At 42.2% G+C, this 72,089-nt stretch overlaps 1 protein-coding gene and 1 long non-coding RNA gene across 3 annotated transcripts; one reads left to right on the top strand and one right to left on the bottom strand.

Annotated features, from left to right (window-relative positions):
• Window positions 1–25,997: 25,997 nt before the first annotated feature.
• Window positions 25,998–45,165, bottom strand: Zc3h15 (zinc finger CCCH-type containing 15). The gene is made up of 10 exons (XM_003478754.5): window positions 44,891–45,165; window positions 37,132–37,233; window positions 33,723–33,834; window positions 32,976–33,128; window positions 32,372–32,463; window positions 31,082–31,264; window positions 29,187–29,333; window positions 28,934–29,035; window positions 28,209–28,332; window positions 25,998–26,788 (listed from the first exon to the last, which is right to left on the bottom strand). The coding sequence occupies exons 1-10, from the start codon at window positions 44,963–44,965 to the stop codon at window positions 26,598–26,600; spliced, it is 1,281 nt and encodes a 426-aa protein (XP_003478802.1). The 5' UTR covers window positions 44,966–45,165; the 3' UTR covers window positions 25,998–26,597.
• Window positions 45,166–45,208: 43 nt separating this feature from the next.
• Window positions 45,209–65,545, top strand: LOC111754118 (uncharacterized). Of its 2 annotated transcripts, XR_002788819.2 has the most exons (3): window positions 45,237–46,403; window positions 63,189–63,342; window positions 63,456–65,545. It is a non-coding gene; the product is annotated as an uncharacterized LOC111754118 (long non-coding RNA). The 2 variants fall into 2 exon arrangements; XR_010050917.1 differs by having other exon boundaries at window positions 45,209–46,403; window positions 63,189–65,545.
• Window positions 65,546–72,089: the final 6,544 nt, after the last annotated feature.

Raw genomic sequence — 72,089 nt, 5'->3', positions numbered from 1 at the left:
TAACTGCAGCGTGGGCTGGTGGGAAGATCTGCAGAGCCACTGGTGTAGAGAACCCCTCAGTGGTTCCGCAGCCCCCACATGAGTGGCTGTGAAGATGTAACTGGCTGTTCAGTGCCAAACATTCGTCAAGGCTGGTGTCCACTCAGGACTCCATCAGTGTTTGCTATTATTGGTCTGATCACACTACTGCTACTGCAAAAGCACAAGCGAGACACTTCTCTGTCACCTTTCCCTTCAGTATGGGCTCTTTAATGACTCTAAGTACCTATCTCCCCTAGGAAAGTAGATAGACAGATGATAGATATAGACAGATGGTTATAGATGTTTAGAAATACAACTCAAGATTCCCGAAGGGAGGGGTTTGAAGTATAGGGTATTTGAAGTATATTCAGATTAATATGCAGAAAAATAATACCTGAGAACAGATAAATGGACAAAGAGAATGTGTTTATCTACAGTGGATACTACTCTGTCACCATAAAGAAAGATATCATTGAGCCATTTGTGGAAAAATGGTTGTACTTTGAGATAATTATGTTGAGTGAAATAAATCAGGTAATTAAGCTCAAATGGTGTATGATTTCTCTTTATGATGTGAAAAGTCCAAAATATAAATGATTTAAACTGCAAAATACATGATAATAGAAACAGGTAGATAGATGTTTTGCAAATGGAAAGGGAATGGTGGGGAGGGAGGCAAAGGAGAGGAAAGAGACTTGAAAAGATTTAAGATGTGTTATGTGCTTCCCATAAAAATTGTTTGTTTGTTTGAGGCAGGATCTCGCTTTGTAGTTCAGGTTTGCCTTTAACTCACTATGTAGCCCAGGCTGGTCTAGAACCTGCGGTGATCCTCCTGCTTCAGCCTCACAAGTGCTGGGATTACCATCCCCATAGAAACGTGATCCGTATATACTGCCAATATGTACTAAATCAAATTTAAAGTATTTTTTTTTAAAACAGAAAAACTCAAGAAAATAAAGCTTTTATTTAGCAAAAAAGAAAAGTACATTTAGAATAACGTGCACAGAGGTAAGAGTTGAGACCCTTGAAGGACTAAGCCAAAGGAGCACTGGGGAGCCACAGGAGGTGTGTTCGCTCCCCATAGACGGAGGAGGAAGAGAAACTAGGAAAGGACACAGAAAGAGGAATTAACGACCTGCAAGGAGATGCAGAAGTGGCAGCACCAAGGGAAGAGGAAATCGCAGCAGCACCCAGTGGAACAGAGAGCTGAGAGCAACTGTGCGCTTCCGCTGCTGGTGACTGTAACCTCTGAACCCTCATCTTTAGAGAGAAACTCCAGGAGAACAAATTCCAAGGGATGGAGAGAGGAGTGAGCGGGTGGGGGGTACGTGGAAGTTAGGATGGCGGCCTGCTTTTTCAAGATGTTTTCCGGAGAAAAGGAGAAAATACACAGGGCGGTAGCCCAGAGGGCAGTGCGGGGTCAAGGGGAGAAACCACAAGGAGCGAGACTTTAGGGAACTCACGCAGGGAGCAGGTGAAAGCAGGCCAGGAGACGCCCTTGTTGCAAAAGACCCTGCAGGAAGCAGGGAAGAGAGAAACAGGGCCCAGGCTGAGCTCCTGGGGTGGAGACCGGCATCCTCCTGAGGGGAGAGGAGGGGCGGGTAGACTGGTCACCCAGAGTCACCCAGCCATCCTGACACACAGAAAGAGAAATCGCACGGAGTCCACCCACACAGCTGGGAGCTCACTGGTGAAGGGGAAGCAACTGTGAGCTTTAAAACGGCCCTCAAAGCCTGGTGTGCTGGAAAGGTGACTGGGCTGTGGGCTGGCAGTAGACAGGTTGTTGGGGGTGAGATCCAGCTGGAACACGCGGGCCACCAGGGCCCAGAGCCTGGCGGGTCTCGCTCTGCTTCCTGCCTGCCCGCTGTGCCCCGAGCAGCTCTCCTCTGCCAGGGCCCTCCATCCCTGGAACATGGACAGAAATGCAATCCAAAACTAAACCTCTTTCTCTTTAAGTCATGTGTGTCAGGTCTTCTGTCCCAACAATGAGGGTGCTGAGAGCTTTCCAGGAATGGTGTGGAAACTAAAGGACAGAGGAGCCTCTGTGAAAAGGTGAGGGTTGATTGTAGGTGAATCAAATAGCTTTTGGGCAGCCAGGAACACTTGGCTGAAATTAGACACGTTTGATTTCTGCAGACCCACCGTCCCAACTTTCCCTAACAATGTTATGCGGTTACTGCTTTTCCATTCTATTGACCATGAAAATGCTGAGCCAGAGAGCAGGTCCAAATGGCCAGGGATGCTGTGTGTGTGGGGGGGTTTTCTTACCTACAGGAGGATACACTGAAGGAAAGGGAGGGGTGAACGTAGGAGCGGATACGCCAACGATTACAAACGAGGTCAGCGATGATGGAGAAGTGGAAGATTGAGACTACAGCTTCTCAGGAGTTAAGAGCTTGCCAGGGGAGCAGCTTCAGTGAGGTGAAGTCCAGGGAAGTCTCTCCAGGCTGTGGCCTTGGGGGAGTGGTGAGGAGCCTCACAGATTCCAGAGACTGCTGGCCCAGAGGTCCGGCTCTGCCTGTCTCCTGGGGTGACCCTCAGAAGTCACTGAATCTTTTTTTTAGCTGGTTTCTCAACCATAAAATGAGGGTCATGTGTTAGTCTTTGCCTTTTAGAAAAACGGTGAAGATTTGATTGGATGATGCATGAGAAATGTTCTGCATTTGATACCTCCTAAGGGCTCTGAGGACAGCTTTTATTCATAGCCAGTGACAGTTTCAGCATCTTCATGAATCAGACATCAGTGTTCATCCGGGGGAGGGTGACGTGGGTTAAGCTGGAGAAGAAGCCTGGATGTGATACAAAAGTCTGTGGAGAATACTGAGTTTTAGAGGTTAGGGGGTGACTGGGTAAGGAAAGTTAGAAAATCTAACTGAAAAACTTTTCCGAAATAAACATTGAAGATCTAAAAGAAAAAGAAGGACAAGGAGAACAAGGAGGAGAAAAACAAGAGAGGAAAAATCCCCAGGTAGGATTGCCTCAGAGTTCACAACCACTGACTTGATTGCAGCTTCAAAGCCCCAAATTCTTTCTGGCCATTTCCTGTCCTTGGGCGACTGCCTGTCAGAGCCCACCACTGTGCCTACGGTGCCAGCCATCCTAAGGGAGTTTAGGGGAGCATTAGTGGATCTCTTGGGCACGTGAAGGCACAGGCACTGACCTTCAGATTGGAGTAGAGACGCACTATCCCACTTTAAACACACACACACACACACACACACACACACACACACACACACACACACAGCACTGCAGTGAGGATCCCTAAAGAAGTCTCCTCCTGTGTATGTGGAGAATTTGGTAGAATGAATGGGCAGATTTGCTGCCAAGGGCAACATATTTTAAATGTGGTCGATCCAAAGAGCATCACCTCTTTCTGTTTTACTAATAATATAAACATCCGGGGTTTCTCTAATTTCTACCCCAAATGTGATAATATCAAACTCTAAATATTTGCTAATCTGATGGGTGAGGAAGATCATCCCAGTTGGGCATTTTCCCATTACAAATGAGGGTATCTTTTCAAATCTTGGCGAGTCACTTTCTTTTCATTGTCATGAGTTCCCTGTCCACTATGCTTGCTTATTTTTCCATTGGGTTGTTTATGTTTCCTTAATTTGTAAACATTCTTTGTATAGACTTCGTACTAATCCCTTGATTTCCACGAGTAGCCATGTCTTTGTCTTTGGAAAGATGTCTGTTGTGGGAAACTGAGCTTGCACAGAGCTTTGTGCACTCTAGGACTCTCAGATTTTACAGGAAGTAGCCGGCTGTGGGCTCTCCAGGGTCAGCCCTACCCATCAGTCTCGGGAAGCCCAGAGCAGTGTGCTATCTAAGGACAAAGAGACGCCAGGGCTCAAGTATGCCGTGACCCACGGGTCTTACGCCATGGCTGGAATCCCCCACATTAGTCAGTCCTCCGGGACTTTCTGGGAACTTGGATTTTAACCCAGTGAAGGGTGTCATTATCTTGTTAGGACAGGATACTCTGCCTGTGGGCACATTAACAGTGTTTATGTTCTTTGATGAACGATGTTTGGCCTTTGTATGGAAAAAGGTACGTAGCAGGAGGGAATCAGTTGCACAGATTGGGTAAGGTATGTTTGAACCATACCACAAGGTCCTGGGCAGTGAGGGGGAAGTCTCCAGGAAGAGACAAAGGGAAAAATAAAAAAGGAATACTATAAATTTTTAAAAAATTTTTTTCCTCCTTTAATTTAGAGTTTTTAAATCTTCTAATATTTGGCTTGCTTAATATCAATATCAATGTGGGAAAGCTTTCCACCGACGTTAGATGCTATCTTTGTTCTTTCCTTATTAAAGCAACCTTAAATAAGTAGTTTAACCTGTGATTCAACAGCTCCTTTAGACACTTCCCCACAGAGTCCTTGACTGAGTCACTTGAGATTAATGAGGAGATGACAAAGAAAGTGGTATAAAAAACCTTGCCCTTGGCTTGGTCAGTAGTAGGTGGCTTGCCTAGTATGCACCCAGTACCTGTGCATAATACCTCAATTTATTCTGTCTTTGTGTGTGGCTTTAGTCTCTGAGAAAAATCCTTGAAGGAAGCAGATGTTGGATGTTGACTGAGTCCCATTTCAGCCCTCAGCCGGAAACACATTTTGCATTTGTGTATGGAGTTGTTACTTGGAAGGTGGTTAGTGATATCCTCAGCAAAACACGAGGTGATGAATTTCTGGGGTTTGGAGCAGATGATCCTCAAGAACAAGTCCAGCTTTTGTATTCTACTTTTTTATTTTTTTGAGACAGGGTCTCCACTTGGAGAGCTGCTCATGATCTTACCCGAGCTGGGGTCACAGCGGTGCGCTCCAGGCCTGGCCTCTGTCCTTCTTTGAGGTGTGTTGTGTGTTCCCACTGTGATGTGCCCACGCCGGGCTCCATGCTACCAGCTGGCACAGCCCCTGCCCTTCTTCAAGTCCCCATTCATCTGTTTCCAAGGAAGAAATTCAGAAGAGAAAACCTTCCAAATTTGAGAATGGGGCAGCAGTGGTTTGTTATTTAATGAGTGTCTGCAGGTTGATGACCGAGTGTCAGGCTGAGCACAAGGACCCAGGCCCACCACCCTCAGCATGATCACAGACGATGGGAGGGGCTGTGACAGAAAGAACTGAAGCAGGGCCTGACGGAGGGGACCAGGAGCCTGGGTTCCAGAAAGAATCCACACCAGAGCTGGAAACTGAATGAGAAACAGGGTTTAGAATGTGCAGGAGGGGGGTGCTGGTGTGATCCGTGGGTGGGGGATGAACCCCAGCATTCGCAGGGCTCTGTTGAGGGAGGGGCTGCAGGGCTTCTGGATGCAGCCTTGAGTTCGCCCCACGCTTCCTTGCTACCCTCTTATTTTTCTCTTGCAGATGACAAACACCTCAGCCGGGCAGTTTTCCTGTAAACTCAGCCCTAGCTCAGTAACCACACGATGTGCTGTGGCTGTCAACACCTGATCCTACTGGAGCGATCTCTGCTGTGCCTTTTTCCTCCCTACATCTAATGAGCTTCATTAAGAGAGCAGCAAGTACTTTTGCAACAAATAAACACAGAACTGAAGCTATGCAGAAGCCAGAGAGCATGACCAGGTGACGCACACCTGTAATTCCAGCTGCTACTCAGGAGGCTGAGGCAGGGGAGTTGCACATTGGAGACCAACTTGGACTACATGGTGGACCTTGTCTCAAAATAAAATCAAAAGAGCTGGGGATATAGACCAGTGGCGCAGCACTTGCCTGAGATGATGCGTGAGGTCCGAGGTTCATTTCTTAGGGGGGAAAAAGAAGGGGTGGGGAGACAGTGTTTTTGTAAGTAAAGGCTCAGGGTTTCTTGAGAAAAAACTGAAAACACATAAATAAACAGGCAAAAAATGGAAGGGGAATTGGGCCTGCTGGTTCACACTTGTAATCCCGGCTTGTAGGAGGCTGAGGCAGCAGGATCAGGAGTTCAAGGCCAGCCCACACTACTTAGCAAGACCCCATCTCAAAAAAAAAAAAAAAAAAAAACCCCAAAATCAACCAACAAGCAACAGGATGGGGCATGCAGTGGTTATGTTCATGCCGAGCCCCAAGTCATGGTATCTAAGAAGAAGCTAGGTAACAACGCACTCGTGTGTTACTGATTTAATCGTGATGCTTTGTATTTATTGAGGGCAGGTACTATCAAGTAATGTCCCTCTCATTTTGTGTATTAGCTTGTTTAATCCTCATCCCCGACCACTATTAGGCTCATTTTACAAATTAGAAGATGTAGAAACGGAACGGCAATGTGAGCGGACCATGAGACAACAGAAACCCAGTGGACCCTGAGCCTGGCTGCATGAAAGCCACGCTCCAGCTGCCTTCTCAGAGCAGGGGAGTGTCGGGCCTGCACTGCTAAGTTAATTACTGCAGAAGGAAGACAGCGTTTTCAACCAGGCCGCGGGATTTCCCCGATCAGTGAGAAGCGCTTGTCATTTCCTTGGTGTGGGCTTCTCTTTTTATCACTGAGCTGTACGAGAGATTACGTTTTAAGTTGGCCTCTTTTGTGTTTGGGTCCAGGTCAAATTCTGCAGAGTGCTCTTGGATCAAGGGCTTTCCCTGAAGTGAAAAGGGTTTTCCCCCACATTTACCGAGCTCTACAGAAGCAGGAGCTGAGCTCAGCACAGATCACTCTCATGGCTCCTCTGCATACAGGGCTGGCTTTCCGGGTATCTTTTCGCTCTACCTCCACTCTGAACAAACAAGACAGCACGGCTTAGGGAGCATTGTGCCTTTAGCATTGGTCCCCAGCACCTCAGAGCAGCCAGCCACCTGGCCCAGGTGCAGGAAGTCGGGAGACAGGTGTTGCAGGTGGACACATCTCCAGATGCTTCTGGTCTGTGCATGTGGGTAAGAAGGCTGTTCTCATTACACAGACCGTGGCCGTGAAGCACAGAGAGGGCGATCAGATTGTGCAAGGGCTCACAGCTGCTGAGTGGCAAAAGCAGGGTTTTACCCTGGGTGGTCTGGCTTCAGAGTGTGGGCTCTGGGCCTCCTTCACCCCCGGTACCCGCCCCACAGCTGGGAGAGACACCCCGGCTGCCTGCTCCTGATTCAAATCCACGCTTGGCAGAGCCTCACTCCATGATGACCCCTGTGCGTGTGTGTGCGTGCATGTGCAGGGGTGATATCTTCTCTTCCTGTTAGGGTTAAGGTCAACACTTCTACCACAAAAGGAAAGTTAACAAAGAACCAAGGAGCGGAGTGTGCCAGTCTTGTTTAGTGTCACAGGCACTTTGGGACCAGAGACAGCAGCCTCTGGGAACACTGACCACCCCAGGTGGGAGAGCCGTGTGCAGGGTGACTGTACCAGGATTCGGGTCCAGGAGACGCCCAGCTCAACTGCCATGTGGCCTTGCTTCTGAGGTGCAGTGTGGGGCCTCCAGGACAGGGGCATCCATTGTGGGACAAGCTTGGTTTGAGGGCTTAGGAGAAGCGGGAGAAGACTAGAGCCACATTTCCAGACTTTACTCTGGGGGACGAGGGGTTCTAATATCTATGACCCAACCAGGGGAAGAGGAGTTCTGGTTTCTGCGGCAGCTTGGGGGAGAAAAGAGGGCAGGAGAAAGGAAGGTAGGTGATAAAGACTTTGCGACCCTTCCAACATCCTTTGGTTCCAAGTACTCAGCCCACCCCAGCGCCACACCGAAGTGTCATTTTCTGAGCCCTAACAATTGTTTTTCATTTTGTCAAAAATCAAAAGCAAATATGCACATGTTTCCACCACCACTTTTACAGACTTTCTCATGGGGTCCCAAAGACGCTGCCTGGCCTGTTGGCCTGAATACAGGTCACGTCTGAGTCCCACAGCCTCTCTCCCTGCTCTCGGGCCTCTTTCTCATTATCCTCTCACTTCTACCATTGGCTTCCAAGCCCTAAGTTACTCCAAGATCCTCTAATATCTCCAATCTTAAAAGGATTTCTGGTTTCCAGCCCAAGCTTGGAAGCTGTCGCTCCATTCTGTCAAGTAAGAAAAGCACAATAAACTGAAACATCCACAGTTCTTCACAGCTCCATCAGAGAAATGCAGTCACAGGACCGAGGGCTGCCCCCAAAATTGGAGTGGCAGACAAAGAAATATAGAGAACCCCAAGTAACCAGGCAAAAACTCAGAACCAGCGGCTGCAGGGGAGCCTCAGCACCCAGCTGCAGGAATGTTGCGGGCTCAGAGAGGGTGCATCTGATAGTTGGACCCACTGCAGCGGGAGTGAGGAGGGGAACCCCACAATTCTGAAAGTCTTACCTCTAGGAGCCCAAGCTGTATCTTGTAATGCATAAAGGAGAAAAATATCCCCGTGTTTCTGGCAGGGAAAGGAAAAGGGTTTTGAAGTGTGGCAGGGAACTGTAGTCTTCACATTTTGACTTCAGATTGTTTTCCCAAGCTTAGACTGCTGGGGTTTAAAATCAAAGCATAACTGACTTCTGAGAAAGTAACCACTGACTCCATCTCTATCTCTCCTGTCCCATCTTGGGGGACACCTGAGCAGCACTCGTGAATACCACAGCCCAGAGAGCAGGCTTTCTGGGAGGCTGAGACCGACTGGCAGATTAGGGGGTGCTACGTCTTACCCACCCAATCGCTTGAGGTCTTGAAAGGCCACTTTATTGAAGTTCCTTTCACCCTGGATATCCTATCCAGCTATCAAGAAAAAATAAAGCGCAAAACACGTGAAAAGGCTGAAATGAAACAAAAGCCAATGGTTTAAAGAGGCAAAATGAAAACCAGAACCAAACCCAGATATGTCAGGGATGCTGGAATTAGCAGACCAAGAATTTAAATAATATGATTAATATGGTAAGGGATTTTGGATAAAGTGGATTGGATAATATAAACAGATGGATAATATAAGCAGAGATAGAAATTAAAATAAATTTTAAAACTCTAGAAGTCAAAAACACTGCAGTAAGAAAGTTAAAATAACTTATCTTTCTTATTCTTACTTAGCCTAATAGATAAAGTTGTCTAACCTCCTAATGATATCACTATATTTAATCACGAATGCATACAATATGTATATCCACATGTGCTTATGTAGAAGCAAAGTAGAAGGCAGAATTGACTCAAGGGCTGGGCGAGGCTGGGATGATTTGTTACTGTGAGGCAGTCATTCCCTGTGAAGTGGGGCAGTATTATCTGAAAGTGGACTTGGATTAGTTGTCAATATGTAAACTCTAGCACAAAAAAGACAAAAACAAAAAATACTCATACTACTAAGAAAAAAGAGAAAATGCAATCATCGTCTTGCTCAGTAAAATGACAACAGACTAGTCAAGCCCGGGGTGGACGGCACGGGCATTGAGGCAGGAGCAACTTTACCATAATATCGGAAAATTAATCAACTTTCAAACAAATTTCAAGCCAGGGATCGTGATGCTCCCTAACTTGCCTTGGTTGCCCAGATTTGCTTTTGCTATTCTAGGTCTCTTTTGGTTCCAAATGAATTTTAGGAATGTTTCCTTTAGGTTTCAGAGGCATGCTATTTTGATGGAGATTGCATTGAATCTGTAGCACAGTTTTGGGAGCTTGGCCATTTTCACAGCATCGGTTCTTCCTATCCATGAGCAAGGGATGTCTTTCCATTTTCTGAGATCCTCTTTGATCTCCTTTTTCAGAGCACTGTACTTTTCAACATAAAGGTCTTTTATTTCCTTTGTCAGATTGAGTCCTAAGTATTTCATCATTTTTTGGATGTTATTGTGAAGGGTGTTGTTTCCCTAATTTCTCTCTCAGTGTGAGTTTGCTATTTGTGCACAGAATTGATTTTTGTGCACAGAATTGAATTTTGTCCCAGTTAGAGTGTTAACTATGCTACTTAACTTGGTTATTAAGCCTAGAAGTCTTCAGGTGGAGTTTTGGGGGTCTTCTGTGTAGAGTATCATGTCATCTACAAATGATGATTTCTCTTCTTCCTTTCCTATTCTTTTTCCTTCTATTTCTTTCTCTTGTGTAATTGTTCTGGCTAATGTTTCCAGAACTGTATTAAATAGCAGTAGTGACAGTGGACATCCTTGGTTTGTGAGAAAGTGAGAGTAAATAAGGACCAAAATGTACAATAGATATTGTGAAATGGGATAAAATTGTTCAAAAGCAAAGAGGAATTAGGGTAGGGGAGAGGGGAAAGGAAGGAAGAGAAAAGTGGAAAAAAATCCCAAAGCAGTTACACTACTTGTTTCTCTTAGTTCATCGAAAAGAAAGCTTTGTGCTAATATCATTTGGAGAATTTTTTATCCCCATATTTTGTAACTACTAACTGCTTTGAAGATAAGTATGCAGTATATTACTATTATTCTACTATTATTTTGTTATGAAATTTTATTTTGCCCATGAAAGAAAAAAAAAAGAAACTCATGATCACAGAATAAATTTTGTTGTTAATAAAAACAACTTGGAAGCAATGTTCATGAAAAATATTTTTAACTAACATTTCATTTTATTTATGTATTTTCGGAGATCAGTTTCACTCTGTAGACCAGCCTACCCTTGAACTCACGATGTAGCCCAGGCTGGGCTTGAACACAGTGACCCTCCTGTTTCAGCCTCCCAGGTGCTGGGATTACAAGTGTGCGCCACCACATCCAGTTAGACTGATATATTTTAATCATAATTTATTATTATACTGATATTGTGAATTGTATAATGATTAGTATTGGAAATGTCATTTATATGAGTAAAGGATGGAAAAAATATAGCTCAGTCTTTTCATCTGGGAACATGATTGTGTTGTACAACCTGGGGAGGAGAGAGAAGGGGAAAGAGAAAAAGGAGAGGGATTTGACGCTTAAACAGTTGGCCTTTTTTGCTGAGTGCTTCCCGTACGTTTTCTTCTTCAAAACTCAGCATCCCCAGGGTGAATGTGTCTCTCCCAGCTTGATGGATGAGGAAGGTCAGGAATGAAGGTCACCCAGCCATGCAGCAAACAGTCAGACTCTGTAACTGGGGCTGTGACTCCCGGCCCATTCTTTTGCTTTTTCAACATGCTGGGTTTGATCTTTTAAATCTCTCTGCAATAAGTAAGTCTGTTTATTGAGTCAGTGAGCGAAGCCAGAAACCAAGTGGAAGAAAAGAGTTCTTTTCAGTCTGCAAATGTCAAGGGTGATGATATGAGGCTGTATCCTTACCATCCAGTGTGAAAGCTGGGAACTCGGGGGGGGGGGGATCTCATGTAAAAGTATGAGGAAGTGAAGACATTTGCCATGGGCACTTCTACTCCCGATCAAATGTTACCACAAAGAGTCACCATAGCCCGTCTCTTCCCTGCAACCCAGTCTACAGTGGAGGGAGGAGCCAACTGTAAATAGAATTGATTCTTGCCATATGCGATGAAATTTAGTGTGAAAAATAAGGGGTATTGGGCACACCCCTGTAATCCCAGCACTTGGGAGTCAGAGGCAGGAAGATCATAGTGAGTTCAAGGACAGCCTGGGCTACATGGTGAGTTCAAAGCAAGACTAAACTACTACATACTGAGACCCTGTCTCTAAAGCAAGCAAACAACAGCAACAACACAATAGAAGGGCTTTAAGGATCTCCCTAAATTTGCTTTTCCCTGGGCAAAGGAATTAGAAATAATATAAAATCATGATGATTCCCTTTTACAGTATGGTTCAAAGCATATCACTTTTGAAGCCTTTGAAAGAAAGATAATTTCATACAGTATTTGTCCCAGGAGAGATTAGTCTTAAAAATGACAGAAAAAATTAATCTATTAATCAAGGGTACATAATTTATTGAGTGCCTGTCTGTCTGCTAGGAACCCTGCTCAAAGGCGGCCTGGTGTGCTCAGAACTGGCTCAGAGCCTCTAGAAACCCTTGAGGGACTCTTCTCTTGTGAGCTCCCAGGCAGTGCGGGTCTATTTGGGATGAGCTGCACCTCAGGTGAAGAAGTGATTTAAAAGTCAGTGACCTCATCTCACCTAACTCAGGTGAAGCATAGACAAAGGAGAGAGAGGATGTGCTGGGGTTCCACCATCCCCTCCAAGGGCACATGCCAGTGACTTAGCCTCTCCTTCACGAAGATGCAGCTCTTAAAATGGAACTAGCCCCCGGTTGTCATGGAAACCGCACAGCCTGGTACAGAAAGAACTCAGCATGATGCTGGGACACAGTAAGTGCACAGTAAGTGCTCCTTGGAGCAGGGGAAACTGAACTAAAAGTAGGATATTTTCTCAATTCTCTGCATGGCCCATTTAATCCTTTATCTTCTCAATGAGTGTCTTGCACGCTATTATTTACATCGGTGCCAAAATGCTTCACATATTCTCAGTTCTTTGAGCTACTTACAAATAGATAAAATTTTCTCCCTTATAATTCTTCTGAATCCATTCTGGCTGTTTGTAAAGCAGCTGTATTGGAGGTTTATCGCTGATCTTCTAGGTCTTTTAATTTGAGATACACATTTTCCTTTTAGGTTTCATGTTTAATTGACTGGTTGCTAGAAAGATCCTCAGCTTCATTCAACATTTTGCTCAGTGCAGAGAGCATGTTTTGGTCTGTGTATGTATCATGTCTGTTACTTTTTAAAAATTTTTTTCTGTTCTCTCAAGCATTTGCAATGTGTCAGTCTCCAATGTTTGGGGCTACGACAGTCTTGCTTTCATTTTCTAGTGTCACAGCAGATAGATTCCAAGCAAAGGTTCATCCCAGTCCAAATGGACCACATCTTTCCATATGCCAATGAGAGACATATTTGGCAAAAAGAGAATCGCACGGCTGACGGGGAGGTGATGACATACTGGTGTGAGTCTGTGCTTGTGAGCCAGAGGGCCCTTTTGCCTGCACTGGTGCATGCACCCTGCCCTGCTGGGCTCCTGGAGGTTCAGATTCAGGAAGCCTTCTCCATATGGCGGATCATGTTTGCTTGTATTTCAGAGAGAAGAACCAAAGGTAGTAATTCAAACACCTAACAGTTAATAGGACTTTACTTCAAATTAAACTCTGAAAACAAGTTTTTTCCATTTTCATGTTGACTATGTAAATTCAATCAAGAATAAAATTAATACCAGATAGCTTATTTCTTTGTTTCAAAATTGTCCTTTGTGTTAAGCCAAATAATCTGTATTGTTTTTTTTCTGTCATCTAAATCAAGAGATGTAAGAGAATTGGGTCAAGGTGGTTAATCTTAGCTGATTTATGTTCTATGTATTGCCACTATCAGATTATAAGTATGTTAGAGCGAGATGTTATAACAATCACGTTTGAAAGTTATTGCTGAGGAACTCATTAAGAATGGGCAGAAGCAGGATCATGTGGGATGTGTAAGTAGGGGAACAGCAGCCTAAGCGTATCAATCTGATCCTCTTATGGCATAACATCAACAGAATTCACTTAGCTGTTGCTTGTGTTTGAACCTGAGCACTAATGTTACCATTTCTGCAGTACTTAGAACCCTGCATCAGGGACTTTTCAGCCACTGGGTCACTTATGTGGAAGCGGACCTGCTCTTTGGCACGTGGGCACGTGAACCACCTGAGGAAAGAGCCCTAGGAAGTCGTTACTGTTATTCCCCAGCACGATCTCCTGCAGCACCTGACTCTCACATGCCAGCCTTACATAAAGACCAAACACGTAGGCTTCTCTTGTGTCGGGGTCGCTCCCGGCCGGCAGGAAAGACACACGACAAAGTCTGGCGGTGTGCAACCTTGCCTTTATTTATCTCCGCGTGGGCCCCGCGAGGCCTCCACTCTGCCACCAGCCCTTTCTCGCCGGTGGACTTTTTCTATCTCTCTCTGTGCTTCCTCTGTGCTTCCTGTCTCGTGGCGGGAGAGGCATTCACTTTTATAGGGTGACAGTGGCCAATCAGTTCAAAGCACGCGATGCGGGCTGATTGGCTAACATCAGTTGTTGCTAGGCAGACTATCTTACAGAGCGGGTTGTTTAAGTCGCCAGCGCAATCAGGGGGCAGGAAGCAGGCGCCAACTTGACTCACTCGATGGGAGGGGCAATCTAGCTCAGGCTCCGCTCCCACCCACAGGCCCTACATCCGCCAAGTAAGGCGACCGGTGTCGGCGGCTCCCAACATCTCCCCCTATTTTATTTACTTTGAATGAATGTATGCATCGCAGCCCGCCCTGGATCGAGTGCAGAGGCTTATGCCCTGTGTTGAGGCCCACCGTAGGCCCTTGGCTTGGACCCTGGTCGGCCGCCCCCGGGTCTGCCAAGGCCTTGAGACCCTCGTCCTTTTTCCAGGGCCAGGAGTGAACTGGACGGAACCTGGATGCACATAGGCATGCACTCATGCCCCTCCGTGTGATCCCCTCGGAGAGGCATCTAGATCTGGGCAGATTCTAGTAATCCAGCGGCTTTCGTGCGCCATGGGGTAGGGCCTGGCTTAGGTCGAGTCATGCTGGGGAGGCACGCTCTTACCCGTCATTGACTCACCTACCCTGCTGTGTGGTGTCATTAGGGAAGGAATGCGGAAGACCCGCCACACCTAGACCCAGTCGTAGGCCAGTCGAGCGAGCCATGTGTAAGCCTGGGGGTCATTGTGCCCATCACGGGCTGCTGCCAGGGCCGCATGGGCAACCAGGCGTACTTGACGCCAGGCCGCCGCAAGGCGCCCATTAATCCTACAAGTAAGAGCAGAAGCAAGGAGCACAGGGGACCTAACAATGGTAAAACATAGGGGAGCAAGCCATTCCAGGCTCCCCAAAAAGGGATTGTCCTGCAGTTTTTTTAGGGCTCATCTTGTTGGGTCTGCGGTTGGCCTCTGGTGGAACAGGCCTGATCTTTAGTTGAGGGACTTGTTGCAACCTCTCTGGGACCCACAGTGGTTCTCGTCCCGATTTCTGCAGAAAAACACAAACCGCGCCTCGGTTCCAGCTAACCACCGGATCCGGGCCCATCCATTGTCATGCCATAGATAACCGCGCCTTTGGAGGCAGGCCTTGGCTTACTCCCCCTTTTTGTTTTTTATTTTTTATTTTTTATTTTTTTTTATTTTTGGTCTTTTTCGTTTTTTTTTTTTTTTTTTTTTTATCGGTGCCAGGGATCGAACTCGCGATTGCCTGCTTACAAGGCAGGCGCTTATGTCGCTGAGCTAAATCCCCAGCCCCCGTTTCCTCGACCGGCGTTTTTCTCAGCCTGCTCGGCAGAGTAGCCGCCCATGAAAATACCGTCCGCCCCGCGGCGCAACGTAGGACGGCGATCGCGACAGAGTGGAACGGGGTGTCACTTCCTGTGCCGGCTGAGAGAAGGGAGGGTTCCCTGTAGTGGCCTCTCGGCGGGGAGCCGCTTCTGGAGAAGAGCTCCAGGGCGGAGCGGATGGCTCTCTATCTCCTCCCCGCCAGAGGGCTCTCGGGGGTCCTTTTTCCTCTCTCTGCTTTTTTCGAGCGGCGCACGCACACAATTTGTGGCGCAACTCGGCATAGGAGTCAAGGCACGCATGTATCATTTCCCACAGGGGGCGAATAGCCAGCGAAATATCGCCTCCCAATTTTGCCGAGGCGAGGTCCCCGCCTAACTTCTCCCATGACGGCAGGTTTAAATGCCCCGTGGGTAAAAACCAGGGAGCCACCCTATCTATCTCTGCTATGAATAGTTCTAGTGTTTTTTGACCTACCCTGAGGTCTCTAGCTTTTAAAAGCTTCCTAAGGGCCTTTACCAAGGGCCGCGCCTCCGCGCTCGGTAAATTACCCATCTCTAACCTCTAATGGCTGTAACTCACCGCGTGTGACTTAAAGAACCCGTCACCTACGCGTGAGCCTGAGGGGAGTCTAAAAGCCCTGTAGGTGCGCGCCACCCAGAGCCCAGGCTTATCCCCAACTCACCTGTCCGGCAGCACCACGCTGGAGCGTTGCACACCACCGCCGTGTCTCGGGGTTGATCAGTCCCCATACGGGCCACCAAATGTCGGGGTCGCTCCCGGCCGGCAGGAAAGACACACGACAAAGTCTGGCGGTGTGCAACCTTGCCTTTATTTATCTCCGCGTGGGCCCTGCGAGGCCTCCACTCTGCCACCAGCCCTTTCTCGCCGGTGGACTTTTTCTATCTCTCTCTGTGCTTCCTCTGTGCTTCCTGTCTCGTGGCGGGAGAGGCATTCACTTTTATAGGGTGACAGTGGCCAATCAGTTCAAAGCGCGCGATGCGGGCTGATTGGCTAACATCAGTTGTTGCTAGGCAGACTATCTTACAGAGCGGGTTGTTTAAGTCGCCAGCGCAATCAGGGGGCAGGAAGCAGGCGCCAACTTGACTCACTTGATGGGAGGGGCAATCTAGCTCAGGCTCCGCTCCCACCCACAGGCCCTACGTCCGCCAAGTAAGGCGACCGGTGTCGGCGGCTCCCAACACTCTTGTTCTTAAGTCTTAGGAGAATCTAAAAATGATCATTTTGGAAAGACCCTAATTCAGGTGAAGCAGGCAGGCTAGCATCACACTGCTTGTCCTACACCTATGCATAACAAGATATTATTAGTGGGGTCGCTTTGATCATTTACAGGTCCTAAACGTTGAAAGTTGTGGCAGCTGCTGAGAGGCTGTCTCACTGAGAAGCACGAGCAGATCCAGCAACATGGACAAATGGATTCGGTGGCCACCCTGTCTGCTTTAGGTCACTGGAATTGCACAATCCTTTTGGTCACAGAGTTCAGTATTTATTCATTTTGAATGAGTCTGTTGTGCCCTGGTCCAATTAACACAGCTTGCAGATCTACCATCCTGAAGCGAGCAGTTGAACAGAGTCACGCATTCTTCCAGTTAAATCCCAGTGATGTTGACTTTTACGCTGCTGATCACAATAGCTCCACAGTTCACTAGCTAGGGTGAGAGATAAGGAGCTACCACTAAAATAAGGCTCTTAGCAAAGCCCTGAGGACTAACTGGGATTTGAATTCTGTACCTTTTCAGGAAAAATGAGGCTGTGTTAGGCAGCTTTCCACTGCTGTGATAAACAGTTTCAGGGGAGGGAAGGTTTCTTTCAGCTCTCAGTGTCAGTCCTGGGTTGTCTGTCCCCGTGGCAAGGCAGAGTATCAGTGCGGGAGGGCTGAGTGGATCAGAGCTGCTCACCTCCTGGGTGGTCAAGGACATAGACGAAGGAGACAGAGGATGTGCCAGGGTTCCAGGATCCCCTCCAAGGGCACATGCCAGTGACTTAGCCTCTCCTTCATGAAGACGCAGCTCTTAAAATGGAACTAGCCCTCGGTTGTCATGGAAACCGCACAGCCTGGTACAGAAAGAACTCAGCATGATGCTGGGACACAGTAAGTGCTCAGGAGATGTAAGCTGCTGTCGTGACCATCACTGCCATCGTCAGCATCATCAGGGCACCTGTGTCTACACGGGACTGTCACTTTTCCTTAGCTCCTTAGGTCTGCACCGCAAGCTGGGAAAAATCAAAGCTAAACTTAATGGTTAACAAAATCCAAGTAGGTTAAAAAATGTCACAGTGCTTTCATTTTAATTATCCACTAATGAATACCTTCAATTTCTAAAGCATTTACAGTAAAATGTAAATATATATATTTACTTTGCCACCAGACGAACACTTGTGAATTCATGTAAGTATGTACATGATGTAAATATTTCAGTAACCCAGGCACAGACCTATGAAGGGTGAATGTTCAACTTTCAAGGTGATATTCATACAGTTTTTAAGGGAAAGTACTTACCATTTAATGTTGAATCAAAAAATCATAATGGAAAAATATTAACCGGGTATCTATGTTACGGGGCGTGGTGGGTTTTGTTTTCATTTTTTAAATACTACTTCTTCTGCCATGGTGTTTCTGTCTTGGAGCCAGCTGACCAGGGACTGAATCATCTGAACCATGAGCCCAATTAAGCCTCTCCTGTTTTTAAGCTGTGGTGTCAGGTACAGTGTCCAGCAACAGGAAGTCTAACAGACCGGCACACCCACGACACTGTGACATTCTTCACAGCAGCAAAGACCTGGTAGCCACCTGAGAGTGCACTGACATGTGACTGGACAAAAAAGAAAATACATGCTATGGGAAACCGCACAACTTCAAAAGGACAGCCTATTTTCACACTTGCCTTCACAAAACACTCAACAATAGCAGAACCTCCTTACCATTGTAGAATGTGGAACGTTTGACAAAGAGTTCCCTAGATCTCAGAGTCTTATTTTCAAAGGAATGAACCCTTTAATAAGGCTTTCAATAATAAAATTATTAAACATTGTCAAAGTGTACAGCATGACGGCCAGGGTACCCAGTGCAAGACAGCTTCTGGCCTCAAGCAAACATTGCATTATGGGAGTTAAGTGCACATGAAGCAGGTAGAAAGATGCATGCATGGTTATGTGGGTCTGCATGCCAGGTTTTGGTGAGTCAGGTAAGTCTTCGTAGGATTGTTTCTTCAGGAGATTCAAGGATAGGAAGGATTTGAGAATGCTAAAACTGGGAGGCTAGGAAAAGGTGGAAAAGACATTAAAAGAAAAACAAAAAAACAAAACAATGTGCTAATATAGTACCTTGAACTCATGGAGATCCTCTTGCCTCAGCCTCCCAACTTCTGGGCTTACAGGCATACGCCATCCTGCCTGGCCGAAAAAGCAGTTTAAAAGTAGTCCAGTAGTCTTAAATGTCCACTGGTGTGGCATTAAACTTATGGAGGAAAAACAGCAGGATTATGAGTTTTTAAGCAGTTTTGATACATTCTAAACCTTAAGTTACTGTTGAAAAGACACAGCGTGGTTCAGCTAGGACTCTGGAAAGCAGACAATGTGTTTTTAATACCCGCTTGGAAGAGAACTGGATAATCTATCCAGCTAAGAATTCAGGTTCTTTGCCAATACTGGCAAATGAATTCAGGCGACTGTGGAAGCTGCAGGATGTGCAGTTCATTCCTCATCTGCAGGACCCATTTTTCCAGGGGGCGCTGGGCTTCGCGAGTGTACACGGGCACTTTATCACGGTCACCACGAGAAGCTCTGACGGTGAGCAGGTTCGGGAACATCAGTGACTGGTTAGAATCTTGCCAGATGTGTTGACAGCACTGATGGCGTTATTTGCTTTTCTGAAAATGGACTTCAGTATTGTAGCAGTGAAAGCTTCCTGAGGCTTTCCTAGCACCTACAACTTCCCTCAAGGGCTTGATGTCTGTATCACACCTGGGTGGTTTCCTGAGATTTCGCTGTTTCATTCTGTATACATATGTAAATGAATTGTTACTCAAATGCTTTAAATGTCATTCATGTTGACGATTAGGGATCTTAAAAGAAAAATCAGAGTATTCTTTTTAGGCTATCTTGTATCCTTAATTCACAATATGAACATCCTATTAGCCAAGTTATTCTTCATTAGTGTGTTTGCTAAACAACAGTTAACACTGGTGAAAAAATGCCACTCAGGTAGACATGAGGCCCCCTGAGGAACTGGCCAGGAGCCTGAGAGTACTCCACGCCTGTATTAGAAAAGTATAAGTTAGTATCTCCAACTACCATGTTAAGAAATTAAAAAGAGCAAATTAATCCCTACATAAGCAGAGGAAACAAAATTAGCACGGAGAGCAATGAAACAGAAAACAGTAGTTACACAGAATAAAAGGAAACCAAAAGCTAGATCTGTGGAATAACCAAAAAGTTGACGAAACCTCAGGTGTGACTCAAGAAAATGAAAAGACACAAATGACTACAAATGAGAAAAGTGGCATCACTACACAAATTAAGGATAAGTTAAAGGGTAAGGGAACAGTAGGAGCAAGTTTTTATGCACGTTCGACAACTCACAGTGCACACCCTCCTTGCAAGACACAAGCAAGATGGTTTCACTGGTGAATTCTACCAGATATTATGCAAGGAAAGATACTGTACACATTACCTTCCCGAAAAGTGAATGCTGTCTGAGGACAGCAGTATGTGACACAAGGACCAAAGCCACTGCAAAGAGCAAAGGACTCCACAGAAGCCTGTGAAACCCAGACAAAAGGTTAGTACGTGAGTTTTGTGAATCAACATACAAAAAGCCAACTGTATTTCTATACACCAACAGTAAACTATAGACAAATAAAAATTGCTTACTAAAGGATAAAAAATATCAAGTAATTAAGGATAAACTGGACAAAAGACGTATGAGACTTGCATACTGAAAACGACCAAACATTGCTATTTAAAAAGACCTAGAAAAACATACTGGTCAGAAGATACAGTATTTATTGTGATGTTAATTCTCTACCAATGTGATCTGTGGATTTAATGCTAGCCAAATAAAACTTCCGCTTTGCTTCTGTAGGTACCAACATGGTGGTTCTAAAATGCAATGGAAATACAAAGGTAGAATAAACAAAGCGACACTGAAAACAGCAGCACAGGTGACATTTATTCAAACTGATCTCAATACTAGACTAACATAAAGCTGGTCATCAAAACAGAATGGTCTAGAGCAAACGCAGATAAATCAAAGGGCACAGCTCAGACAAAGTTGAACTGGTTGATAGTCAGCTGACTGTCCACAAAGAGAATTCTGTGGAAATTAAGACTTTTCAACAAATAGTGATCAAAAATAGGTCAATCAGATTGTTTATCACATGCAAAAAAAATCAAACTGATCACAGCAAGAGTTAAATGAGAATGTTGAGTAACTACCATTTTTATAAACTGCAGCTGGGAATATAAAATGATATAACTACTTTGGAAAACGCTGTGGAAATTTCTTAAAAATTTAAAGCATATGAACCAGACATTCCACTCTTACTATTTATTCACAAGAAATGAAACCATATGTCCATACAAAACCATGTACAAGTTCATGCAACTTTATTTGTAATTGTTTGAAAGCTGGGAACCAGTCCCTCGACTGGTGACAGAAAAACAAGCTGTACCTATCCACACAAAAAAAGGACTGCTTAGTAACTGAGAGGCATGGACTATACCTGCGAGAACATAAATAAATCTTCAAAATAATTATGCTGAGTGAATGAATACACATACGATTCCATTCATGTAAGATTACAAAGCTGTGAGCCAACCTAGGGTGCTCAATGCTTGTTTGGAATGAGGCTCAAGTGTTTGCTTCAGGGGGACAGAATTACAAAGGGGTTGAGGAATACTGTGGGGGGATGAGTATGTATATTTTATTTTGATTATATTATGCTTTCAGAGGTACATATATTTGTCAGAAATTAATGCTTTCTATGTCAATTACACATTAATAAAGTGGTTGAAGTTTATTTAAGCTCTATGAGAATGAGAACCTATTTGATTTTATCGGAGGAATTGAGTGATAACCTATGTTGATTATATATAGACAACTCTTTGAGACTTGCATTACTTGAAAACACGTTTTGATCTTGACTGCTCACTCCATAAGCTCACAATTTAAAGAAATTAGTTTTACTTAAAACTGTGGCCCAAACCTCCATGAGAACGCCACTGCGCAATAAATGGCAAAATACTGTCTTATTTTTCAAGAAGGGCCTAGTTTCATTTCCACAGGCCGTAGAACACTCCCCGACTTCTGCAATTAAATCAGACAGAAGAAGCTCAGTTCAGGAACAGACCTGTCAGCAGCAGTGTGCAGGAATAAACCTGTTAGCAGTGTATGTACGCTGTCCACACCCCTGAAAGCCTACTGGCTCGTTTCTGTTCTTTCCCTCTGCTTTTGCTGTTTGCCTCTGGACATGTTGACAGTCACTTTTGCATTTGGTCTTTTGATCTTCAACTATCAAAGAGAAGACATGAAAAAGACGGATGATCTTTCGAAAACATTCACGCCATCCAGTCCTGTCCGGGAAGTGCGAGCAGTGAGACCGTACCGTACATCAGGTATTTACGACTCTTAAGAGCTGGAACTCAGGCATAGAAAGATGCCAACGTATCTCCACTTGACTTCTAAAGCACTAGATCACGCAGTTGTTTCTCAGCTCTACTTTTTCTATCAGGAAAGACTGATGATTAAATGTCTTCCCTGTAGGGGTGGGAAGTGAGTCAATGCATGAAAAAGTTAATTAAGTGCAGCTATACACAACTACTACTTGTTAATTAAAAATACACTAAAAAAGAAAACGTTAATTAAATGTTTACTTTTCCTTCTGTGGTGGGTAATAGGTCAGACGTGCAAGAAGAGTGTATCAGAAGGAAAGAGTCTACGTGGAGTTAAACCACTACCGTTAATCAGATGTGATAGGCCACAGGTCTTCATAAATTAGCTGGCTTTTCAATCACAGAATTAACCTTCAAAAAAGGATCAGATACAAAGGTATTTACTTCTATTATCTAATCAGCATTGCATAAAAATTCAAGGATAAACATTCCTTACATGGTGGGTTCTATTTCTTCCACATTGAACTCTAATTTTAAGCAAAACACATACAATGCATACAATACGCAATCATGAAAGCCACAGAATTTCGATATTATGCTACACTTTGTTACTTACTTTCAATTATACATTCTTTAACACATGTTGTAAAGGTATAAACAAGATTATTTGAAATAAGTATCTACCAAATATAGTAATGTATATAATTCTAAAAATGTAGTTTACTGACGATCACTGTCACGAAAACAATTTGACAGAATAGGTAAAATTACAATTTAAAGGATTCGCAGCAGGAACACAACAAAGCGGCTCTACTGGAGGGAAAACGATGTCCGGGCCTTTGAAAATACTGGTGTATAAGTAACCGAGAATACTGGTGTATGATTTTTTCCCAGATTAACTGGCAAGAAAAATGCTAAGTGTTTATTATCTTTTGAATTAAGTATGACAGCTAATTAGGCAGAGTTAAGGAAACTTAACTCCTTGCACTTAAGCCCCAGGAAGAGTAATTTTTTTTTTCTTTTTAAGGTTTTTTTTTGTGGTGCTGGGAATTGAACCCAGGGCCTTGTGCATATAAGGCAAGAGCTCTACCACTGGGCCACATCTCCATTCTGGGGAGTACTTTTACTGACATCCTTTTGCAAATCAGATCACCTGCTACAAAATGTAACTCTGGAGATCAAGCACAAAATAACTACCCTGGCCTGAAAAATTTACATCACAAAATTTTTCAAAGGACATCTTTATTTAAAAAAACAATCACTCCTCCAAAAAAACCAAAAACCAAAAACCTGAGGGCAAAATAACTGAAAAGTTTGCCTGCAGTCTGCAGAAGTAGCCCTGTTAATGGTTAGGCACTACTTTTGTCTTGCACGACTATGATTTCCCCATCAAACAATGTAAACTTAAATCACTCAGAGACTATGTCTTAAACTGTGTCAGCTCACCCTATCTATAATGCCCAACAGAAGGCTCCTTTGTGTAAGAAAGTACAAAGCATCTACTAACTTAATGAATGACAACAAAACTGCCTTTTCTCTCCACTTTAACAAATGCAAACAATAACATTTAAAAAAGGGGCGGCAAGAATACGAAAAAGGGTGTTTTTTTTTTTTTTGGGACATCTCACTCAGGTTTGCGTCTGGAGAATATAAAAATTTGCAGGGCCCATCAGTGTTGCTACATTCTAATTACATTTAGCTTCCAGTTAATGTGTACTGAGGATGAGCTTGCCATCACTGCTCAGAAAGCATTGCTACAGTGATAGAACCTGTGCCTTAGAAATCAGGCAGACTTGAGGAGTTCATCCTCACCTGGTAAGACCTGAAATTCATTCACGGAAACACGGATCTGTGTGTGCACAGCAGAAACTGTGCAGCAATGATGGCACGGGGTGTCTGCATCAGGACCAGTTCTATACCTCAGAGACAGTGAAGCTTCAACTGCAGGCAGTTCCTTGTTCCGAACAGGAGGTGAATTTATGCAGCGGCACCACAGTTAACCGCGTGCTCTGAGTGCTGGGATGGACTCGAGGCCTGTCTGATGTTCTGCTGCATTTAAAGGTCTGATCCTTGTTTCCTCACTATTACTTCCCCCTCACCTAATGGTCAGAGTCCAAGTTGACTAGTTCAAATATCAAAACTACACTGCACAACTGCATGATCTGCATCAGTCCATGTCTGACGGGATATGTGAAATTCACCATGTAGCCGTTTGGAATCAGATTCTGGACAGCAGTTAACCATTGTGGCTGTAACAGTTGAGTTCAGGATACAGAAATGATGTAGGCTGTCTTCTGACAGGAGAAAACAAAGTTCTTGTGTTTGTGGAAAATGACTGCGTTTCACAGAATATAAATAGGTTTAAGTACAAGCCAAATTTCTTTTGTAGAAAGGTTACATTATAAGTTTCTGATTTCATAAACCACAGACATTTAAAGTGAGACTAAGTTATAATATTGACATTACTTTTACATACACACACAAATTTCTGTTTATTTTGCGGTACTCAGCATTGAACTCAGGGCCTTCACACTGAGCTACATCCCCAGCTCTTTTTGTCTTGAAGCAGGGTCTTACTAAGTTATCCAAGTGGGACTTGAATTTGCAGTCCTCCTGCCTCAGCCTCCAATGTGCTCCAAAGAAATAATCATAGTAGGAATTATACAAAAGACAAATCTAAAAGAAAAATGATTTAAAATTAAGGTTTTGAATAAATGGGTGTGAAAAAAAAAAAAACTCAGTCCATTTCATATTAAGTATAATAATACAGAACTGTCCCATGAATGCAAAAATTATTTTTTGGTACTGGGGATCGAACTCATGACTCTGCACTTACCAGGCAAGAGATTGAGCCTTTGAGCAGCTAAATCTCCATCAAAAATTAAATAAATTTTAAAGTACATGCCTCAGAGAAGTTCTTGCAGATATATATCTAGACATGTCAAGCACTGTAATATTAAGCAATTCTACTGGCCCCTAAAATAAACTGTAATTTACAAGCAGACTTAATTTTGCGATTTAATTTTCCAATGAAATGCTTCTGCATTTTCTGAGCATGTCTTTTATAATAGAAGAAGCCATAAGATACATAAGTGACTCACTTACTATACTGTTTTAATAATGATTTAAATACCTAACAGTCTTTAGTGTATTTTTGTTTATAAAGTTCTTATATATGGAAGAAAAATTTTAAAGGGCCAACAACTTAGAATTATAAAAAATGAAGCCTAATTTTTACTTATAAGATAGTTTCTTAGAAAAAAATTTAAAATGGTTCCAAAAATGGAAAAAAATTGACAGCATGGGTTATTGGCTTTTAAAAGACTCAAGTGGTTTAGACAATCATGAAAATGTTTAGAAATAGTACAATAAAGTTAAAGTTTCCCACAAAAAGAATGGAAAACATCTTTTATGGCTAAACTATATAAAACTCAAGAAGCATTTTTAATATAAAGTATTTAAATATAATTACAATGTAGATGGGAAATAAACTTGGCTTGAAATGTTAATGATAGTGTTAGTATTGAACAGCCAGAAAGTAGGTTTATCAACTTAGATGTTACCATTTGGTAGTATTTACAATTGGGTTTTCTTCAGTTAAACAATTTAGAATCATTTAACTTTTAGATGCAAATATGGAAACAAAAGTTTGGATTTAAAAATCATACAATTCTCCTGGGCAGAATGAAACTTAGGGCCCAGGTTACCTGTCACTGTGCAGCTGTCATTACTGTAGCTGCCTTCGACATTAACTTATATTTGCAAAATAACACAATGCAGTGCTGTAAAAAGTTGTACAGCACTAACAATGTCACTAATAAACTGCACCCAATTAAAAATGTCTTAATCTAGTTTTTCAGGGTACTTATGTGGCAAAGACCCTCATCCAAATTTTGTGGTAAATTCGTGTACGCTCCCCAAAACAGAGTAAAACTTTAGTATGTACTACTGTAACACCACAGAGCTCACAATCCTGAATCAGTAGTATTTGATTGGACTGTAGGTAATATTTAATTAGGTCAATAATGTATTGATTTAAATTACTCTTTAAGGTCACTTGTGTTCTTTTTTGGAAGCTAAAAATTAAGTTACTAAACTCACTGTTAGTACTGTTGATGGTCCACGTGGTTCAATAAGAAAACCTGGCAATAACTGCTTTGTGTGACACTATTACAGATAATTAATACCTTCAGGCTCGAAGTGTTAAAAGTGCTTTCAGAGAAAACAAGAACAGCTCACGTTTAGGTTTTAATGTATGATGTTCTTTATTTACAACTTTATTGGCAAAAAAGAAGAGGGAAAACACAGGGCACTGTAGTTGATCCCGTTGGGTTCATGTTCCATTTTAAATGTCCATCAAGTTGTCCAAAGATACACAACACTGAATCTGCATGTGCAGTTTCCTTTCTACAGCACAGTGCTCACATTCTAGGCAGTCTTTAAACCATATAAATACCAAAAGAAAGAAAATCACTCTTTGAAAACTGCATCAAATTAAGGGTCTTTAAGTGTAGACTCTCGTTGTTGGTAGTAACACATGCCCAATGGAAACCGAAAGCTGGAAAAGCAGTTACACTTCCTATTGAGTGGACAGGTACAACAATCATTTTCTGCAATGACCTTTATATTTCAATATTTCATGAACTACTATGAACTTACTATGAGATGGAGCCAAAGTCAGAGGAGAAGACGCAGGGAGGGCGAACACTCCTGTGTCAGAGGAGAGCAAACCCTCTAGAATCATGAGAAACGAACATCCTGTTGATTCTAGGTGAAAAATGAGTGCAGTCAATTTCAGCTCCAGCGGAGCCGACTCATCTCTTCCTTGACATGTCTGGTGTCATTCTTCTAGATCGAGTGTGTTTAGTTCTTCTTCCAGTTCATCCAGATCCTCCCCAGTGAAAAGGTTCTCGTCCACAGGAACAGCTCCGAGGGCTCCGTTTTCTGGTCCACCCGCTTCACTGCCCTCCTCCAAGTCACTGCGTTCGCCATTTTCAGCCCGACCTCCAGAAGCTTCGCTGAGTTTATTTTCTAAAAACAAAAAGTGCAATCAGTGAGGCCTAGAGCACGAAGACACTTCTTGCTAGCATCTGTCCCCTTGAGAGACACGCACCGCAGGCATCTGACTACCAGTTTACACTCTGGAGGCCTGACAGGGTGAAATCTCTACAACTCCACGCTCCCCACGTAACCTACGTAACCTCATCACCCGGTGTTTACACAGTCAACTTCCAGAGTGTGCTGCTTGAATAAATGGTTATGGAGCAAAAAGCTATGTAAGCAGTGACCTGACTTTTGGTTTTGCAAATAGTAGTAATTAAATGACACCGGAAATACACCTGTGAGTGTGAAAGCAACTACGCCTTCACTGGGGAGCTCACTGTAAAGGGTGCCTCTGGGAGGACGAGGGGTGAGGGGCAAGGAGTGGGGGATAGGCGAGACTCCAGGGCAGAGCCCTCGCTCAGCAGAAAGAAGACTGGGTTTTAACAGCTTTAGATTTTTAGCTACTGCAATATTTCTGATGAAAAATGCTGGTGAAAGTTTTTAGTGTATTTGCATCTGTGTCTCCTGCCACTCAAGTTTCCTAAAAGCAGCCCAGCAGGGAGGCCAGCTTTCAAGTTAAAACTTGCATCCTGGTGTTGTAAAAATAAGGTCTAGGCTTTCTCTCAGCCTCTGCCTTAATTGGCACTCCTGCCTTTTTCCCCACGGCAAACACGCTGAACTTTTCACGTCTTCACACCCCTCACTCGAGGTATAATTAGACACAATTATACCAACAACCCTTATCTCCAAACACACCCGGACAACCTCCCCGACTCACTCCGAATCACTATTTATACTTGCAGGTCTTGCTTTTTAAATCCACCTCTTTCCTTTCTCAGCCATCCTTCCTTTACCAGACCCTCTCCGCCTACATATCCATACATTCAGGTTTTCCACATCTGCCCCTCGCCTAAGTGAGAGAAGGCCTTACTCACTTCCCCTCGCCCTGCCCAGCACTGCAGTCCTGCTGGAAACTGGCACCTGATCCCTGCACTCCTCCCCTAACTGCTTGTTACAAAACAACCAACAGCTTGTTTTGTTTTGCTCAAACGAAAACACTGGCATTTGCAGCATTCTAGAATCACTCTGAGACCAGCACAGATTATGTGCAAGTTGTTTTCTTACGTAGCGAGTGGCTGTGCAGTGTCCTCCAGGGCTGCTCTGTATCTCAGGCTCACGAGGTCCCCTCTGACTCAGCACTAACACTCCAGACTTGTCTCTGGTCCTCTTTCTAGTTAGTGAGTGTCCACACACTCACTCGTGTGAACAGCATGTACTGTCAGTGCTTTATCCAGGGCCAAACCGCATCTGTATGTTACAGTCCCATCCCTGCACACACCTGAATCCGCCATGCCCGGTCCCCTCAGGAACCTGCTATGCCTCAGAAACTGCAGGGCAGCATACTCACCGTCCTTATCTGGAGCGTATATGCTGAATCTTTCAAGACTGGCTACAGTAATGCCTGTCTCATCTACATCTCTTGGGATGTACAGGCTTAGGTCTATGTCATTTACGCTCATGGAATCATCAACCTTCAATAATAAATAGAACACACAGTTGTCACAATTAAGAACAGTTTCCACAAATTAGTTTTACCAACACTTGTCTTAACGGAAACAAAACAGTCTAATGCTAAGTGAAAACAAATGGTCAGCTGTTAAAATTCATGTTTTTCTAAGTTCCTTATAAAAGTTCCTTGCACTGACATCTCATTTTTACAAGGAGGATGACACTCTTTCAATTAAGCATCTTATGACAACTACTGAATGGTAAGTTACCTGTTAGTAGCAACACTGCCTACAACCAAGCGCTCTGCTGTGGTCTCTGCGGTTCCATGCCATGCTGGTTACCTTCAGCACAACACAGTGATCGAGAACTTTCTTTATCTCAGAGGGGGGTAAAACAGTTTTTACAGCTAACACACATAGCACTTTGTATATGCAGGCAGTGTTCTAAGTTCCACAAAGAACTGTGAACAAGTATAACATGGTCTCCTTCAACTCTCACAAGCACCCTGTGCTGGAGTGAATACCATTAAGTCCTCGCCGCTGCCGAGAGCTGTTTCTCGAGGAGGGAATGACGTGAGTGGCTTCCTGTCACTGAACACCAGGCCGTGGCCAAAGCGTCCCTTACCTCGTCGCCACCTGCTCCCTGAGTGTAGCGCGTGTCGTCAGCTTCCTCATCGTCGTCATTGACCAGTTCAGGGCGGAATTCAAACACCTCTCGGCCACTGATCTGTTCAGACACACACACAACTCAGGAAAGGCTTCCAACCCTGCTGGACACTGATTTTAGGAACACAGACGCTTACATGGGATGCGACCCTGCACGACAGGCACCACAAAACGAACAAAGCCTCAGGGTGGCCGCGAGGCTCGGGGCTTACCACCAGCGCCTTTCCCGCTTTGAAGTCAGCTTTCCTTCTTTCCATGTCTTGCTCAAGTTTGTCAATCTTTTCTTGTCTTTTCCTTTTCTTCCACGCAAGAAAAGACTCTAGAGTGATTTTGGTAACATTCGGGCCCAGAGCAGAACGCTGCAAGGGAAGAGCACATTCGAGTCACCACACAGTGCTTCACGGCAGCTCCCCCAATGCCACTGACCCCAGCCTGGGACTGCAAAGGTGGGGCAGGGAACACTGCCCTGAGGCCACAGTGAGTAAACAGAGGGTCCAGAACTTGTAATCAACTATTCTGAGCCACCTTTTCTTCTTAGTGTTTAACCTGAGTACTAAAATTAGTCAAGAAAAATTGTTCAAACAGGAACCGACCACTGAAAACAATAAAAACTAAATACTCTCTTAACAATATCCAAGTTTCCTTTGTGACCCTCAGAGATGAGAACAAAAGCACACCATGCGTTCCTGGAAGCAACAGTGAATAGTAAGCACTCAGGAAAGTAATACCTGCTGCACACTGGCCAGGTACACGGTGATGAAAGCTTTATACCTACACGCGGGTACACTAATCTCCACAGACATGGTGACACGGAACTTACTAAAGATACACCCAGTTCTCTAGTGTTGACTTTTTAAAACAGTGCACTGTATCATAACCTGGTGAGACATCAAGAATTGGTGTCTCATGGAGACATCCATGAGAAACCCACAGGGTAAAGAGCAAGCAAACCAAGGGATAGATAAATGGAGCATTTTCACATGCAAAGGGGATCAAGATGGGGGGGGGGACGACCTCGGGAGAGGGCTATGCACACGGACACACGCTCTGTGATGAATGCAGCCTGCACTGCACACATGTAACAACAAATAGCACGTAATGAGAGAAAGAATAAATGCACATATTACCATCATCACGGACTTACACAAAGCACTCATTTTTTTGGTACTGGGGATTAAACTCACAACCAGGCAAGCACTTGAGCCACTGAGCTAAATCCCTGGCCCAACGCACTCACTATTTAAGGTGAGGTAAATATATATGCAGTTCTAAATACAAAACTCTAAATCTAGCTATTTTCAATAACCTCATCAACTTCATGTTGCCGTATCAGTAGCCATATGTGTTAATTTACAGAGTAAAACTATCTTTTGGCTGAGCTAGAAAAAGTATAGCTAAACAGCCTCTTTTTTTTTTGAGACAGGGTCTTGCTGTGCAGTTCAGGCTGGCCTTGAGCTCACTCTGCAGCCCAAGCTGGTCTCAAACTCGCAATACTCCTGCCTCAGCCTCGAGAGCTGGGATTACAGGCATGCACCACCAGGCCCAGCTCTAGCTCCTCTTTTTTTGAGACCTGGTCTCACTATGCAGCCCAGGTGGCCTTGGCCCCTCTGTGCCAAGACCACAGGTGTGTGCTACCACACCAGGCTTTCAGGATTCTCTTCTGTTACACGAGCTGCCCTCTCGCAGGAAGTGTTTTGAGTCCAAGGGTGATAACATCTAAGTGCAGGGCAGCTGTCTCCTCCGTACATCATTAGTGATTAGTATGGTGGCAGGGAGAAAAGGATAAGAAAAGGACCTAAGAAAAAGTTATTTCTTAGCAATCTGCGGACTGTGCATGTCAAAGAACACAACCCCGGGGAAGAAGTTGGTAAATTGGTACTGAATTCTTTAAAGTTACTACATGACCCTAAAATTATGATTCACTAATGTTCATGGCTCAATTTACATTTAGACATAGAAAAAGAATTAAATCGAGCAACTTTGGGAAAAGATCACAATACATTTTTCCCTTTCACAACGACATGCTACTGCCCCCATGTGGTAAGTATCAGAATTCACAGGAAATACAGCTTTCTGCTTTTGATAGTAGGAAAAACACACCAGTTACCTCTCTTTCAATGAGATCTTCTAACGAAATTTCATCTTCTTTCTCTTCTTTCTTTTTATCTTTTTTCAACACAAATCCAGGAGGAAGTGCATGCCGATACATACAATTATCACCCCCTCCAGGGCATACCCAAAACCAGCCATACTTGTTATTTTCAATAGCTTCAAGGAAATGCTTGCAGACCTGCAGAGACAGTGTCATTCAAAAACCAGGTCTCAGCACAGCCTGTTCCAGGGCACATGCTGAAAGGCAAACGAGCACACACCACCCACATCCAGGGGCTGATCACGGAGGGGCAGACACTCTCACGTGAAGAAATGTACCACACACATCTTAAAATCTTAATAAAGTGGTAAATTTTCTTGCATATGAGCTTCGTAAAGCTATTTATCACTATCCTATTTTCTGAATTACACCTGTTTTAGTACTTGAAAATGTAATTGAAATTTCATTGTAAATGAAATTGTAAAGTGTAAATTTAAAAGTGTAAAGTGTAAATTTAAAAGTGTAAAGTTTAGGTAAATCAGCATATATTAACTGGTTGTAAAATATGAAACCACAATCTTGTTGTGATCTTTCCTAAAAACTAACATGCAGTAGGAACACCAACATTATGTTACCACCTGACTCTACAGGCAAACTTTTCACATCTGAGTCACAAGTGAACACAGTTCCCAAGAACACAAAGGACAGGGGCCTTCGCACAAAAGGAAAAATCATCCAACACAGTATCCAGTATACTCCCACTGAGTTGCGAATCTGGGACTTACAATTTCTCTACAAAGTGAGATTTTTTTACTATAGTCTCACAAAGTCGTCACCAAATTTTCAAGGTACGTTTTCTATAACACTATATTATCAAAATTTCATTTGGGAATTTACATGTTAGTATTTTTAAGTTGTAACTAAAAAATATCTCATCAATGTTAAAAATCAAACCCATTATTGAGTTGTTCTAATAGGTTTCCTTCTATTTGTAATTGTAACAAGGAAATAATTCTTATCTGAACATGACTGTGTTCATTCATATTCATAAAGTAAGAACACACCAGGAAACGGCATTTAAAGAACTTAAGTCACATGGTTTTCAAAGGCTATTTCTCAACAACTAATTTTGTAAAACAGAGCCTGTAAATTCCAACAATAAAGCCTGATGTACTATACACTGACAAAGTAAAAATTTCTAATACCCTAGAGAATAATCCAGTAGAAAACAGCAGCAAATACCTTGCCATATAATTTGCCCTAATAATAAATACCACAGCAACTCAATTCAAGAAAAGGACATACTATTTGAGTTTTTGGTTTTTTCTTTTCCGCCTCACCGTGCTTCTTGTTCACTACTTCTTCGAGCTTTTTCTCATCCCAATTATCCATTGTATCTAAATAGAGAAAGAGAGTTAAATAATTGTGTCTACTATGCCTCCACACTAACCTTTTCAAGCAGACAGGAATACCGTAGTGTAAGTCTCTGACCTAGCTAAGACACAATCTTTAAAACCAAAGGCAAGCATGCATTATACTGATATTATTCAACACAGCTTCCTAAGTACAGGTAGTCTAGGAAAACAAGAAAGTACTGAAGAGTAACAGATGAATCTAAAATAAATCGGAGGAGAATTAAAAGAGAAGAGGTGTTACACACATGTACCAACCCCCCCATGAAGATGTAATCATTATGTACTGCAAACATGGACTAAATTAAAAATCACTGTTTTTTAAGCATATTCATATAAGGCGTAAGAAGGGAAATTCAGATTTTTGTGAAAAATAGCAAATCCAACTAATTATTCTTTATGAATGTGATATTAGTAAGGCTAAACGTTTTCCAAGTTATTACATATTAGTAACAAGTCAAAAGTAAGAGCTATTTTAAGAAAATTTAAAAAAATACCTTTTTCAAGTTCTTCATCTCTTGCATCAATGTAAACACTTCGTTTTTCACATTTTCTCTCCAAAGTCAGGTCGTGGGAAAACTTGCACTTGTCGCCCTTCGTGCACTGGCCCTGCTTGAAGAAGGCACACACCACGGACTTGGGGTCTGCACCTGTGCCAACAGTGTGGGGATCTGTGTTACAATCTCCAAATACCACGAGGCTTGTACCTGCAGTACAGTTATCTCCTTACTATTTCCCACTGATGGACGTGAGAGGAAATACCACTTACAGGCGCCAGAAAGACATTTCTTTAACGTTCTTTCTCTCACATTTCACATCTATTTTTGTTTCTGTTATTCTTACCACAGAAGGTGGCAGGGCATGGGAAACCGCACACAAGGGTTACCCCACAGGCGCTAGTCCAGTAGAAGCCAAAGAGGCATGAGGCACAAAGATAAATGGAGGCATACAGCCCAAAATTTGTGACTACTACTGAGACTGAGTGTTATGGGGGTTTAGCTCAGCGGCATAAGCATCTGCCTGGCAAGCAGGTGGTCGTGAGTTTGATCCCTGGTACCGATAAAAATGAAAAAGCCAAAAAACAAACAAACAAACAAACAAAAATCCACTAGGAGACTGTCTAAATTGTGCTGGGGCTGGGACTGAGATTGTACAATGGCCTAGCTAATAAACATCAAAACAAATCAAGTTTTAAACATGAATCACATCTGAAAGCACCACCACCATCGATACCTGAATTTTACCTTTACTTATTTTTTGAGCCGCGACAACAGGTTTGAAGAGCTCATTTAGCTCCTGCAATTCTTTCTTCTTGTCATCTTTCTTCAATTTCTTTTCAGCTTCACTTTGTGCTACCTGTAATATTCCAGATTTAACATGTAAAATTGTTTACAAAATTGTTTTTATTACACAGTAATCACTACTAGGGCAAACACAAATTCTTATTTTTATACGTAGTCCTTAACTCTTAAGACTATGCTGTGTGGTACATATTAAATGTTTTGGTTAAACTATTAAACAAACGGCTAAACCATATGAATTCTTTTTTGTCTACAAACGGTACCATGCTTATTTAAAAGCACAATCAAAAGTTTATGGCAACAAACACTTATGAAGTATTTAGTACACGTTCAACATTTTAGCAAATGGTTCTTGAGATACTTTTCCTGTGAAAACAAATCTATTCCCTAGAAATACACAGATACAGCTTGAGAAATACAGATGAGAAACACCTGGAGTTCCATACAGCAGTGACTGTACCATCCAAAATAAACTGGAGTGCTTCTGAGGAGAAACAGTTCGCTAGATCGATGCCTGAGATTATCAACTAATGAAAACATAGTGGATAGTTCTAGGCCATTTACACACCTAAGGTGATTAGATGATTCATCCACACATAAATATGTCAGGTCCTGGGTTAGACGACAGGGAATAAGATGAAAAGACAAAGATGCTTATTTAAAGAAGCTCAGAATCCAGTGGGAAGACAGACATGTCAACAACTGTAATATAAACTTACATGGTGCTCTGGCAACAAAGAAAGCCTACATGACTAAGAAAATCAGATTGAGCTGATAACCAATGGATGAGCTCTCGGGAGCAATAAAGGAACGAGACAGAGCCAGCCAGGGCAGACACAAGGTCTAGAGGAAACCTCGAGAAGGTCAGTCTGCATAATTAGGTAACAGGGCTCAACCAATGGTCTGGAGGAAGCAAGTGACAGCATGTTCAGCAAATGGTTCTTGAGATACTTTTCCTGGGAGAACAATCTATTCCTAAAAACATATAGATACATTTTGAAGATGAGAAACATCTGGAAACGTACAGTTCCATACAACAGTGACTGTACATCCTAAATTAACTGGAGTGCTTCTGAGGAGAAACCCTAGGCTAGTTTGATTTTATAAAGATTAAGACAGCAGCTCTGTGGAAGGCAGACTATGAACCAAGAATAAAGGCCAAGTGCTGTACGCACCAAACACAAGAGCTAAAATAAGCACTAGTAGTGAGGATGGAAAGAGACAGCTCTAAGCGATAGGACTAAGCAGTGGAGAAGGGCAAAGCTAGAGTTACTGCATGCACGATCAGTGCTGCTAAACAGGACCGGGCGTACAGGAGGAACAGGTTTGAGAGCAGGAGCAGAAATGAGCTCAGTTTTGGATGTAAGGAGAATGAAATGTCTGCAGAGCGCTTGGGTGGAGCTATTCACCAGGCAGCCTCGGTGCACACGGGTACCAATACCACTGAAACCTGGTGGCAGGCTCTGGTCCCAGATAAAACGTTTAAAAACAGCAGTTTACAGACAATCATTGATTAGACTTTGGGGTGAGAATGTAAGATTACTAAAGGACAGCATAAAAAGTGCCAAGAACAGAAGCTAATTCCTTGAAGAGTTAGTTTCAGATCAGTATTAAGTGAGTCAATAGGACCTAAATAACCTATGCAAGAACATCCACTGGTGCTTATCACAAAAATCAGAAGACAGCAGGGCCATCTAGGGAAGGGATGGCCAAACACACTAACTAGGCCAGCACCTCCTGAAGGACCTCTGAGCACGCCGTGGTGCTCAGCCCACCCTGGGTCCACACTGCCACGCAGCAGCTCTCCTGCTCCAGTGGGTGAGGGCTGACAGGTGTGGGACGAAGTGGTGCAGACCCAGACTCTGGCCATGCCCCCAGCACACAGCCTGGCTCTGGCCACCATGGAGACCGGCAGGCCCTGACAGCAGGCTCAGGGCTGCCAAGGAAGCTGGGTCCCTCCGAGGAGAGAGAGCCTCCTGTCTCACTGACTCCTTACCTGGAGGGACAGGAACGTCTGGCGAAGACCTAAGAGCAGGGTCACCTTCTAAGCACAGGGCCAATGGCAGCATGGTGGCAGGGTACCACCCTTTACACCTAGCCACGTCCTGCCAGCACTGGTTTCCGAGGTGTCAGCTAGCATTCCCATGTTTTTAGATGGGAAAAAATTTGCAGTTAAATACTTGAGAAATTAGTCTATCCTTCATTAAAAAGAAAGTGTTGTCACAAGTTAAGGAAAAGGAGGCAGGATGGGTAAAAAAAGTATCTTATGGCAGAAAAGGTGCTTAATAACCCAAGGGGCAGGGAAGAAAGGCTTCTGGGGAACACTTGCCTTAATACCCAGTAGGCCACTCCCAGGAAATCACTTCAGTCTAGGGATGGATAAGCAAAGAGGATCCAGAAGCAGAGCCTAACATATCTGGGACTGCTACATGTCGACAGTGTGATTCAGTTCAGTGAGACAAATGATGCTGGTGCAAGTGGCTCTTCAGAAAACAAACTTAATGGTATATAAAATACATTGAAATGACAAACTGAAGGCTGTAAAGACAAGCTAGACAGAGAGCCAGGGATGTATTTCAGTGGTAGAGTGCTTGCTTACTGCATGTCCAAGACCCTGAGTTCAAAGCCCAACACCAAGAAAAGAACAGAACAGAATGCTAGATATACTAGATGACATAAAAACTAAGAATCATTAAATAATAAAATATATCTGCAACGTCAAAAAGCACATGAAATCCTAACAAAAGATGTCTCATGATTAATAAGACGACGACAAGTGAAAAAGGATGTGAATAGCCAAGCCATAGAAACGCAGAAACAGACAAGCATCATGGAAAGATGAAACAGTGCAACCTAAGACACCACATGTAACTGCCACATTTGAAAATGTTAACAGGAACTTCAGCAGTAACTGCTCACACATTGCAAATGAAAATGTGACTATTAGAGCCTCTATGAAATGTGACCTGGAAAAGTTATTAAAATTAGAGATCTATTTCCCTCAATCCCAAAATAGCCTGTTAGCAGATAATCTTTGGCAAAGAAATAAAAGAATAAAAACATGTAAGAACAGATGCACAAAGATATTTCTTGTAGAAGTGTTCTTAGCATCATACAGCTGAGAACAAAGTAATCAGTTATGAGTTGTAAATCAGGTGAGATGTAACACCTCCCACATCCTGTAGAATAGCACACAGCAATTTCAGACTACATGAGAACTATAGAAAAATATCCAAGTCATATGCTGGTAAGAAAGGTGAGTGGAATACAATTACAATACCAAACATTTCTATCTTGGGCAGATGTTGCATACTGTTACATTCGTAAGAGGAAATAAATTTACATTACTTACCTGACGTGGATTTTGTTGACCAAATTTAACTTGATGAGTGACAGCCTTGATAAACTTCTGTTGCTTTGCTCCTTTCTTGTTCTTTAGACCAAAAGTTTTGTCCTGGATGAGAAAGAGAATGAAAGTATGTTAGCCATTTATATTATTATTTTCCCAGTGACACTGTGAAGTCATTCAATAATTTTTGTATAAAAAATAGCTTCCGTATGTCATGTAAGCATGTTAAATAGACATGTAAAACACTACACATCAAATTAAGGCAATACATGACCCCAAAATGTCACCAGGACTCCTTAGAGGTCACTGAATAGTTATTGCTTTTATTATGATGCTACTTTCCCACAGTGCACTTCAGAGCATTAAACATCACTATAATCAAACTAGTTTCTGACAATGTTGATTTGAAAGGATTCTTAGTTCATTCTATTTATTTATTTTTATAATCCTGGAGACTGAACCCAGGGCCTTGCACATGCTAGGCAAGAACTATACCACTGAGCTACACCACCAAACCCAGGTTCTTAATTCTTATGCAGAAGATATTAGAGCCACCAGCACAATGGGTATAGTATGCAACACTTTCAAATCTTAAATTTACCTCAGAATTCACACCAATCAGTGTATGCTAAAGAAAGAAACTATTTTTGTTTGTTTGAATGTGGGGAATAAATACTATATACTAGAGGAAGAAAATACTATTACACTAAATAAACCAAACTACTAAATGGAAACTTAACAAAAAAAAAAGCAGCACTTCATCTAAATCTGGAAAATTACTAATTTGATAGCATGTATCAGGCATGTGCTAGGCACTAATGGTGATCCTTACCTATCTACTCATATGTAACATTCAGTACAAAATACTGAGAAGCCACTGTGGAAGTATGTGTGTGTACAGGTGTGCTTAGGACTAGTAGTATGATGGTGTTCGTCCCAAGTTTCACATCCTCCTGTACTTAAATGTGACTTGACCCGTAAACAAGTCTTTGCATATGTAATCAGATAAGTCACGCCAGACAAGGTGAGTCCTAAATCAAGTGACTGGTGTCCCCATTAGAGGGCAGAGGGGCAGAGAGAAGGCAACATGAAGACAGCTGATAGCAGACAGGAGACCAGACACAGTTAAAAGCCGGTGAACAAGAGAGGGAGGAAAAAAAAAAAAAAAAAAAAAAAGAGCTCTAACGGATATAACAGCAAGTGTGTTTAGGTGTGTTAAATAGCTGACTATATTAATGTTTTTGGATCATTGAACACAGCTGTTTGCAGTCTCTCTGAATGTCTACTTTGTATTCTTTGATACTGTGATTTGAGCAACTATTTCCAAGATGATAATATGTAATCTATTAACAGGTGATTTCTTATGTTATGTTTTTTTTTGTAGTTCTGTATTATGTGTAACCTTACACTGCTTTGTTTTGTTGTGTTTTTCTCTTTTTCCTCTTAAAAAAAAAAAAAAAAAAAAAAAAAAAAAAAAAAAGCCGGTGAACATCAAGGATGGCTTCAGGCCCCAAGAAACTAGGAAGAGAGACAAGATTCTTCCCTAAAGCTTCAGAGGACACAGTCCAGCTGCCATTTTAACTTCAGACTTCAGCTTTCTAAACACTGCGAGGATGATCTACTCCGCTTTTGGGAACGTGTTACAGCAGCCCTAAGAAACTAATACAGTGAGCTTTACTCTCACATGAATAGGTAGCAAGGCTGACAACAAATTGCCAAGCCAAATACTTGCACTTGAAGGTTCACCAGCTGGAGGAAAGCCTGGCTGTGGACCTGACGGACCCTGTGGGGCCACTTACAGCCCACGTCACCCTCTCCTCCACATTCCCACCAGGCCTGCTGCTCCAGAGGCAGAGCTCCTTGATTTGTTGGCTGCTGCTTCTCCTCCTAAAAAACAGCAGGCCTCTGCTGTAGGGAGAATTGCCTCACTGTTAGGTAAGAACTGCTGGCCACTTCTCCCTTTATCTCGTTTTCATGTCACCCAATGTCCTCCGCTGCTGACTTTCCCAGTAACTTTCAAAGCAAATCCATCTGAGTGGCGGGCAGGCTCCTGGTGGACACTCAGCACTGCCGGCTTGGTTCTGAGTCAGTGCCGGGGCTCAGCCCTTCACCACCCATCTCACAAGGGGAGGCTCCAGAGCAAGACGCCGACTCATTTAAAAATGCAATGTCTGTCTGTCTGTCTATCTCTTGATGGGTAGATTCAGAGAGGGAAAAAAAGGCAAAAATGCCTTTATTTTGACCCTCTGAGAGGCATTTAGCCTGAAGCAAATTTGCAAATTGTTAAGATTGAAAATGGTCAACACAACATAATCTTTATAGCAACTCACAACCAATAAAAGGTGTTTCATTGTTTTAAGATTGCAAAGTTCAAGAGAGTTTTGGCTCTAAAGGGCTATTTATGACATAGATTATTCATCCATATATCAAAATTTTGCTTTCCCTTACTTACATACCAGTGTTAATATCCCAAAACAGTTTTACAAAATTCTACATGAACTTTCTGTAGAATATGTATATGGAAAAAAGAAGTACCTACAAACTGAAATGCTGGCATCAAGTCTTCAGTGAGTCGCATCCCTCACTTTTACCCAGGGATCACACATAGGGTGGTAAAAAGCACAGGGATATATGCAGAGAGCAGCAACCGACTATGAATGGCCATGCTTTCTTACTACCAGGAACGAGCTGTCACAAGAGGGAGAGGAGACTTACATAAAACCTAACTGAGATCAAAGGGCATTGCTGGTGTACAGACGCTTTGTTAGGTAAGAATATGACTGGGGTTCAACCTATGCCCCGTATGTAATGACAAAGAATGTCCACTTTGTATGCTTTAATTTTGTAATTTGGACAACTGTTTCTGGGATGACAATGTGTAATCTATTAACTAGTGATTTCTTACTGTATATTTTTTTTCTTGAAATTCTGTATTACTTGTACCCTTTTACTGTTTTTTCTCTTTAAATAATAATAAAAAAAAAAAACCTTAGAAGCCAACTGTGAGTAAACAAGATCAAGTAGTAAAGCAGACAGTGACAGATCAAAGCTCAGTAAAGAAAAAGGCCCTAGGGGGACCTGAGCTGTGGGCAAAGTATTCACAAGGGCAGCTTCTCTGGATTGCAAAAGAGCTTTCAGGTTTAACTGCATGTTAGCATGTACCTGCATAGTCTGAAGAGATGTAACAAATGAGTAGCATTTTCAAAGTCTCTAACTAGAGTTCAGATACTAACTTAAAAGGGGACATTTATCTAGCACTTACAAAACATGTATTTTATTGAGTCTAACAGTCCTATGATATACTATTGTCTTCCTATGAAGTCTAGAAATGCAAGAAGGAATAAGTCTTTTGAAGTTCTACTGCTAATACGGAGCAGGTTGTACAGTGTAAAGATTCATAGGCATGTTGAACCCACCACCAATGGACTGGGCAAGGCTCTGTCATAATGAGAAACATCTATGAAAGTGCTGTTACTCATTACATTAGCTGCATTATGCTGTATATGTGGCTTAAGACAACGCCTCTTCATTCAATGGGCTGTGGGTTGGACATGACTATCCCAAACAGAGCTGGATTATCTTCTTTGCTGTGACTTCCCTATTGGAAAAGTGGGTTTCACTCTTATCTTCTAAAGTTGAAGGAGTCACAACAGGGACGCAGTACAGCACAGTGGCTGACGACAAGACCTCAGGAGCCCGATCTCCTGGGTCTGAATCCCAGCTCTGCTGTTTGCCACTTTCATCACTTTGGGCAAATTATTTATCTGCTGCATCTGTTTCCTCAGCTGAAAAAGGGTAATAACACTGATCTGATGGCTTATTAAAGGAATTATATAAATTTATCACCTATACATGACTCAGGTTATCTTTTTTTTTTTTTTTTTTTTAATCGGTACCGGGGATTGAACTCACGACCGCCTGCTTGCAAGGCAGGTGCTTATGCCACTGAGCTAAATCCCCAGCTCCAAGACTCAGGTATCTTTTCTCTCTCCTTTCCCCAAAGCAGAAAATATGATATTGACCAAGATATATTTGGCTCTAAGCAAAGCCTATCTTTGTACGCTTCAAAGCCTGTATGCTTCTTCAGGAGACTTGGGAATCGTAACAGAAAGAAGCTGAGAAAACGGCCCATAAAAAAACCAGTGGCTCCCTGAGATTCCTAGCCTTACCACACAGTGAATGCCAAATGTCACTTAAAAACTTTGGCCCTTTCTGCCTCATTCCACTCTCCAGTAACCCTGCTCCTTTTCAGGCCGCATGCCTTATGCTCCCTTAAAGATGCTGGGAAAAAAGGAAGCAGAAGGACAGGGCAGCACTGACCAGCTTTTCAAGAAACTGGCTTCTACTGTGTGGGGAGAGGGTGGCAACGTGTTAAGTGCGTTTATCTCCCTGAACGCACTGCTGACTGCACCTGTAGTCCACTATGCGAGGGACACTCTGCAACTGATTAATCCAGCTCCAAGTAATCAAGAGCAGACCTACCTGAAGTTCTCCATTAGTCATCAGTCTCTTTCTCTCCATCCTTTGTACAGCAGACTCCTGCCTCTTTAGGTTCCCATTATTGTATTCTTTCCTTGCTGCTGTAAATCCTTTGGTGGACAACCTTTATTAACTTGCTCTAAACCTATTATTTATTTTTTTCTATAACCAAATATTTTATTGCTCAAAGTTGACTTCATTATTAAACGTTGGCCACAATGCATGGTGGTGTACACTTTTTAAGACCAATGTGTGAAAAGCTAAGCAAACAATAACTTCTTTGATATTCACTTCAGAAGGAAAATACTTTTACATGCAAATAAATTCTAAAGTGTTTCAAAGAAAAAAAATGCAGGCAAAAAAGAAATTATTCCCAGTAGAGAAGAACTAATAAGAACAGATAACTCAGGCCAGTCTGCAATTATTCTTCCTAGTTTTTTTTAACTAGATTCTTATTAATAGTATTAACAGTAGCTGCCACTTATCAAATATATACATACATACATATATGCCACATGGCGGGCACTTTATATTATCTATTTAACTCACAGTTCTGTAATAACATTGAAATCAGCTCCCCTTGGCAGATCAGAATAATACTTTAGATAAATCAAATAATTTGTTCAAAACTATAGCACGGTGATGGCAAACCTGTTAAAGACCAGTGCCCAAACTTACCCCCAAACCCACTTACTTACTGCAAAGTGCAAACACTGCAATTAAACCTGAATACTGAGGTCTTAGTTTATAAAAACAACTCATACATTAAATTTTGTCTTAAAGAGAAACACAACACATGTGCCACAGGTACGCCACCACTGCTAGAGAGTTAGGATTTGAAGCGAGAGATTCAAATCCATGCTATAGGATTCCAAAGCTGTGGCTCCCTTCATTAAATTATTGCCACCTCTAAATTGGGACACTGCTCAGTAGTGGTACAATTGATGAGTACCTGTGAGGCTCCAACCCAGGAGCACCAACTTAAATACATAATGCTGTCAAGCATCCTTTTATTTCTTCTACTTGAGTTCTCAAAAATCACAACCTAGCTCTGTGTGGTGGCACTGGCCTGAATCACAGAAGCTGAGGCAGGAGGGTGACAAAGCCCAGCCTGGACAATTTAGTGATTTATGGAGACTCTGTGTCACAATAAAAAATAAAAAGAGGGTTGGGGATGTAGCTATGTGAAGGTCCCAAGTGTGATGCCCAGTAATGGGTAATAAGTTGCATGTTACTGCTTTTCCACAATCAGCACCTATAACACTGGCAGAGATAGCAATAAGGGTACAGAAGATGGAACAGGTAGGTCGGGAAATTATGTACTTTAAAGTCCATGCAAAAGACCTAAAGGAGCAGGGAGAGTGCACGCTCAGAGTGCATACTCAGATGCACAAGGCCCTGAGTCTGCACCCTGCTACACCCACGCAGGGACATATCCTGCCAAAAAGCACACGCTCTATTGACCTTATTTATCATGACCAACTGAGAATTTCGGGCCATGTATCAACATTTTACTTTAACTTTTATGCTTTGGTAATACCAAGTTAATTTCATCACTTCTAACCTTTTGTCAGTTCAAGAATGCAGTTGTCTTCTTTTCCATTTTCCTTTGGAGATACCACTGCTAATGAAAATTTGTTTTTTTTTTCATTACCTTAAAGATAATCTTATTTGTTGGACATTGGGGATACCTTAATAGTAGACATGTACTTAGCATGCTGGAGGTCCTGGGTTCAGTCCAGCATCAAAAAATCCAAAAACAAACAAGACTTTAAAATCTGTTTACTAAATGAATGGAGCCATACATATGTTAAAATTTTGAGTTCACAGGACACTAACTTATATATACATTCCTGAAAAAATATTAACAATTAAATATTAACAATTAAAACAACTAAACTAAAGCTCTATAATGCATAAAACATACTAACATTTTTTTTTTTTTTTTGGCCCGGGAACTTTTGCGTTGTACCACGCATGGTCTACTCTGTTAAAATATTTTTACATGTCTTTGGTTTACACAGCATAGAATGCAATCAGATTATCACCCCCAGAAATTCTCATTTGTGCCAGGAATCTAGATTGTTCAGAAAGGTTTTTTCACAGATGGGAAAATAACATCGTTTTGTTTTCAAATGTCTGGCTACTGCACCGCCTGAGTTACATGCAGTAGCAATTATCAGTAAGAATACAGGGTCTATTTCACAGTTGAAACGTGGTCAAGGTTCCTAAAATCTTTTACAAGCATTTAAATCAAATCAGCAGACTTAAAAACATACGACATTCGCCCAAGTTCTGATTAGATTTGTACAATGGAACCTTGAAGACTTTTACTGCCGTCTTGGAAGGCTGTAATTAAATAATCAGTAGTAAATATTTCAAAACACTATTTGTTTTGGTTGTTCTAACGAAACGTATTCCACAAATGGCTATCCATAAACCAGTTATCTTTTGTAGTAAAATGGTGACAGCTCTTTCCAATTATGCCAAAAGTTCATCACGTATTTTTAACGAAGACGATTAAACAGCAGAAATCCCCAAGAAATATCTCAAATAAGTGTACAATGGAATGTTTACAGAATGTCAAATGGGTTCACTATCTTAAACTCACTAACACAACACTGAAAAATAGCTGTACTACACTAAACGGCAATACTGTTCCTTGACCATTAAAGGAGTACAGGTTCAATGTGCTAAATACACACACAGAAACTAGGAAACGGTACTTAACACAGCTACTGACAAAACAATCTCTTTTAAAGTGTTATTTCATTTAATTCAAACTGCACCAAACGCTGTGTATAAGAAGGTGGAAGGGATGTGAAAGAAATCTCCGCCGTTTAGGGCAAAATTCTGAGACGGATCAAAAAAGCCACTAAAGCAGTAAAGTGTTGGTTAGAAAAAATTAACACTATTCCGCCTGGGTGATAGGTGAGGGGAAAAAACCACCACAAGGAAAACAAAGGCCCGTGAGGAGTCAGTCTTTCCGAGACTTATCCAAGCCCGCCGAGCATTTTTGACACAACCCTAGAAACACCTCCGATTTTGAGGACTGGCGAAAAACAGAAACTCGGGGTCACTTCGCACGGGACAGGCGGCGAGGCCGAGCGCGGGGGACGCACGGCGGCGTCACTATGGCGATGAGAGGCAGCGGGCGTCCCCAGGGGTTGGGCAGTGTGGCACACCGAGGCCAATGGGGGCTTCACACGGGCCCAAGGGCGCGAACTGCAGCCGCGGGGGTGAGGGGCGCGCGGCGTGGGTGGGGGAGGGGGCGGGTACTCACCTCAATAATCTTCTCCTTCTTTTTCTGCTCCGCCTTTTTGCTGCCCCCGGCCTGAGCCTGTTTCTTGGGGGGCATTGCGGAGAGAGGTGGCACCGGCCAGACTTGAGGACAGGTGGATGCTGAAGGGAAATTTGGCACCTCAACAGGAAGAAGACGGGACCGCCGTCGCCGCCGCAGCGCACGGAAAGCAAGTCACTCATTCGCCGCCGAAGCGCGGCGTTTGCGACAGGTCGGGGTTGTAGAGCATTGTGGGTAGTAAAGCGGGGCGGCCGGAAGCGGAGCTGCGCATGCGTTCCAGCCGCGTCCGGCCAGGAGAGGCGCTGGGACGGGACGTGGGAAAGTGATCGCGCGTCACACCGGATGTCGCCGGCCCACTGTGCCGTTTCTAGGTCGCGGCCCGCCTGGAGTGGCACCTGGGCGAGCGGGTGGGAGCATGCGTGTCCGTGTCCCTCCGCGCCCTTTTGTGAATGGCGACTTGGCTGTCGTGGCCACCGGTGCGGGGTCGACTGCTGTCTCCATCCTAAGAGCGCCGAGCCGCCGCGGCAGCTCCAGGCGGCACCGTTGCCTTTGTTCTCATCTGCTGCCGTCCCGGCGGGTCCGGCTGCGTCTTGCGGCGTCCTCACGTTCCTACGAAGGGTCGTGAAGAGACGCACAAAGTTTCCGTTCGTTTGCGCAGCGCCGGCCTGGCGGTCCAGGGAGCGGGGCTTGAGAAGTCGTGTGAGGTCCTGTGCTATTTTCAGACCCTGGGGCAATGCTTGATGATTCCTAAAAGCTCTTTTGCGGTGTGAAAGGCACCAGTGCTTTGTATGAACCAAACGTAGTTTGAGCTCAGCTTAGGCGCTTGGTAAATTCAGGAAGTCCTTGACATGTTACAGACGTTTCGTTAATGATCACAGCTGCGTCGAGGTCGTTATTGCGACTGGTCTCATTATGTAGGTGAATCAATCACCAAAAGGAGAGAAGATGGCCAGAGTAATGTCGAAGTCTGAGTCAGGGATTCTAATTCGGCCCTCTGACTTCAAAGCCTGTGTGTGTTTGTCACCTAAAGTTACAAAAGGAGGTCAGGCTTGAAAAGTGCATGATGACTGGGGTCATAATGTTTGTACGAACTATCTGCAAAATGTACAAAGCTTGATTATTTGTGTTAGCTAATTGTTTAAGCGGCCAAGAATCATCTTTCTAGATAAAAGATCGTGGTCTTTCAAGTAAATTTGCATAGGAAAGAATCTGTGTGCCCTCTTAATTAATGGAATTATTTGCTCAGTACTGTCTACCTAAGATAATGTCCCACCTATTTGGTAGTATAGGTTTGTTGAGGTGTACTGTCCTTGAATGTAAACTCAACTGCCTGACCTCTTGTCCAATGTTAGTGGGCTGCCTACTCTTTTATTTTTATTCCCTCTTCTTGGGGGAGTGACTTCTAGTTGCAGTTCTTGTCAGAGAACAGAAGAATGCTGCCTGCTTTCCTGAAGACTCATTGTGTTAATTTCCATCTCTGTGACAAACAACCAAGGTAAACAACTTAAAACGTCGTTGCTTTGGTCTTGGAATGGTGCAGTACATCATGGTGGAGCTGTAGGGTGTGGGAGAGGTGGCCAACGTGGTCGTTCACCTCTGGGCAGCAGCAAAGCAGAGGAATTTTTTAGGTTTCCAGTTCCCCTTCCAGGTTAAACACTGGGGACCTAACTTCCCTCCACTAGACACCATTTGTTATATGTTCCACCATCTATTCATGGCCTAGCTGGCAACCAGTCCTTTCCCCAAGATTTCTGCCCCAGGACCCAGTTTCATGGAAGGCAGTTTTTCTGTGGATTTAGGGTGGTGTGGTGGTGGTTTCAGTTTCAGAAAGATCAAAGGTGTGCACAACCTAGATCCCGCACATGCACAGGGTTCCTGCTCCTCTAGACGGGGTCACTGATCTGATGGAAGGCTGAGCTCAGGTGCTGATATGAGCAAGGTGGAGCAGCTGTAAATGCAGGTGGACCTCAGCCCTCTGGTCTGCAGCACCTCTAGGGTGGGGCCTGGGAAGCCCTGCTTTCACACATGAGCCATTGGAGCATTGCATATCCAAACTATAGCATGTGCTATTATAATCTCTTTTTTTGAAAACCTTGTAAGACTTCTCATGGGAGTGGAATTTAGTTGCCTCCCTGTTATTGCCTCTGAAGATATAGTTTAGGCTTTTAGGGTTTGAAGAATGTTATTATCAAACGTTAGAACGCCAATGAATGATGTGTAATTAATATGGTGTCTTGGTTACTTTTCTGTTGTTGAAGCAAAATACCTGATGCCCAAAGTGAAGCAAGGAAAGGCTTATTTAGATTACAGTTTTTGGACGTTTCAGTCCATACTCAGCTGGATCCAAGGCAGGGTGGTGTGGCTGAGGGACAGCCTTTCATCGCAGCAGCAAGTCTGGAGAGGGAAATGGCAAAAAGGGGAAAGCTGGCCTCCTTCCCACCCTTTCATTGTATGCCCACTCCACCCCTGGGCAGGGCGGAACTCACACCACCAATCCCAGTGCTCAGGGCAGTGAACCAGTCACAAATGCTAGATTCAGCTGCTTGCTTGAGGGCAAGAAGCTTTGTGGGGGACACCAAGACACAAGCCATAACGTATGAGGACATGAAAAAGAATCTAGGGTCTCGTAATAAGTTTCCACTATCATAGTTCTTGATTCCCTGCTGCTTCCCTCCGATCTTTGCTTGTGTTTATTCTCTGAAGTTATAGTCCAGATAGAAAATGACCTTCTTTGTCTCAAGTAAAAAATACCTACCCACTTTGATAGTCCTCTCACTTCTTACTTATATTATTTCATAGTCTAGAAGACTGAAGTCCCATATATTGGATTCACCTTTTATGAAATAAGGTTAATGCCTTTTATGGTTTCCAATAGCAAGTGGATTAAGAATTCTCTACATTTATTTTAATTGACTTTATAATAGGAACTAAACTTTCATAAAATAAAACCGAGGGCATAGTCCAGTCGTTAAAATTCAAATGCCCAAGAAAGAAAAGCCATAAACCCAAGTAGCAGGATAAAGGAAACATTAGGTAGTAGTGGGAACAGGGTCAAACCTGAGGAAAATATCCAACGTAAAAGAATTAGAAGAAAAATAGTGCCAAAGCTGATTTACTTAATTTAGTGGAAAGGTTATGAATTTACTGCTTTGGGTGCAGCTATTCTGGTAACTTTATGTGTATTAAAGTCCATTAGAATGTATTTTTTGAGTATGGGTCAGTAGGCAGTAGATTTGGTACTGAAATAGAAATTATAGATTATTTTTACTACCCAGCATCTGAATTTCCTTCCTCTGTGTGTGTATATAGAAGGAAATACTCATTATGTTAAAGTTTCCTTTTTTAAAAGGCCTGCAGTTTCTGTTTCGTATCCCAGAGAACCTGATGCTCGGTACATAACTGAGGGTTGAACAGATTCTCCTGTCTTGCATTGGTGGTGAACCTATGGCACGCATGCCGAAGCTGGCTGTTTGTTATCTTTGAAAGCTCTAAAAGGTTTGCTGTTACTGGCCTAAGCATTTTTAATCTCAAAAGAATAAAACGAAGACTAAAACAGAGTTCAACTGAAGAATAAAATGAAGATTTAGGCACAGTTTAGCTGGAAGATAACATAAGTCCATTGGTGGTGAGCCAGTGGCAGGATCCATACCAACCTTAGTTTTAATCTTCATTGTTCTCTTGCTTTTTTGTTTCCGAATCTTGCTTGTCCAGGTTCTTAAAGATTCAACAAGTAGATTCCTTTTCTACTTAAGTTAGAGTTGGTGTTCTTTATAGCTAAGAAATCTATTCATGGGTTGAATGGGAGCCTCAAAATTCATGTATTGAAACCATAACACCTGTTACCTCAGAATGTGACCATGTTTACAGAGGGGGCATTTAAAGATATGATTCAGTGAGGCAGTTGGGGTGGGCTCTAATCTACTCTGATTGGTGTCCTTATAAGAGAAGAGCATTTGGGCACACAAAAGACACCAGGGATGTATGTGGACAAAGGAAGACAGACCAGATGAAGCCATACCTACTAGAAGATGGCCAGTTGTAAGCCATGGAGGGAAGAAACTAGACGGTGGTCTTAGACCTGTAGTCTCCAGAGCTATAAGAAAAGGAACTTCTGTCGTTTAAGCTATGCATTCTGGGGCACTGTGTTGTGATAGCCCCTTGTAAATTAAGGACCCATTTAAGCTACGAGTATTGCTACTATTGCAGAGGCAATACTACTAGTGTATCTAAAGACATTCTTGTCATCTTTGGCTATATTTACCTGGACAGACCAATTGCTGGTCCATTTCATTGGTTGAAGTGGTACATATTGGGATGTATTTTGATTTAAATACCGAATGCTTCAAATTGCTTCTGAAATCCTTTAAAAAATCCGTTCTTTCCAAAATAAGCTTTCACAGAAGACTGCCAGTGTTTCCATGCAGCATATAAAATCTCTTTTAACTTGTCAGTTTGAATTTCAATACTATAACCTTCACTTCAACCTATACTGACAGACAATTTTCTTAAGTGGCTGCCTTACCTGTTTCTCTTTGAAATATTTCTTGGTGCCATTATGATAATAGTTATTATGGCATTTGTCAAGGAATCAAGATGTCCCATTTCCAAATATTGTTTTGCTTCACTGAAGCTAAAACCATTTTCTGTGGTTCTCATCAGTCACGTCATTTCCCTAGTAATAGCTTTTCACGGTTTCCCATGTCCCTGTGAATTTAGTACAAGGGACTCTACACTTTACCCACCACTGCCAGATTTTTGTTTTCCATTATTTGAGTTTCTAGTGTCCAGTTAAGGTCCACAGACCACTCACTACTCTTCTCATGCCCTATACCTTTTCCTAGTCTTTTGTATATAACACCAAATGAAAAAATGAAAACTAATCTCTGTCTTCTGTCCAGGCACCTTCATTAGAAGCTTTGGTAAACAATTTCATCCTCCTTTAATATCCAAACCCAGTGTAGTCTTAATTATTCTGCCTGTTAGTTTTTTTTTTTTTTTTTTTTTTTTTTTTTTTTCCTGTACTGGGCATTTTCTTTTGAGACAGGCTCATTATGTTGTCTGCACTGACCTGGAACCCATGTCCCTTCTGCCGTGGCCTTTCAAGTATTGACGTTACCAGCAGATTCTCTCTCTCCCAGCTGACGACTTATTATTATTTTGTTATTGTGCTGGGAATAAAACTCAGGATCTCATACATGCTAGACAAGGAATCTATCCCTGAGCAGCTATATCCTTACCCCTGCTTAAGAATTTTTCAAATTGTCTTCTTTCTACTTTATTTTGGGGCCTCTTCTCTTGCTGAGACTCTTACAATGGCTCTTGCTCTGTCTTTCCAATTTCTTCACAGGGCCTTACTCTGAAAGTAACTTCTATAATGTAAGTTTGATGATGTCATTGTGTCAGTCTTCTTTGAAGTCTTTCCATGTACCTATACAGATTTTTATTTTACACTGAGTACACTTTTTATGTTGCACTGATAATTATTCCATAGATTAAAATAGCATCACTTTTTCTCGTAATATGCATGTCTTTTCTACACATTTTAGAATTCAAAATCTAAACATTATAAACATTTTTCTTTCTGATGAGATTGTAAATTGTCTTGATGATTATATCTTACCCTTATTGTCCCATAAAACCTGGTATATCTTTATAAGTAAAGTAATTGCTTAATAAACATATTTCCATGCTTCTCATATAGAAGAGTTCACTGGGATAATCTGCTAAGTGGAATGATGTCTATGATTCCTGATTCATATGAAAATCATAGTATTTCAATTTTAAGCTTTCCTTTTTGTTCTTAAAACTTGTGTGCTAGAATTATTCAGCTAGAAGATCACCAAAATAAATACAAATAGCAATGAATAAAACATTTCATGCCACTGAAAATCTTTTGCATTCATTCATTGGTTTGGGGGATATTTATGTAGCTCATTAAATATGTGTAAACGTTTATGTAGACATTAAGGGTGTTACTCTTTGGTGAAATTATCAATCATTTATTTATATTAAGACAAGATTTATTCCCATTTACAGATGGGAAAACAAATTTGGAGGTCAAGTGATCTTGCTCCTATTCTCAGTCAGCAAATGACTCAGCTACAGGTGGAACTGAAAACTTCTGACCACAGTAACTTAGCATCTACTATCCCTTCCTTCCTTAGTGTGGAGGAAGACCAGAGCTGCTTCTCCAAACAGGTGTGTGATGGGAAGTTGTTTTCTGAGACAGGGTTTCGCTATGCAGTTACAACTGGCTCTGGGCTCGCTGTGTAGCCTAGGGTTGTAACCCCAGACTCACGGTGGTCCTCCTGCCTCAGCCTTCCAAGTGCCAGGATTAGAAGCATGTGCCACCATGCCCCACAGGAGGGTTTTGTCTCATTCTTCTAACAAATATTCACCAGGTCCTAGTGTTGTGCAGAAGTCTGCTGTAAGCTCATGGTGGAGCCTGGGAGTGTCTTGGACAGAAACAGGGTCCCAGTCTCTGGCAGTTGCTCCTGGAGTATGCTCAGCTCTTAAGACTTGTGCTGCCCAGCCGCGTGCTTCTATATGGGGGAGTCAGCAGTAGGGCCTACTGGGGCCGCACAGAGCTTTCCTCATTCCAGGAGCAGGAAGACCGGTTGCTGCCTAGTAGAGGAGGAGGAAGGAGCTGGGTAACCTAGAACCGTGTAAACCAAGGTGAGAATTCTGGGTTTTGCTCTGAAAGCAAAGAAAAACCTTTGAAGGGAATAACATGGTCTGTTTCACATAGTTAAAGGATAAGGTGGCTATGTACAAAAGCGGTTTAATCAGGCAGCAAGGAAACGGCACCTACCAAGCAGGGAGGCCACCACCAGGAAGGTAGCAGGCGCGGCGGCGGGCTCAGCCTATCACCGGAAGTGTGAGCACGGGGATTTCTGAGGTGTGGATGAGGTGGTGGCAGTCATGGGATGGAGGGGTCACGGGAAGGGAGCAGTTAAGGACCACTTTCTTTAAGACTCGCTTGCTCTAACCTTTATACACTGGGGGCAACCGCGGAGGCCCTGGTTTTGCATGAGACACCAAGACTTGGATTTTTGGCATATATTTTTTTTTCTTACTCTTTACTTTTCCCTTTTTCATTTTCTTTTTGAGACAGGGTCTCACTTTCAGGTAGGCCTTGAGTTCACTTTGTAACCAAGGCTGGTCTCAAACTTGCAACAATGCTCCTGCCTCAGGCTCCCTAGTGCAGGCACTATAGGCGTGAGCCACCATGCCTGGTTCTGTTTTTTGATACGGGGTCTCACTATGCAGTTCTCGTTGGCCTTGGACTCACTTTATTGCCCAAGCTGGTCTGGAATTTGCACTAATCCTCCAGCTTCAGCTTCCTGAGTGCTGAGATTGCAGGTGTGCATCACCTCACTGCCTGACAGATTTTTGACAAATGTATTTTTTAGCCTCAAGTTGTCCTACAGTCCTCATCCCCTGGCCTCCCCTATCCAAGCAGTCACTAAATAACAAAATTCAAACTTCTGAAGACCTAGTCCTGTATTAAATCTACCCCTTCGGCTTTGTACCCAATGCTGTCATCCTGACTCCATCCCCACTTGACTTTTAGCAGTTGAATAGTCTACTGCAATAGTTACAAAAACCACTGAACAGACACGTCTCTGGTGGCAGAGACCACGAGCTCTTCGTTTATCTTCCTCATCTAGGGCTGAGCTGGCTGCAGTGCAGACCCTCACATGAGTGACATGCTGAAAGGAGGGCTCTTGAAACAGGGTGCAGCCCCCAGAAAGAGAGGAGCTGGCCACACAGTGCTATGGCTCCCTCCCATGGGGTGAAGCTGAGTAAGACAAGAAATGTGTGACCGAGTCCTGGATCCCTTGCCCTCCCAAGGAACATGCTTCTGTATTGCTAGTCTGGTTTCACATGGTACCATTTGATCCCCACTTGTAGCTGGTAATTAATAACATTGGCAAACTTCCACTTCATTCACAGTACCAGGACCTTCTACTTGCTTGACTGGATCTCGGGAGGCCATGGAGAGCACTGCTGTCCATGTTACAGAGAAGGGAACTGAAACTCCAAAGGAAATCCCTTCCGTGTTCCTTTTGATGGATTTTAGGGGCCTGCTGAAGACGCGCTCCCCCTGACCTCACTGTCCAGCTCCAAAGCCTGAAGGTTTCCCCCATTTCAGCCTGCAAAACTGCCACCCTGCTCTGGGGCATTCCTAGGTTTCACCTCTATGTTTACAAACTTCTTGGGGTGGCAGGGTGTGTGGCTAGGGGGTCCCAGCTGTCGATACCCTCTGTACCACTGTTCTTGGTGCTGTGTAGAGATGGATTCCAACCTCGAGAACCAGGAGAGAACCAACTTGGTCCTCAGTCCAGGAGGAGGCAGAACCAATAAAGAATAAGAAATACATTAAGTAGGCAAGAATGCTCTCAGTGGACAAAGACCAGAGGGGTCCCAGTAAGAAAATCAAGTCAGGGACTCCTTTTGGAAGGTTTCCATATGGGAAGCACCTGGGAAGAATGGTGACTGGAGTGAACACAGGTGGCAGGTCCCTGTCTGAGCCGGTCACCTCTTTGGGGCTCCCAGCTTTGCAGGGCTTCCTGTTCAGGTCCAGCTGTGTCTGCTGCCTCTGGCGAGTGCTGTTTCTGGAGGTGTGCTTTGGGGTGCTTGCATCTCCGCCACCACCCTGGCTGTTGAGTGGCACCATTGGTCCCCACAGAAGCCCAGAAAGCCACCCTTGGCATTCTAGACCACGTCAAGAAGCAGCCCCAGGGTCACTGGGAACCTGCTCAAGGCTCTTCTCCCTGTTACTGTGCCAATGTTATAGAGACAACTGGTGATGCCACTGGTCAAGACTAACACATGGGTGTCAAGAGGTGGCACTGCATGGTACTTGTCCCTTGGGAGTGGCATGTCCTCAGCAAGCAGGGGAATCAGCTGCTGCTTGTATTCCCCATCAGCATCCCACAGTTTCCACACGCTGTCCTCGGATACCTGATGCCATTGTCCGGCAGTTGCTGTAGTAGGTAGGGGAGTGGACAGGTGCAGAGAAGCCCCTCAGTTCAGAGGCTTGCACAAGCTTCTAGACATCCTTCTTCCCAAAGCAGACATCCCAGACCTTCACTTTTGGGGTGAAGCCACAAGCTTGCTGCAAGGGCATGTGGCAGCATAAGTGTTGTTCATCCACTTGGTGTAACTGCCAGACTGCACCTGTTTGTCAGACTCCCTGTGGCAACAGTCGTGTCCTTGTACGTTGTCATGATAAACTTCCCCGTGTCAGCAACACCACCGCCAGTACTTTTTAGGGAAGTTCTCTGGGGTGACTGCAAAAGTGAGGCTTACTCATCATGAAGATGTGGACTGTGATCCATCGGCCAGCCAGACAAGGAAGGCTGTGCCAGCAGGATTGAGGCACATGAGGAGGTGATGTCCAGCTGCAGATTGGCCACCACGTGGTGGTTCTCTGACTGCAGGAAGTCCACAGTGCTCCAGATGAGGACAGTGCGACCACCTACACAGGTGGCCAGGTCTTCACCTTGCTGCCAAAGTCCATGCAGGTTATGTCTCTGCTGTGGCTCTCAGTGCTGCTGCCCGAGGCTGTCAGTGGGCTTGTGTTGCTGGGGTTTCTCCTTTTGAATCTGCTGATGCTGTTTCTGCTTCTTGGACCCCAACTTCTTCCCCTCTCCTCTTCCCCCATCCACTGCTGTGCTACAGCTGTCATGGCCATCAGGGCCAGCAGCCTGACTGGTGGGGACAGCCCCTTCCTCTCTTTTACCTGTGGGAGCACCATGGTGTCCGAGCCACTCTGTATCAGTGTATTTTTATTCTCCAGATAGCACTGTAACTTGCAAATGTTTGCCACTTGGACACATCTCAGAGTCACTGTGTTCACGGATTGAATACCATGACAACTGTGCTGCTGGATTGAGGACCAGTTATCCCTGAATCCCAAAATCTTTATTAAGGTGCTAAATACTATTAAGGTGAATGCTTGTTTTTTCCCTTGTATTAGGGTTTAAAAGATTATTTTCGAGTCATAAATATGTGTGTCAACTTTTTTTCCCTTGTTCTTATAGAGTTTTTTTTTTTAAATTTTATTTAAGGAGAAAAAGAAAAAGAAAAGCAGAGAAAGGGTACAAGCTATACAGATTTACAGAAAGCAATAAACAGGAAATCACTAGTTAATGGATTACATTTTGTCATCTTAGAAATAATTGTTCAAGTTACAAAATTAAAGCTTATAAAGTGGACATTCCAACAGTGAGACTGCAAACAGTTCTGTTCAATGATCCAACAAAACTCAGTAATATCATTATCTATCTTATACACTTAAATATACATGCAGTTATATTGTTTAGAGCACTTTCTTTTCCTCTCTTTTGTACAAGGACAATTACACATTTTGGGTTTTGTTACTCCCACAGTTCTTATTACTGTTTTGGAAGAGAGTAGAACCAAATGTGACATAATAGAACAGTCAAATCAAAAAAGTGGACGTAATAGATAATGTAAAAGCATAATACTAGGTGATCAACAATGGTTACTATAATGCCTCCCGCTATCTCTAATAGAATTGCCTGTATCATTAGTTATAATAAAATTTGAACAAAACAGTAAAGAACAAAACCAACAAAACCAAAACATTGGAGACATTATAGGTCTTCAAAAGTAGATAATAGTCAACCAGAATGGGCGTCCTAATAAATCCCACTATCTTCACAACTGTTGCCTAAACTTTCGAACCTGGTACTATCAAGCAAAACAGAATGGAGGAACATCAGTCAAAACAAGATGGTGAGAGCAATACAGGGCTTTAAATTAAGATAATGGAAAGTCAAAGTGGGTTACTATAATATATCCTGCTATTTTTAAATTTATTTTTCCCTTAATTAAAAGGATAAAAAAGTAAATAATAAAATGGAGATTGAGATAAAAGAGGGCATAACAGCAAATCAGCGCAGATCAAAACATAACCATTTAAGCAAAATAGTGTTTCACCACAAGATAATCCCGACATAAAAGTAGTTACCATATTGTCTCTTTCCTTGAAATCTTTGAGTATAACTTTGTATACTATAGCATCAAATATATCAAAACAATGTAAAACCATTTAAGAGAATGACAGTATTACAGGGTATTTAGAATTGACTAGCAGAAAATGAACAATGGTTTCTGTATAATCTCCTTGTCTATAAAAGGTTTTGCTTATACTATCATATATAATAAAATCCAATAAGATACCACCTGTTTAGACCAATGGAGACAGAAGAACAAAAGCTTGATGAGACTTCAAAACAAGATGATACTAAATCAGTACTACCTCTTAAGAGGTCATTTTCTTCAAAATAGCTGCTCCTATCATCCAATCTTCTCTGCCTCATTTCTGTTGAGCTCTTTTTCTGTCATTAGTTGTCAGTTTGTCTTCTTCATTTTGTTTTCTGCTCCATTCATTGTGGCCTCTCTGCTGCTACTTCTGGATTCTTTGTATTTTTCTTTTTTAGAATATCTTGCAATATTCTCTGTAGAGTTGAATTGGTGTTTGCATATTCCCCTAGTTCCTCTTTATCCTGGAAGCACCTTGTTTTTCCATCAATTTCCAGGGATAGTTGTGCAGGATATATCAATCTTGGCTGGAGATTATTATCTTTCAAAGCTTGAATTATTTCCGCCCCCCCCCACGCTCTTCGTGATTTGATGGTTTGTGCCGAGAAGTCTGCTGTAATTCTGATGGGTGTTCCCTTGTAAGTGATCTGTTTCTTGTCTCTGACGGCTTATAGTATTCTGTTCTTGTATTGAATTTCTGGAATTTTAATTATTATATGCCTGGGTGTTGCTCTGTTTGGGTTGTAGGTGGCTGGGGTCCTGTATGCTTCATACAACTGAGTATCTTTACCTTTTGCTAAATTAGGAAAATTCTCCTGGATTATTTCTGTGAGTAGCTTTTGTAGTTCATTTGTTTGTGTCCCTACTTCTTCTTTTATGTTCTTAATTCTTAAGTTATAGACCCTCTTATCATTTTCTAGTCTTTGTATTATTGCTGTTTGTTTCTTTGTCATTTTTAAGAAGTTTTTCATTTCATGCTCCCATATTACAAATCTGCCCTCCAGTTCAGATAATCTGTCCTTAGTTTCTTTCAAGCTGTTATGCCAGTTTTCGATAGACTTTTTAGTTTCTTGGTAATCTCTTTGAACCTGCTTCATGTATTCTATGCTTTCTCTATTTTCTCCATTAAACAATTCTCCCCTCTTTTTCTGTTCTTCCATTCCACCATCTGTTTTTTCTTGGGTGGTGCTTAGCATTTCTCTAACTATTCTGCTTATGTCTCGCTTCAGGTCATTAATAACTTCATTCCTAAACTTGTCTATGAGGCTCTCCAGATAGAGCTTTATGTCTATTGGTGCTGTGTCTGCTGTTGCCTCTTTCTCAGGATTGGGGGCCGAGGACCCTTTCTTGTTGCTGCCTCTTCCCATATTCTTTGTTCCTTATATACGCAAGCGTTTATAGGAGGCCCAACTTCCTTCCCTGTCAGCCACAGTCTGATTGAATTGTGCCGGCTAGGTGTTCCCGCCCACTGCAGCACACCAGGTAGTTACAGACCAGACAGCCTATGCGGGGCCCACCCCTCCAGGTCACCTTCAGGAGCTGGGACCTGGGCTGTGCTAGCCTACTGGGTCTTGGCCAGCAGCGTCACGTGGGCTAGGCACTGCTCACCAATCCCACTTGAGACGGGTATTGGTGACTGAAGTCACTGCAGCGCCCTGTTCCTGCAAGTCTGCCTGGTCCCAGAATGTCCTCTGTTGGAGTCTCTTAGACTGTGGAAGAGTCCCAGTTTTCCCTCACTCACCAGAGGTGGATGCACGGCTCCCCGCCCATCCTGCTCTCAACTCCGTTCACCGATTCCCATTCTCAGAGCTTCCGTGCGTCTCTCTCCCTGCCGAGCCAATGCAGACATAGCCGCGGTGGCGGGAATCCCAAATCGCGGCTTCCAATGGCGTGGGCTCCAGCTTCCACGCTGAGGCTTTATCTGTTCCTGTTATAGCACCAGGATTGCATTCCCAGTTGGTTTCTCTCAGCCCAGTTCGTTCTTGGGTCACTGGGGCATATCTTCTCTTGCTTATGCTTCCTTACTCAGTACCATTCCTGAATTCTAAGCTGGGTCTTTCAGAGAGCCTCCATAGCTGCTGCTATCTGTCTGCCATGTTCTCCTGGAAGTCCTTATAGAGTTGACTTTAGGCAAATTGCTGAACATTAAGCTTTAGTCTCCTTTGCATAAGACAGAAATACTTACAGTGTTCCCAGCTCATGAGGATCCTGGGAGAATGAGATGGTATCATGCATGTGAATCTTTCCTTAGAGTACCTGGTGCATGTAACCACATCATTAATTTAATTTGATGCTATTATAGAATTCAGGTCCCAGTGTAAGGAACACAAGAATCCAGTGTTTACTCATTAATTTCTAAGCCAGTTTGCATCAGTAAATATTAAGAATGTAAAATCAGGAGATTGGGTGACTAGAGGTGGGCATTGAGGGGATGAAGTCAGCGTGGGCATGTGTCCAGCGTGGGCAGGTGACCAGTGATAGTGCTGGGCAGCTTTTGTGGGTGATGTGTGGAGTAGGTGGGTGAGGATGAGAGTAACAGCTCCAGTTTTGTCTCTTGGATTTTGGAGGCTGATGAACATAAGGATAGTTCACTATGAGACTCAAGAGAAAGTTTGGACTATATGGTTGTTAGTGGGAGCAGATTGAGCAAAGAAACAAAGAAACAGAGCAAAAAAAGAAAGAATGAATGCATTGAGGAATAATGTGTAAAAGACAAGGGGCCATTCAGGAGGAAGGTGAGGAAGAGTGCTTAGGGAGAAGAACCTTTTAGTTCAGGTGATGTTCACAAAATTTGAACATTTTCTTCTTGGATTGCCTTTAAAAAGGTGGCTACTTGTTTAGAACTGGGGTAAATCATACTGGGCATTCCATTTCAGACCCTGAGATTTGAAACAAGTGGATATTTCAAACTACAATGACCTATACATGATGCATACATGGATATTACCAGCTCATGAGAAACCTGCAATTCTGAGGTGCCCCCGTTACTGTGACAAGGGTGTTGTATTCAGGGCTGGGCTGTCCTTGCTGGACTTGTGGGCTCTGTTCTTCCTCCGGGTCTCCATAGCCCTTGCTCGTTTTTGTGCTCCAGGTCCCAGCTCAAAGTCCAGTTTCTCCAAATAGCTTCCTCTGTCCACTGTGTCCAAAAAGCCTCTACCCTTCAGCCCAGTTCATTCTGATCTCGTCGCCCTTCTGATTTCTTTAGACACCTTTTGTAATCTGTAATTACTTTGTGTTTTTGTAATTACTTTGTGTTTATTTCTTACTTGCATCCTCTCTCTTAAAGGGGTTCTATAAACATGTGTTTAAAAATGAAAAGTAGTTGAGAACTAGGGTAAGAGTTGAGAATTCTTTCCCTGTTTGCTTTGTAGAATATTTAGTTTTGGTATTTTTTCTTATCTACTCAAAAGAAATTAATAAAGCTTCCATGCCAAGATGTTATGAGCACTCAGCTCCATCTGGATAATTTTTCCAGAAATAATGGGAATTTGTAGTCATCACTAAATGGCCAGATTTCAAATAGGCTGAAATTAATTGCCTCCTACTTCGGAGGATAAAGATCTCCGAGTAGATGTTCAGACACATTTGTAGGCTTCTTTTCTTCCTGTTTGCCTGATGACGCCTCAATGGCTTTTATGAAATGCAGATTTCCAATAGCGTTTTGGCAATTGTTTCCACACAGTAGGCAATGTGGGAAAGGTATAAATGTTGGTGAAATATTTACTGGTGCTTTTGGTTTGAAAGGTACTTTGCTCTATTTAATGGTGCTGGTTGACAACAAAATAGTGTATCAGAAAAAATATTTAAAATTTTACAATAGGTACAAGGGGATGATCAAAAAGAAGGGGTGTTGAAATAAAAATATTGTATTTTTTAGAATAAAAGATATATTGCTATTAACCCCCCTCAAAGAGTCCCTTTCACTTTGAACACATCTCTCCCATCATGTTTTCCACCTTCTGAGGCAGGTCTGGAAGTCCTCTTTTATCAGTCTTTTTGGCTATGCTGTGTGGCTGCTTCAATGTCCTGAATCTCTTCAAAACATTCACCTTTGATGGTCATTTTTGTTTTGGGAACCACAAGTCACATGGTGCCGAATCCTTGGATGAGGACGCTGCAGTGATTTATGAGCCTGCGTTTCCACTGTGTGGGACCTGGCAACAGCTTTCATCCCATTTTTGATCACACCTGGTAAAGACACACCTGAAAAAGACTTCTGAGCTGCTTCAGAAAGTGACAAGAATGAGGGAATAAGTGTGTTCAAAGCCAACAGGAGTATTTTGAAGGATAGAAATGGTAATACATCATTTACTGTAATAAATTACAAAAAAGATTAAAAATATTTACCAGTGTTTCTTGATCACTTCGTGTAGGTCTCCTCCTTCAATAGCTTATCTTGGGATTCCTGGAGGGATGAACGGCATCAGCAGAAATCAAATTTTCAGTTTTGAAGAACAGGAAACATAGTCTGACAACTTTATTCGTGGTCTTATGAGAACCTGAAGATACTGTATTTGATTTTGAAGCAGTTTTAAAAACATTCATGACACAGGATGGGGATATAGCTCAGTAGCACAAGTACCTACCTTACAAGTCAGGTTGTGAGTTTGATTCCTAGTTCTAAAACAAATAAAATAAAATTAAAAAACAAAAATTCATTACATATAAGTGGCAAAGACAACATCGATGTATGCAGGATGTGGAATCACAGCAGGGGAATGACTTCTCACTGAGGGACTTGTAGAGAACTTCTCAGAAAGGGTGGCATCTGAATGCTGGGGGCATTCTAGACAGAGGAAAGAGTGTGTGCAAATACATGGACACATGTATGAAAGGAAAGACATTTTTAGGGAATGTTCATGTTTGGTGGAGACATACTGATAATGGCAAGAGATGAAGCTAGGAATATACTAGAGTCAGATTTTAAAGGGTATGGTATATAATTTTAAAGAGCATGGGTTTTATACTGAGATTACTAATGAACCATGTAACATTTTCATTGCGATATAGGATCTCAAAATTATGAATTTTAAGGAGCATGAGTTTTATACTGAGTTTACCAGTGAATCACTCAACATTTTTATTGTGATATTAGATCTCAAAATTATGTTTCAGCAAAGGTAAATCTTACAAAAGGTAAATTACAATGGAGAGAGATGAGACACAGAGAAATCAATTATGCTACTGTAGTAGACTTAGAGATGAGTAACAACAACTGTATACGGGCAGGGGTGATGGAGAGGAGGAGATAACTGGAGAGTTACTAGGAAGTATAAATAGCAGGGATAACTCTGGATCAGAGGACATGAGGGGTGACAAGGAGAGGCAGGAATTAAGAATGCTTTTGTATTTGGTGACCAGATTAAAAAGACACTGAGAACAAGTGGGGGTGAGGAAGACAATTTAATTTTGGATGTGCTGGGTTAACTTTTTAGGTGGAGATGTAGGACACAATTGAAAATACAAACATGAGTTGAGAAATAATTTTAGATTCATTTGCAGTGTAGGTGGGGCTTGAGATGATGGGAGTAGCTGAAATCACTTCAGGACAGTGAATAAAGTGAGGATGCTAATGGGGCCGGAAGACTCATAATGAAAACAACTTTCAGGAAATGAAATGTAAATATCTGTGATAACATCAAACATGTCTATAAATTAATCTCTAAGAGGTGGAGCCTTTGAGTACTGCTAAGAAAGATATGTTAATTGGTGTTTTAAATGTATTCAATAGTATTTTTCCTATATTTTGGGGAAAAGAGTTTTTTTTAAAGAAATATGTCCATGTCTAATAAAGGAAATGTGTCTCTTTCCATTGCTACATTGAAGCCTACCGATGAGGGCGAAGGGAATGTTGATTCTCCACTGAATGCATTAGAAGTACAAGATTCTAATTGTGCAACCTCCCAGCTCCTACTTATTACAAAAGATGAATGGCTTATGAATTAGTTTATTACTTGCCTTCCATGCCAGCTTTTCTCTTCATCAATTATAATAAATTTGCAAGTAAATTGGAAGACTTGTGATATATTAACTCAAATGTCAAGCATGATCAAGACTAAAATACACCCACAAATGGGATCCCTCAGCAAATGGTCTTAGGCCCCCACTATGAAACACCTTAGCACACACAAATGTGAAAAGCCATCACTTAAAAAATGGTAATGTAAAGGCTGCAAACCTTATTTTGCTGCTTGGATCAAGCTGTTAACTTCCTAGGGAAATGCAACAGATTTTCCAAATGGAATAAATTTTAGATTTAAAAAAAATCACAACAATTTTCCTAACATATGCCAATGTAATAAAATTCATGTTTCACTCCATATGTCACGGCTGAAAACCAACACACATTTTGTTATTTTAATAGAAAGTACGTTTTAAAATTGTAAAATGAAAAAAAAATAGATGTAGTGACCATATTGTAATAGCCCTTCTTGGATAGCAAAAGATTACACAGTCACTTAAATGTTTCTAAGCATTTCTACACAGCTTACTGAATATGAGCTTACAATGTATCTAATTTTGAAGGTACAGCTATGCTAATTTCTAAGCTTCAAAGAAGAAAACTGAAGTTTGTATTTATTGCCCAGTGTCACCTACTATTCAGAAAAGCCAAGACCTCCTTTTTCTTTTACTTTAAATTTCAGGCATGTAAGTCATTCAGTAGCCTACATCTTTCTTGTGTTTGGCTTTCACTTCATCCAATATTTATGGACTTTCTTCTTGATACAGTTTTTGTTGACCTTAGTGAAGTTACTTTGTTAAAAACTGTGACCAAATTATAACTGTTCACATTTCATTTTGCAGTTTCAAATTTATAAGTTATATATATCTGTTCATAAAACTTATTTTTAAAAAAAAAATCCTAGTGTAAATAACTTAGTAGCCAATTTTTCTGATTGCAGATACTAAATATTAAAAAAATCACTTTTACTATGTAGAAACTTCACTATTTTACCAAGTATATTAAGGAGTACTCTTCCTTTTTAATTAAAGGGATACACATCTTTATCACATGATTTAAACATTATCTGCTGCCACAAGCTTATTCCAATACAGTAAACTGATCCTTCTTCCCTGAGTTCTGTGATAGACACTTCATGACCCCCTATTTCTTCATCTTATCTGTCAAACACCGTCTTTCCTTTTCATCTGCATGGAAGCTCAGGCTTTGGTTTCTTTATATGCTTTTTTCCTTTTTCTGCAGATACCCTGTGCCGTCTCCTGGCTCTTTATCTGACGACTGCAGGTACAGTGCACAGACTGCGGTGCAGCTGCTCCAGCGGAAGCAATGTCCCTTGCCAGATTCTTGACGTGCTAAGACTTTAGGATGTGGCTCAAACGGCAGTTACTTAAACTCTGTAAGTCAGGCTTTTTAACAGTCCTGCGTACTATTTCTTCTCTCCATTAGATGTTATGTACCATATAATGACCTATTTATCTTCCTCTTCGGACTGATTTCCTCCAAGTGTAGGAGCCCCAGGTTCTCAGCGGATCTGCTTCTTTGCACCTCGTCCATCCTTCCTCTTGGAAATCTGGGGCTGGTTAATTGGGTGTGCAACTGCCTTCACAGGGGTGGCAGTGCTGTGGACTCATCTGAAGGCTCAACAGGGGAAGATTGACTCCCACACGCACCCCAGAGACTGTTGGTAGGATTCTGGTCCTCATGGACGGCTGGGCTGAGCGCTCCAATTTCTCACAGGCTCTGGGGTGCAGGCCTGCTTTGGTTGATTTGGGAGGGGCCTCTCCATTGGGAAGTTCCAGTGTGGTCACTGATTCTGTCACCTAGAGCAAGTAAGAGGGAAAGAAAAGGCAAGCAAGTTGGACACCAGTAGTGCTCTTTTTTTATAGCACAGTCTTGGAAGTGACAGCCTGTCATTTTGTCACATTCTATTTGTATAAAGGCAAGGCAGTAAATCCTTGAAGAAGAGAGAAGCTCACAAGGACACGGATACCGCGACAGGGACCCTGGGTCACTGAGGGTCGTCTTAGACAGTGCCTGCCCTGCAGTCTGTAATGATTAATAGTACGTTTCACAGGCTGGTATGTGGACTGCCTCACACTCTCTTGTATGAGAGAAGGATGCATTTTTTGTTTTTATACATCAGTTTAGATTAAAAATTATAAAGGTTTAGTATGTTGCTTTGCCTTGTGTCTGACACTGTGTATAACACAGGATTCCAGATACTGCAGTAGAAATAGGAGAGAGAGAGATACTAACAAGGCAAGGGTTAGAAATTTTATACATACATTTATTGGGATTTTTTTTCTCATTCCTGTCTATCTCAATTTTAAAACTAAAAAACGTTTTACAAATGCTCCATGCATAGGCAAAATTCAGTAAATCTTAGTTATATTACTGTTAGCATTATTTTTATTACTTCCCACCCGTTCGACATGACTTACGTTTTTTCCTATTAGATCAATCAACCTTGAACTGGAGAGGTTGATTTCAGCTACTTCTACCCTATTTTCCCAGCAATAAGTGATCTTTTCAGAATTCTGTCTTTCTTTGCTTTTCTTTCCTGGGGGTGCGTGGGTAACTGGGAATTGAACTCAGGACCTCATGCTTGCTAGGCAGGTGCTGTGCCACTGAGCTAAGTCCCTGGCCCTCTCTTACAGAATTCTGTATGACAAGATGGGGCATTTACAAAGGTCTTTTGCTTCATATTCATAGACAATGCTCGTCTCAAGGAAAAGCATTCATGTAATTATTTGACATGGGAGCTCAATTAGCTCTGTTTCTCTTGTGAAATAGAATCCTCACTTGAAATTATGATACATGAACTATAGTTATTCAGACTTAAGTAGTTGGCAAACATTTTCTTGAAAAAGAGCTAAGTGAGATTATCACTTCATGGAAAACTGCTGATGTTATTCATTGCCAATGATAAAATGCAATCTTTCAAGCAAAATTTGCAGGTTTGGAAAACTTGTATTTGCTGCCATGAGCTTCACAGCTGTGTGAAGACTAACTTTCCCATAGATTCAAGTGGTGATATTAATAAACATGATTTTAAAATCATTTTTAAATAAGCATTTGGAAGATCTGCATGACTTGTTGAGCTGATATGCTTAAAAAGAGAAATGCATGAGATTATAAAATTATGCATGGGTCAAAAACTTGTTCAAAGTGAAAAGTGAGTTGTTGGATTTTAATGTAACAGGATGAAAATTTATTGATGTAGTTTCAGATTATACATTACAATTAATCTTTAAAAAATCACAATTTGTTATTTTGATTTATTGTCAAAAATTATGCTTTTCAATTACCTGACAAGATTTTAAAATATACTTTTCTAACATTTTCCAACCATGTTCAACAAAAATAACATTGTACAAAATAACTTTTTGTTTCTTGAGGCAGAGTCTCATTGTGTTTCCTAGGGTGTCTGAGATCTCATGGGCTCAAGTGATCCTCTTGCCTCAGCCTCTCTCAGTAGCTGGGAGTACAGGCATGTACCACCTTTCCAGGCTAAAAATAGCATAGTCTGAATGTAAGCATGGATGGGATTATCGTGTAATTTCTTTGTTAAAACAGACATTAAAGAGATTTGAAACAAATACAGAGTTGGGCTATTCCTTTCATTGATGTTTTTGTTCTAAGAAGTATTTTCCACAAAAATATGGTGTTCGTGTTAATATGTAATAGTTTGTTAGTATTATTATGAAGTAAATAAATGACAAAAGAAGCAATATATTTATAATGTAGTAAATATTGAGAATGTAAACATCATAAATAAAAACTTTTTGACATCTCAATACTCTACCGGGGATCAAACTCATAACAGTGTACTTGCAAGGCAGGCACTTATGCTACTGAGCTAAACCCCCAGCTCCAATCCTAATACTTTTTAAAGTGTCAAGAGAGCATGAGACCAGACCTGAGAGTGGCTACTACTGCAGATGACAGCTGCAAGGCAAGATCTGATGGGGACTTGGGTGACCTCAGTTCCACAGGCTAAGTTTCTATCTGTCTCAGAGAGGTGAAACGACAACAAATCTAAACAACAGAAATACTCAAGCACACATTTGTGGTTGTTGACCTCATTGGCAGAATCTTAGTCAAGTTCCATTTCACAGTTTTAGTCCGTTCCTGCTGCTATACCAAAATACCACAGCCTGGATAATTTAAAAAGAGTAAGACTTTATTTCTCACAGTTCTGGAGGCTGGGAAGTTCAAGGTGAGGTCAGCACATTCAGTCTGTGGCAAGAGCTCATTCTGTGTTTCAAGATGGTACCTTGTGGCTGTATCCTCCTATGGCAAGAGAACAGGGACAAATGTTGTGTCCTCATGTCATGCAAAAGATGAAAGTACTGGGCAGACCTCTGAAGCTTCCTTTGTAAAGGCAGTGATCCCATTCACGAAGGGGGGTAGCTCATTTCTTAATCAAAACATTTAATGCTATATCTGAGTCTTAAGTTCCAGCATGAATTTTATAGACGCCAACATGTAAATCACAGCAAAACATGTTCCCATGAGAGTCAGGTCTCTGTGTAGGATCAGGGATGTACTACAGTGAGCTATTTGACTTTGACATACTTTGTAGCTAACATTGGTTCATAAAAGTGAATTGATAACCTTTCAGGAGTTTTGTGAGCCAGTTGTTAAATACAGCCAGTATTGAAAAATTATTCAAGCTTAGAATGAAATAATTTGTATTACAAAAAAGGTAGAAAGTATGCAGCTTTATCCTCATTCTTGAGGTTATGTTTGCTGTACATGTATGGCAGAAATAGTACGCCATTATGTGTACATATCTTTCCAACTGCATGTTCACCATGTCACTACCCATCTCCTGGAGGAAGTGCTTGAAGTCAACCACCAAGGTAGAAGCTGCAATGGGAAGATAAATTCTACAAGTTTCAGTTCTTTTTCCCACCCTGCCCTTTAGAGCTCTGGTTGGTTAACATTTATTGACACATCACTGAATGTGATGATTTTTGACACAGTAGCTTGAGTTTTACTCCGATTATATTTTTATCTCCATTCGACCTCTACTACTAGCAGAAAGTTTAGCTTTTGTTCTTTCTCATCTCTGGAGGAATTTGTAGGAACGTATGTGTTGCTTTAGGGGAAGATCTAAGCTTTTGTAGACTACTCAGGGTAAAGGGGTGCTGAATTTCTTTGATGGGAGTGAATGGTGGAAAATAAATTCACCAAGACTGAGACTAAATGTTTTCGAATCACAAGACAAATGGCGATCAGCCAGGCACTGTGGTACACACCTGGAATCCTGGCTGGCTGGGAGGCTGATGCTAGAGGACTGAAAACTAGAGGTCAGTGTGAGCAATTTAGAGAAAACTTGTGAGAAAATAAAATTTGAATTGAAAGGCTCCCTGGGTTCAATTCCCAATTCCTGAGCTCCCTTTCCCTGGTGTTGATCCACATCTGACTTCCTGGCAGTGCCCTCAGGCATTGGGAATACGTGTGGCTGGATTTGCCATGTTGTTGCCTTGGATGCCAGGGTAATGAGGCTCCTAACACTGATATAAATTCTTGCACTCAGATTTGACATAGAATGAGCAGGGCCATCTTCCTTCAAGGGCTAAGCGGCCTTCTATATGGTGTCAAAGGAGGCAATTTTAAAGGAAGAAGAGGGCATGCCTGTGAACTCTAATGAAGTAGCATTTTCTGTTGATCCTTATGGTGGGAGCTTAGAGTTGGTAACTTATGTTAAAGGAAATAAAGGCATTTGGCATTTCTTATACGCATGTTCATGGCTGCAGAGACAGGGCAGTCAACTCTCAGTGACTGAGGGGATTGGCTTTAGGAACTTCCTTTAGTTACCAAACTCCATGGTGCTTAAATCCTTACGTAAAATGGCATAGTGTTTGCATATAGGCTTTGGACATTCTTGTTTAGAGAATAGTGATCAGAAAAAACCTTGATGTTCAGTACACACACAATTTCTTTTTGTAATGAGTCTACCCTTGATTGATTGAATGAATCTGTGAAGGCCAAACCTAGATATGGGAGCCCAACAGTGTATAGCTACCCTATAGGTTCTCCAGAGAAGCAGAGGTAGCTGATTCCAATTGGCTTATTTGATTTTCTGAAATTCATAGGACAGACCAGCAGGTGAGGACCTCAGGCAAGAGGTGACATTGCAGATTTGAGCCAGAATTCTTTCTTTACTGGGACATTTCAGGTTTACTTTGTAAACTTTTTATTCTTAAAATAACCTGTACAAATGTTTTGCCATTATAGACAGAATAAAAAGTAGGTACCAAAATTTCTAAAAGGAATGAACAGGGAGAATAAAAATAGCAGGTGCTTCCATAGTATCAACTTTTATGAATTAAAATTTGTGAAAACAGGTTAAATTTTAGTGATAAGCATACATGCTTGATTTCTTTTCTAATTTCATAAAAGTCTGTTGTGACTCTTTATGTACAATATATTTGATTCATTTCTACTTCTCTGGTATTCTCAGTATTTTTATAAAACATTAATAATTATTAGTATTTGAAAAAGCCTCCATCAACTGGGGAAAATCTCTTATATACAAGGAAATACATTGTTATAGTTGAAATAGAATTGGAAGCAAAAATTATATGAATTAATTTGTATTACAAAGGAAGATAACTGGAATATTTATGGCACTTTTCTCTCTACAGTGGTCCCAAGGTCCTTTTGTTCTTCATAATAAGCCAAAAATAAAAATTTAATCAATAGGAATGAGCTACGTTCCAAGATAAGACTTAACCTTGGGTTTGAATGATTCTATTGATTTGGCTTTGTGAACCTGAGGCAGGATTGCATCTAAGGACTGGGGTGTACTTTAGTTTAAAATGAGTGCTTCTTAAGTTGTTGGCAAATAGACTGGAATTGCCAATAAAGTTGGCTGAGACAGGCTCAGACAATAGCTAAGCTCCTACAGAGATAATAACTCAGATAAATATAGGAGTCATAAAATGTTCACTTAAAAAAACTTCTTACGTAATAATTATCAAAATAAATATCACCAGTAGTGAGAAGCTAACCAAAATACCTCAAGGACATTCATGACCTTCCATGTAGGAAATAAGAGCATGGTTTTAACGATGTTTTTCCCTTTCCTTAGAGATGATAGTCTTCTTTTTATTCACTCTCTTTTTTCCTCCCTCTTGCGTAATTATGCAATGTCAAATCTACCTATAGGAAAGTCATATTAGCATCTCCTTAAATACTTGTCAAAATTCTGGCAGGAAACTTGAGATAATGGCGCGGGTGAGCACTGAAGATACAGAGGCTTGCGAGAGGAGGGGACAGGAAACTGGTTCTCCTCCCCGCCTCCCACCTCTCTGCTGACCTCAGGGCCTCACTGTAGGTACAGCTCAGACAGCTAACTAACCAGCTTATTTCAGAGGAAAGGAAGTTTGCTGTTTGTTGTAGTCTGTGTCTAGATGTCTCCCCAAAGCCTCATGCAGTTATGGGTGTGGGGCAGCCTTTTCAGAGGCGGCTGAATCCAGAATTTGTGACTAACTCAGGGTCCAATGCTGGGATTAAGGATGTGAATGCTACACCTGCTTTAGGGGGAGGGTGGGGGTTGCTTTCTCCCTTTAGCTTTGGGTGTCAAATATTTTGTCTCAGCAACAAGAAAAGTAACTAAGTCACTATTGGTGTAAAACACATTTGTTTTAAATGTCTTGGTTGAGCTCAGTGAGGTTTTAACAGAGCAGAGTTAGTGTATTTTATTTATTTATTTTTGTTTTTTTACTTTTTTATTCTTTTGGTACTGGGGATCCAACTCATGACCTCACACTTGCCAGGCAGGTGCTGTGTCACTCAGCTATATCCCGGGGGCCAGTTGTTTTGTTTTTATTGCCCTCTAGAGATTAAGGATGCAAGAGTGAATAAGGTATGGGCTCTGTTGTTAGTTTCACAAAGAGGTAAGACACGAAACACTTATCTATGCCACACTTATATACTGCTACAGAAGTCTGAAGTGTGTTCTGAAACCACATTGCCAAGAACAACTAACTATGACTCAGGATGGCAAGAAACGTGGTAAAACATAAAAATAGGTCCCACAGTATTTTGAAAATGTGTATTTAAGAAAAAGAGGCCTTTTTAAAAAATGAGAGGTCAAAATTCAAGGATAGTGAAGAAACCATACCTTAACATCAGCAAACTCAGAAATATAACAAGAAGGGTACAGATAACTCCCTGAACTATAGTACCATGCCAAGGAGAGAAGCACAGGAGTAACTCTCATGGAGTTCCGAAAGAGGATGTCAGGAAGAAACAGAGATAGAAGTCGTTTGTGTACTTATGTACAGGTCTATCGAATGCTATGCATTTGAGAACTTTCTATGACAAGGCCATAGCTTCTAGCACCAGCTCCAGTGAAATCTACATAGATAACACATCACAGAATTGCTGGACTATGTTACCACACTTGTTATTCTACTCAGCACCACTCAATAGAATAAACCTTCACTGGGAGAAATCAGCACCAGAAGCCAGCAATGGAACAGGTGCACAGAAGTTAAACTTTCCAGAAGCAAATTTATTCCAGGAAAAAGAAACCAGGTGTGCAAAGGCTCTAGGGCTTAGGGCAATCATGGTGAGACAGTTTAAATCTTGTCTACTGCATTTAGAGGAGGGGCTTCAGGAAGTAATTGAATTACAGGAGTACCATGTGCATCAAAGGATTTAAGGCTAAGTTACAACAGTGAGTGTGTAGCTGCTTGCACTGTTAGGAGCTGGGGTCTGGTCAGACGTAGCAGTCATCAGAGGAGCCACCTTGAAAGGTACTTCGAGGTCTCAGCTCCTTCCTAGCCTCCATGAGGTGAGCAGCTGTTCTCCACCACCCCTTCCACCTTGTGGTTTCTGCCTTGGAGCTGGCCAACCCTGCCTTGAAAATACGAGCTAATCTAAAGTCCTCCTTCTTTAGGCTGTTGGGTATTTTTTTCCAGTGATAGGAAAGCGACCAAAACAGTGGGTTTTGTGAAAAGGAAGTTGCATGCAGCTGCTGCTTTCAGAATTATTGGCAAAACTATAAGGCCCGGCTTACTGGGCACCACTATGCAAGCTGATCTTCAATGTGAGGACTCTGTAATTCATACTGGCTATGTAAATTTCAGGAATTCAAGGGAGCACAGTGAAAGATTTCTGATGCCTGATACATTTCTACATCTTTTCTCTAGACATGCTACTGAAAGTTCCCAGAGAAAGTACATGAAGTTATAGGGATTGGTTCCTTCTTTCCACTGGCCTGGGTTTCCTTTTACTGTACCCATTTTTCTCCTCTATATCATTAGAAATCTACTGGTCTTTGGGTGTAGTGTGTATCTCAGTAGTTCAATGTGTGCTTAGCAGGCACAAACTATTCTAGGTTTACTTTCCAGGGCCACAAAACCAAAACAAAATGTATGTGTACATACATACATACATACATACATACATACATACATGCAGACAGACAGACATAAAGTCTGTTGTTCTTATTATGTGCCCAAACCAGCACTGACCACTAAAAAGACAAATAAGAAACATTAATGCTTTAAATTTAAAAGGGCTCTGAGTTGTGACTATTTGATTTACACAATGCAGTTCTTAGGAGATTTATATTAGACTTTATACAATTTCTTGTATTTATTTGTTTCCATAATAGATGTAGTGATAAAAGTACATTCTATATTAAATTTATAGGATACTATGTTATCATAAAATTAATAGTTTTCATTGTTGATTTTGATACTTGGGATGAATGTATCTTTGATGACAAGTTAAAATATTAGGAAAATTGCAACATAAAAAGTGAAGTTTAAAAAAAGCTGCAGGTCACAGTGTATTGGTTTTATATTGTTGCATAAAGCAAATGATTGCAGAAGTAGCAGTTTGACACATAGTTTCTCGGCCGCCATGTTCAGGCTCTGCTGAGCTGGATCCCCTGTTCAGGGTCTCACAGGGCTGCAGTGAAACTGCTGGACAGAGCTGCAGCCCCCTGGGAAGTCAGGTTTCCCATCTGGTGGAACTGAGCTTCTTACAGCTGAAGGACTTGGGCCCTCAGATTCTGGAGATGGTCTGCCATTCCCTGAGGTGAGGTGTTCTTCACAATGTGATAGTTTGCTTCATGGTCAACAGAAGAGTATGTGTTGTTCCTCTGGCGCTCTTTTA

The sequence above is a fragment of the Cavia porcellus genome, unplaced genomic scaffold (genome assembly GCF_034190915.1).
Source record: "Cavia porcellus strain 051 isolate PalLab524CR breed Dunkin Hartley unplaced genomic scaffold, mCavPor4.1 scaffold_12, whole genome shotgun sequence".
Lineage (NCBI taxonomy): Eukaryota > Metazoa > Chordata > Mammalia > Rodentia > Caviidae > Cavia > Cavia porcellus.
This window is presented reverse-complemented; position numbering and strand designations above follow the sequence as displayed.

Excerpts from the sequence above, each read along its gene's own strand:
- Zc3h15 (XM_003478754.5), bottom strand. The coding sequence starts at position 44,965 with ATGCCCCCCAAGAAACAGGCTCAGGCCGGGGGCAGCAAAAAGGCGGAG. Across the intron at positions 29,334-31,081 it reads AAGATCTCATTGAAAGAGAG|CGTTCTGCTCTGGGCCCGAA; the intron begins GTAACTGGTGTG and ends CTTCCCTTGCAG. Across the intron at positions 29,036-29,186 it reads AAGCGGGAAAGGCGCTGGTG|ATCAGTGGCCGAGAGGTGTT; the intron begins GTAAGCCCCGAG and ends GTGTCTGAACAG.